The 60,948-nt window shown below is 43.3% G+C and overlaps 2 protein-coding genes across 4 annotated transcripts; one reads left to right on the top strand and one right to left on the bottom strand.

Annotated features, from left to right (window-relative positions):
- The first annotated feature begins 11,425 nt into the window (after positions 1-11,425).
- On the top strand, positions 11,426-40,847 carry LRRN4 (leucine rich repeat neuronal 4). 3 transcript variants are annotated; one of them, XM_077282646.1, is made up of 5 exons: positions 11,426-11,576; positions 24,645-25,314; positions 30,603-30,807; positions 35,645-35,782; positions 39,767-40,847. In XM_077282646.1, exons 2-5 carry the CDS (start codon positions 24,678-24,680, stop codon positions 40,827-40,829), a joined length of 2,043 nt encoding a protein of 680 aa, XP_077138761.1. In that variant the 5' UTR covers positions 11,426-11,576; positions 24,645-24,677; the 3' UTR covers positions 40,830-40,847. The 3 variants fall into 3 exon arrangements, with proteins under 3 accessions (XP_077138761.1, XP_077138760.1, XP_077138762.1); XM_077282645.1 differs by lacking the exon at positions 11,426-11,576 and adding an exon at positions 18,289-18,382; XM_077282647.1 differs by lacking the exon at positions 11,426-11,576 and adding an exon at positions 19,037-19,057.
- Positions 40,848-45,125: 4,278 nt separating this feature from the next.
- On the bottom strand, positions 45,126-59,563 carry CRLS1 (cardiolipin synthase 1). The gene is made up of 7 exons (XM_077282649.1): positions 59,174-59,563; positions 55,506-55,643; positions 54,823-54,952; positions 53,526-53,611; positions 47,943-48,011; positions 46,420-46,511; positions 45,126-45,617 (listed from the first exon to the last, which is right to left on the bottom strand). Exons 1-7 carry the CDS (start codon positions 59,474-59,476, stop codon positions 45,530-45,532), a joined length of 906 nt encoding a protein of 301 aa, XP_077138764.1. The 5' UTR covers positions 59,477-59,563; the 3' UTR covers positions 45,126-45,529.
- Positions 59,564-60,948: the final 1,385 nt, after the last annotated feature.

Below are 60,948 nucleotides of genomic sequence, written 5' to 3' on the forward strand. Positions count from 1 at the left end.
TGAGGACAACACCAGGGAGGGGCAGACACCTTTAGTAGGCCGGAAAAGCCTATTGCATTTTTTAAAATGGTAATTTGGAGCAGAAGGTTGAAGCTCAGCTTTATTTAGTTGAGGGCAACACCAGGGAGGGGCAGAAGCCGTTAGTAGGCCCTAACCACCATTTTTTTTTTAAAACCACATAATGAGAGCCGGAAGGTTGAAGCTCAGCTTTGTTCAGTTGAGGACAACACCAGGGAGGGGCAGACACCTTTAGTAGGCCGGAAAAGCCTATTGCATTTTTTAAAATGGTAATTTGGAGCAGAAGGTTGAAGCTCAGCTTTATTTAGTTGAGGGCAACACCAGGGAGGGGCAGAAGCCGTTAGTAGGCCCTAACCACCATTTTTTTTTTTAAAACCACATAATGAGAGCCGGAAGGTTGAAGCTCAGCTTTATTTAGTTGAGGACAACACCAGGGAGGGGCACACAGACAGACACCTTTTGTAGGCCTGAAAAGCCTATTGCATTTTTCAAAATGGTAATTTGGAGCAGAAGGTTGAAGCTCAGCTTTATTTAGTTGAGGGCAACACCAGGGAGGGGCAGAAGCCGTTAGTAGGCCCTAACCACCATTTTTTTTTTAAAACCACATAATGAGAGCCGGAAGGTTGAAGCTCAGCTTTATTTAGTTGAGGACAACACCAGGGAGGGGCAGAAGCCGTTAGTAGGCCCTAACCACCATTTTTTTTTTTAAAACCACATAATGAGAGCCGGAAGGTTGAAGCTCAGCTTTATTTAGTTGAGGACAACACCAGGGAGGGGCAGAAGCCGTTAGTAGGCCCTAACCACCATTTTTTTTTTTAAAACCACATAATGAGAGCCGGAAGGTTGAAGCTCAGCTTTATTTAGTTGAGGACAACACCAGGGAGGGGCACACAGACAGACACCTTTAGTAGGCCTGAAAAGCCTATTGCATTTTTCAAAATGGTAATTTGGAGCAGAAGGTTGAAGCTCAGCTTTATTTAGTTGAGGGCAACACCAGGGAGGGGCAGAAGCCGTTAGTAGGCCCTAACCACCATTTTTTTTTTAAAACCACATAATGAGAGCCGGAAGGTTGAAGCTCAGCTTTATTTAGTTGAGGACAACACCAGGGAGGGGCAGAAGCCGTTAGTAGGCCCTAACCAAAGTTGAAGGCCAAATGCAGTTTAATTTCTGATACTATAGGCCGAAAGCCAGAAGGTGGAAGTTCCGATTTAGACAGTGGAGGACAATTTGAATTAGGGACTGCAGACAGACTTAGTAGGCTGTCCCCTGTGGACCATGCATCCACCACATTAACCCATTGCGCCGTAATGGACACGTAATCTTCCGTGGCCATGCCTACAGGTCCATGCGTCTGTTGTCAGGTGCACCTTTGTACTCACAGATTGCCAGAGTGCATGGACAATGCGGTCTTCTACATGCTGGTGGAGGGTTGGGATGGCTTTTCTCGCAAAAGAAGTGTCGACTGGTTAGCTTGTAGCGTGGTACAGCGTAGTCCATCATGGCCTTATTAATAGTAAATAAAATATATAACTAGGCTCTATGAACTTTTAAATAGGTTCCAGGGGTACACGGGCAGCATTGGTGTGGTCAGTGGAGGAGTATTGCAAGTAGGGGCTGCAGACAGGCTATCAAAGGCCTAAAATAACAAACAGTAGGCAGTCATGGCAGTTTTACATCGGTTACATGGATACACAGGCAGGCACTCCAGGCAGCATTGTGGTCAGTGGAGGAGTATTGCAAGTAGGGGCCGCAGACAGGCTATCAAAGGCCTAAAATAACAAACAATAGGCTCATGGCAGTTTTACAGCGGTTACATGGATACACGGGCAGGCAGCTTGGTGGTCAGTGGAGGAGTATTTAAAGTAGGGACCGCAGACAGGCTTCAAAGGCCTAACATAAGAAAATGGGCTGGCTGTAGGCACTTTATAATTGGTTCCAGGGGTACACGGGCAGCAGTGGTCTGGTCAGTGGAGGAGTATTTAAAGTAGGGACCGCAGACAGGCTATCAAAGGCCTAACATAACAAACAATAGGCTCATGGCAGTTTCACAGCGGTTACATGGATACACGGGCAGGCAGCTTGGTGGTCAGTGGAGGAGTATTGCAAGTAGGGGCTGCAGACAGGCTATCAAAGGCCTAAAATAACAAACAGTAGGCAGTCATGGCAGTTTTACATCGGTTACATGGATACACAGGCAGGCACTCCAGGCAGCATTGTGGTCAGTGGAGGAGTATTGCAAGTAGGGGCCGCAGACAGGCTATCAAAGGCCTAAAATAACAAACAATAGGCTCATGGCAGTTTTACAGCGGTTACATGGATACACGGGCAGGCAGCTTGGTGGTCAGTGGAGGAGTATTTAAAGTAGGGACCGCAGACAGGCTTCAAAGGCCTAACATAAGAAAATGGGCTGGCTGTAGGCACTTTATAATTGGTTCCAGGGGTACACGGGCAGCAGTGGTCTGGTCAGTGGAGGAGTATTTAAAGTAGGGACCGCAGACAGGCTATCAAAGGCCTAACATAACAAACAATAGGCTCATGGCAGTTTCACAGCGGTTACATGGATACACGGGCAGGCAGCTTGGTGGTCAGTGGAGGAGTATTGCAAGTAGGGGCCGCAGACAGGCTATCAAAGGCCTAAAATAACAAACAATAGGCTCATGGCAGTTTTACAGCGGTTACATGGATACACAGGCAGCTTGGTGGTGAGTGGAGGAGTAGTGCAAGGAGTGTCTGTCCCAGTACTCCCAAAATATAAATAGATGTTAATGTCTCGCAAAACAACCAAAACAAAAAAAAAAGGTGGCATACTTAGGTACAGGGGTGGGCTCATCTACTGAGTTTCTGACATAGTAATTTGGCAGTAACTATTTAATGGTGCCAATATAGGACACAGACACAGACTACTTTAAGTTGCATCATAGATGTCTACAAATTTGTATTGTCAGTGCCAGACATTGAATGATGTCAGCGAATAGACTAAAGATTGGTGGAGCTGTGCGACATAATTTTGCACGTGGTAGAGCACATTTTGAGCTGGGGTAGGGGGGAACTCTCTTGAGGCCGGCGGGACCGCCCCAGGGCCCCTCATGTTACAACGGTGTGTCTGACGTTGGGTGCGCACCACCACCGCCAGAGACACTACATTGTACTATGAGGGACCCAGTAGCAATGCCGTCAACCAAAAGCGAGCACACCCACCTCTTCAGACAAACAGCAGTCTCACGGGTGCTTGCGCCAAGTCGCGATACCACGGCCCCGTGTGGGGAGTTTTGCCATTTAGGGAGGTGTAAACATGTCGTATGCTGTACAATCAGCTGCAGCAAATTAGACATTAGAAAAGTAATTCACAGGCAAGAGCTTTTCATAGGAAAGCTAGGTGTCGGCCGGGCAAGGTGGGGCAAAAGATTTCGAAATCCAGTTGTGGTTCATTTTAATGAATGTTAGATCGTCAACATTTTGGGTAGCCAGACGAGTCCTTTTTTCGGTTAATATTGAACCTGCAGCACTGAATACTCTTTCTGATAGGACACTTGCTGCCGGGCAAGCAAGCTCCTGCAATGCATATTCTGCCAATTCTGGCCAGGTGTCTAATTTGGAGGCCCAGTAATCAAATGGGAATGACGGTTGAGGGAGAACATCGATAAGGGATGAAAAATAGTTAGTAACCATACTGGACAAATGTTGTCTCCTGTCACTTTCAATTGATGCAGCAGTACCTGTCCTGTCTGCGGTCATAGCAAAATCACTCCACAACCTGGTCAGAAAACCCCTCTGTCCAATGCCACTTCTGATGTGTGCACCCCTAACACTCCTAGTCTGCTGCCCCCTGGAGCTCGTGTGAGAACGATCACGTGCGCTGTGTGCTGGGAATGCCTGAAGCAAACGGTCAACAAGAGTTGATTGTTTGGTTGCTAATATTAGTTCCAAGTTCTCATGTGGCATAATATTTTGCAATTTGCCTTTATAGCGTGGATCAAGGAGGCAGGCCAACCAGTAATCGTCATCGTTCATCATTTTCGTAATGCGTGTGTCCCTTTTTAGGATACGTAAGGCATAATCCGCCATGTGGGCCAAAGTTCCAGTTGTCAAATCTCCGGTTGTGATTGGTTGAGGGGCAGTTGCAGGCAAATCTACGTCACTTGTGTCCCTCAAAAAACCAGAACCCGGCCGTGACACGCAACCAAATTCCTGTGCCCCCGGGAAAGGTTCGGCATTAAAAATATACTCATCCCCATCATCCTCCTCGTCCTCCACCTCCTCTTCGCCCGCTACCTCGTCCTGTACACTGCCCTGACCAGACAATGGCTGACTGTCATCAAGGCTTTCCTCTTCCTCTGGTGCAGACGCCTGCTCCTTTATGTGCGTCAAACTTTGCATCAGCAGACGCATTAGGGGGATGCTCATGCTTATTACGGCGTTGTCTGCACTAACCAGCCGTGTGCATTCCTCAAAGCACTGAAGGACTTGACACATGTCTTGTATCTTAGACCACTGCACACCTGACAACTCCATGTCTGCCATCCTACTGCCTGCCCGTGTATCCTCCCACAAATAAATAACAGCACGCCTCTGTTCGCACAGTCTCTGAAGCATGTGCAGTGTTGAGTTCCACCTTGTTGCAACGTCTATGATTAGGCGATGCTGGGGAAGGTTCAAAGACCGCTGATAGGTCTGCATACGGCTGGCGTGTACAGGCGAACGTCGGATATGTGAGCAAAGTGCACGCACTTTGAGGAGCAGGTCGGAGAACCCAGGATAAGTTTTCAATAAGCACTGCACCACCAGGTTTAAGGTGTGAGCCAGGCAAGGAATGTGTTTCAGTTGGGAAAGGGAGATGGCAGCCATGAAATTCCTTCCGTTATCACTCACTACCTTGCCTGCCTCAAGATCTACTGTGCCCAGCCACGACTGCGTTTCTTGTTGCAAGAACTCGGACAGAACTTCCGCGGTGTGTCTATTGTCACCCAAGCACTTCATAGCCAATACAGCCTGCTGACGCTTGGCAGTAGCTGGCCCATAATGGGACAACTGGTGTGCAACAGTGTCATCTGCCGATGGAGTGGTTGGCAGACTGCGTTCTGTGGAAGAGCTGTAGCTTCTGCAGGAGGACGAGGAGGAGGAGGAGGAGGGGGTGCGAACGCCTACAGCCAACTGTTTCCTAGACCGTGGGCTAGGCACAACTGTCCCTAAATTGATGTCGCCTGTGGACCCTGCATCCACCACATTCACCCAGTGTGCCGTGATGGACACATAACGTCCCTGGCCATGCCTACTGGTCCATGCATCTGTAGTCAGGTGCACCTTTGTACTCACAGATTGCCTGAGTGCATGGACGATGCGCTGTTTAACATGCTGGTGCAGGGCTGGGATGGCTTTTCTGGAAAAAAAGTGTCGACTGGGTAGCTCGTATCGTGGTTCAGCGTACTCCATCAGGGCTTTGAAAGCTTCGCTTTCAACTAACCGGTAGGGCATCATCTCTAACGAGATTAGTCTAGCTATGTGGGCGTTAAAACCCTGTGTACGCGGATGCGAGGATAAGTACTTCCTTTTTCTAACCAGAGTCTCATGTAGGGTGAGCTGGACTGGAGAGCTGGAGATCGTGGAACTTTCGGGTGTGCCGGTGTACATGGCAGACTGAGAGACGGTTGGAGACGGTATTGTTTCCGCCGGTGCCCTAGATGCAATATTTCCTCCTACAAAACTGGTGATTCCCTGACCCTGACTGCTTTTGGCTGGCAAAGAAACCTGCACAGATACTGCCTGTGGTGCGGAAAATGGTGGCCTTACAGTGACGGAAGGGATGTTGCGTTGCTGACTAGCTTCATTGGCCGAGGGTGCTACAACCTTGAGGGACGTTTGGTAGTTAGTCCAGGCTTGAAAATGCATGGTGGTTAAGTGTCTATGCATGCAACTAGTATTTAGACTTTTCAGATTCTGACCTCTGCTTAAGCTAGTTGAACATTTTTGACAGATGACTTTGCGCTGATCAGTTGGATGTTGTTTAAAAAAATGCCAGACTGCACTCTTCCTAGACTCGGATCCCTTTTCAGGGATTGCAGACTGAGCTTTAACCGGATGGCAACGCTGTGCTCCAACAGGTTTTGGCTTTGACACGCGTTTTGGGCCAGATACGGGCCCGGCAGATGTAACCTGTTGCGATGTTGATGCCTGCTGCGGCCCCTCCTCCACCTCCGCTTCTGAACTACTGCCGCCTGCACCCTGTTCCCCCAATGGCTGCCAATCGGGGTCAATAACTGGGTCATCTATTACCTCCTCTTCGAGCTCGTGTGCAACTTCGTCTGTGTCACTGTGTCGGTCGGTGGTATAGCGTTCGTGGCGGGGCAACATAGTCTCATCAGGGTCTGATTGTGGATCTGTACCCTGAGAGGGCAATGTGGTGGTCTGAGTCAAAGGAGCAGCATAGTACTCTGGCTGTGGCTGTGCATCAGTGCACTCCATGTCAGAATATACTTGTAATGGGCATGGCCTGTTAAATGTTTCACTTTCTAAGCCAGGGACGGTATGTGTAAAGAGCTCCATGGAGTGACCCGTTGTGTCGCCTGCTGCATCCTTCTCTCTTGTTGTAGTTTTTGCTGAGGAGGACAAGGAAGCGACTTGTCCCTGACCGTGAACATCCACAAGCGACGCGCTGCTTTTACATTTACCAGTTTCGGAAGAGGAGGCAAAAGAGCTAGAGGCTGAGTCTGCAATGTAAGCCAAAACTTGCTGTTGCTGCTCCGCCTTTAAAAGCGGTTTTCCTACTCCCAGAAAAGAGAGCGTTCGAGGCCTTGTGTAGCCTGACGACGAAACTGGCTCCACAGCTCCAGACTTAGGTGGAATATTTTTATCCCCACGACCACCTGATGCTCCTCTACCACTACCATCATTACCAGCTGACAATGAACGCCCACGACGACCTCTTGCACCAGACTTCCTCATTGTTTTAAAATCTTAACCAAAGTAACTTTATTTGTTGCTGTCAAACAACTTACACGGTGAGCTATAACTTCAGTATGATTTCAATATCCCTTAACAGGTTGGTGAGACCACAAGGAAAATCAGGCACAATGTTACACACTCTGTTTTCTGTGGCACAAAATCACAGAGATGACACACACGCAGGACTGTCACTCAAGCACTAATGTCAATATTAATCTCCCACCTAATTTATTTTTTTTTTTTTCTCAGGGAGACTTTAGAAACCAAATAATATTAAAAAAAAAAAAAAAAAAGGCTTTCTATGGCCCACAATTAGAGAGAGAGAGGTGGCACACCCAGGAGTCAAGACTGGCACACAAGCTGAGAGGGCAATATTACTCTCCCACTGTTTTTTTATGTATTTTTTGTTTTTTCAGGGAGACTTTAGAAACCCAATAATATTTTAAAAAAAAAATAAATAGGCTTTCTATGGCCCACTGAATGAGAGGGAGAGAGGTGGCACACCCAGGAGTCAAGACTGGCACACAAGCTGAAAGGGCAATATTACTCTCCCACTGTTTTTTTATGTATTTTTTGTTTTTTCAGGGAGACTTTAGAAACCCAATAATATTTTTAAAAAAAAATAAATAGGCTTTCTATGGCCCGCTGAATGAGAGGGAGAGAGGTGGCACACCCAGGAGTCAAGACTGGCACACAAGCTGAAAGGGCAATATTATTCTCCCACTGTTTTTTTAGGTTTTTTTTTTTTTTTCAGGGAGAATTAGAAACCAAATAATATTAAAAAAAAAAAATAAATAGGCTTTCTATGGCCCACTGAATGAGAGGGAGAGAGGTGGCACACCCAGGAGTCAAGACTGGCACACAAGCTGAAAGGGCAATATTACTCTCCCACTGTTTTTTTATGTATTTTTTGTTTTTTCAGGGAGACTTTAGAAACCCAATAATATTTAAAAAAAAAAATAAATAGGCTTTCTATGGCCCACTGAATGAGAGGGAGAGAGGTGGCACACCCAGGAGTCAAGACTGGCACACAAGCTGAAAGGGCAATATTACTCTCCCACTGTTTTTTTAGGTTTTTTTTTTTTTTTCAGGGAGACTTTAGAAACCAAATAATATAAAAAAAAAAAAAAAAAATAGGCTTGCTATAGCCCACTGAATGAGAGATAGCACACACAGCAGTGGCACACAAGCCCTGACTGAGGCCAATATTTTTCTCCCACTGATTGATGTAGTGTTTTTGTGTTGAGGTAGAATTTAGAACACAAATCACGGAAAAAATAAATAGGCTTTCTATGGCCCACTGAATGAAAGGGAGAGAGGTGGCACACCCAGGAGTCAAGACTGGCACACAAGCTGAAAGGGCAATATTACTCTCCCACTGTTTTTTTATGTATTTTTTGTTTTTTCAGGGAGACTTTAGAAACCCAATAATATTTAAAAAAAAAAATAAATAGGCTTTCTATGGCCCACTGAATGAGAGGGAGAGAGGTGGCACACCCAGGAGTCAAGACTGGCACACAAGCTGAAAGGGCAATATTACTCTCCCACTGTTTTTTTAGGTTTTTTTTTTTTTTTCAGGGAGACTTTAGAAACCAAATAATATAAAAAAAAAAAAAAAAAATAGGCTTGCTATAGCCCACTGAATGAGAGATAGCACACACAGCAGTGGCACACAAGCCCTGACTGAGGCCAATATTTTTCTCCCACTGATTGATGTAGTGTTTTTGTGTTGAGGTAGAATTTAGAACACAAATCACGGAAAAAATAAATAGGCTTTCTATGGCCCACTGAATGAAAGGGAGAGAGGTGGCACACCCAGGAGTCAAGACTGGCACACAAGCTGAAAGGGCAATATTACTCTCCCACTGTTTTTTTATGTATTTTTTGTTTTTTCAGGGAGACTTTAGAAACCCAATAATATTTAAAAAAAAAAATAAATAGGCTTTCTATGGCCCACTGAATGAGAGGGAGAGAGGTGGCACACCCAGGAGTCAAGACTGGCACACAAGCTGAAAGGGCAATATTACTCTCCCACTGTTTTTTTAGGTTTTTTTTTTTTTTTTCAGGGAGACTTTAGAAACCCAATAATATTTTAAAAAAAAAATAAATAGGCTTTCTATGGCCCACTGAATGAGAGGGAGAGAGGTGGCACACCCAGGAGTCAAGACTGGCACACAAGCTGAAAGGGCAATATTACTCTCCCACTGTTTTTTTAGGTTTTTTTTTTTTTTTCAGGGAGACTTTAGAAACCCAATAATATTTAAAAAAAAAAATAAATAGGCTTTCTATGGCCCACTGAATGAAAGGGAGAGAGGTGGCACACCCAGGAGTCAAGACTGGCACACAAGCTGAAAGGGCAATATTACTCTCCCACTGTTTTTTTATGTATTTTTTGTTTTTTCAGGGAGACTTTAGAAACCCAATAATATTTTTAAAAAAAAATAAATAGGCTTTCTATGGCCCGCTGAATGAGAGGGAGAGAGGTGGCACACCCAGGAGTCAAGACTGGCACACAAGCTGAAAGGGCAATATTATTCTCCCACTGTTTTTTTAGGTTTTTTTTTTTTTTTCAGGGAGAATTAGAAACCAAATAATATTAAAAAAAAAAAATAAATAGGCTTTCTATGGCCCACTGAATGAGAGGGAGAGAGGTGGCACACCCAGGAGTCAAGACTGGCACACAAGCTGAAAGGGCAATATTACTCTCCCACTGTTTTTTTAGGTTTTTTTTTTTTTTTCAGGGAGACTTTAGAAACCAAATAATATTAAAAAAAAAAAAAAAAAAAAAAAAAATAGGCTTGCTATAGCCCACTGAATGAGAGATAGCACACACAGCAGTGGCACACAAGCCCTGACTGAGGCCAATATTTTTCTCCCACTGATTGATGTAGTGTTTTTGTGTTGAGGTAGAATTTAGAACACAAATCACGGAAAAAATAAATAGGCTTTCTATGGCCCACTGAATGAAAGGGAGAGAGGTGGCACACCCAGGAGTCAAGACTGGCACACAAGCTGAAAGGGCAATATTACTCTCCCACTGTTTTTTTATGTATTTTTTGTTTTTTCAGGGAGACTTTAGAAACCCAATAATATTTTTTAAAAAAAATAAATAGGCTTTCTATGGCCCACTGAATGAGAGGGAGAGAGGTGGCACACCCAGGAGTCAAGACTGGCACACAAGCTGAAAGGGCAATATTACTCTCCCACTGTTTTTTTAGGTTTTTTTTTTTTTTCAGGGAGACTTTAGAAACCAAATAATATTAAAAAAAAAAAAAAAAAATAGGCTTGCTATAGCCCACTGAATGAGAGATAGCACACACAGCAGTGGCACACAAGCCCTGACTGAGGCCAATATTTTTCTCCCACTGATTGATGTAGTGTTTTTGTGTTGAGGTAGATTTTAGAACACAAATCACGGAAAAAATAAATAGGCTTTCTATGGCCCACTCAGTGAGAGATGGCACACACAGGGATGGCACTGTAGCAGAAATGCCAATCTTAATCTCCCACAAAAAAAAAAAAAAAAAAAAAAAAAAACTGTCCTACAATTACTATCTCCCTGCAGTAATGTAAGCCAGGTATGGCAGGCAGCAATAGGAGTGGACTGATGCACAAATTAAATAAAAAGTGTGGACAAACAAAAAAGATAGCTGTGCAGAAAGGAAGGAACAAGAGGATATGTGCTTTGAAAAAAGCAGTTGGTTTCCACAGTGGCGTACACACAGCAATACAGCTATCACGGAGCCTTCTAGGGCAGCCCAATGAGCTACAGCGCTGAGGGGAAAAAAAAAAAAAAATAGCTTCCACAGTCCCTGCACACCGAAGGTGGTGTTGGACAGTGGAAATCGCTGCAGCACAAGCGGTTTGGTGGTTAGTGGACCCTGCCTAACGCTCTCCCTGCTTCTGACGAAGCGGCAGCAACCTCTCCCTAAGCTCAGATCAGCAGCAGTAAGATGGCGGTCGGCGGGAACGCCCCTTTATAGCCCCTGTGACGCCGCAGACAGCAAGCCAATCACTGCAATGCCCTTCTCTAAGATGGTGGGGACCAGGATCTATGTCATCACGCTGCCCACACTCTGCGTTCACCTTCATTGGCTGAGAAATGGCGCTTTTCGCGTCATTGAAACGCGACTTTGGCGCGAAAGTCGCGTACCGCATGGCCGACAAGCACAGGGGTCGGATCGGGTTTCATGAGACGCCGACTTAGCCAAAAGTCGGCGACTTTTGAAAATGATCGACCCGTTTCGCTCAACCCTACTTGTAACCACCGCCAGTTTAAGTAGACAATGCGTACTATTATTATGAAAGTCCTTGTCTCGTAACCGTTGGTGCACTATACCATTAACATCATGTGCTACAGTTTTTTTTTCTATGAAATAACATGTAATTTATTATTTTCTACACAATAACTAAACCAATGTACAGGGTTCATAGTGATTAAAGGGAACAAAGACCTCCCACCGCATACCACAGGCACCAGTGTCTCAGCATAGGTGGGAGAGGGAACGAAACCAAGACATCTTTCACAAAGCTCTTTTCTTAGATCTTCCTGTCTACAGATTTTACAGAAGTGGGGAAGAAAGAGACTTCTTCATCGGGCTTTATTTACAAATTTAGAGGTATGATCATCAATATCATTCATTTTGTATTGTTGTAATTATTCTTGTTATATTGTTTTTTTTAATTTTTCATAGTCAAGAAATATAATATTTATAAATGTAAGGATAATAATTCATGTCTGGCTCCATCTTTGGTTTAAATATTCTCAGGTCTTGTAATCTGTGTCCTCGGAATCATTTGATAATGATGTTTAAATGCATTATTAGAATAGACGCCGCTGGATGTTTTACGTATACAATATCTGTATAAACACATTTTTATGTCATAACCTGACGCTTTTACAGAGATGAGCGCAGCTAATTCCTACAGAAGCACACTGTCTCTTTTACATGTAACGCTCCCTCTTTGTTTAAAAAAAAGAGGTTCTTCAGAAGTTGCAGTGCGTATTATACAGATTCAACAAAAAATCAGCATAGTCATAAAACTATCAGAAATAAAAATACAATAAACGTCATATCATATCAAATATACACATATGAGTAAAATGAGGACTCAAATAGAAGCATCAGTAGTGGGAATGTATCAGGACACAAAATATCAGTATGTGAATACAGGCAAGATAAAATAATTCCAAAGTCTATAAAAGCACAAAAATGTGGGGTCATCAGTATATGGAGAGAGACCATATTACAGCACCAAAGTTCGGGTCCACATTGACTTCTATGGAGTTTGGGTTCAAGTTCAGGTACAGTTCTCGTATCCGAACCGAACTTTGGACTAAAGTTTGCTTGAAACCGACAAACTCAAATATCTACGGGTCCGATCATCTCTAGGCCTGACAGCTCACTGAGCAACCACTATTGTGCTCAGCCCATAGCAACATGCATTACCACATCAGATCATTTATACAGGGTTCCATATTGTATTGTCCATACAGTGATCCACTCCTGGACCACTCCGACACGCGTTTCGCATGTCCGCTTCCTCAAGGGGTGAGAATGTGTGTTATCTGTTGTCTGCTGCAGCAAAACATCATAATTAAAACCTCATATACTGCAAACCTTTTTCGAAAATGAGAGTATTTCCTATCAATCACTAACAGAAAGGAAGCTTCCCTCTACACTTGAAAAAGAGGTTATGCAGCAGGTGAAGTGTGCAGCATAAGGAACCTACTGCTATAAATGATAAGGAATATAAAAGTCCCTCATGTGATCTGTATGAATGTCTCAGCCCCATGCTTTTACCTGGTAACAGAATTGCCAGATTGCTAATACTCGCATAATTTACAGTAGGACGGTCATTAATATATTAATATAATATTTTTCTATCACTGGTACACAACTACAATTGTGAAGGTAGCACTTATTAAGTCCTTCATGACAGGGACATTTTTAATATCTGCCCTTTCATTTTTTTTTTCTTCTCCTTCAAAAAGCCATAACCTTTTTTTTTTCTGTCCATATAGCCATATGAGGGCTAATTTTATGCTGGCCGCATTTGTATTTACAATTATACAATTTATTTTTACCATAAAATGTAATAAATCACATTAAAATATTCCAAGTGGGGTGAAATAGTGAAAAAAGCCTGGAATCCCACCCTTGTTTTTGCGGGTTTTCTTTCTATGGCATTCATTCAATGGTAAAAATGACCTGGTAAGAGGATGGATTCTCCCAAAAAATGTTATTGCCCCACAGGAGAATTTAAAGAATAACAGTCATTTGAATTGTTTTTTTCTTAAATAAAAAGTACACACGGAAATGAGAAAGTTTGTGTTATATCTCATCAAAGAAATCTGCTTCTTTCTCTTGCAGGATTGATTTTTCACCCTCAATTTATGGGTAAAATCTGTCAAATCTGTATTCAGCCAAACAGATTTTCCCATTACTGAGATATGAGGTGACACTTGGTGCTTATAAGATTCTATGAAGATGTGAGGAGGGAGCTACAGCAGACACCGGCATTGTGCCGCAAGTAGGATGAATGTACCATGGAAACAACTCCTATCTTCAATTTCAGTAATGGGAAAATCAGTAGTTATCAAAGATAGAATTTGCCCGTGATCTAAGATTTTTTAGAATGAAAGAAAAAATATAAAACCTGGAATAGGTGAAAAATACTGAAGTGGTGCTCGTGTTTCTATACATAGCTCGCAACCATTCCAGATTCAGCAGGACTGTCCCGACAGCTTTTGTTCCAGCTTCTATGCTCACCTTTTTTCTCTCAGATTTCGTCTTCCCCCTCGGGGGCGGGGCTGCTCTCTGAATAAATTAAATTGGTTATTATTATGTTTAACTCTACCCAGGACACAAACTCTTGTCTCCAGGCTGTTGCTCTATACAGGGTCCACAATGATGTAGGAGAATTTGGTAATCTTGACCTCTATTGCAGGCAATGAACCAAGAAGCAGGCTATACATGTGCATAGAAATACATTGTGTATAGCAATATATCTCTATGGTCTCTGTATACTGAGGTGAAGAGACATTTTTTTTTTGTTCTTATAAATGTAGTAAAAATAATAATAAGCAATTACAAAAATATGATTTTTTTTCTGTGAGTCTCTCCACGTCTTGAACTCTTTCATGATATACGCCGTACATGTACTGCTCATGTCAAGTCTCTCCCTTTGATGTGGGCTCTGACAGTGAGCTCACATCTTTCCCGGCACATGTCAGCTGATTTGAACAGCTGACATGTGCCAATAACAGCCGTGGGTGGAATCGCAATCCTTCCTCGGATGTTAACCTGTTAAATGCCGCTGTCAATCTCTGACAATCTCAATCTAATAAATGCGTCTTTTCTGGGCAGCTGGGAGCTGATATTTTTAGGCTGAGGAGCCAATATCTAAGGCCCCTTATCAGTCTGAGAATACCAGCCCCCAGTTGTCTGCTTTAGCTTGGCTGGTTGTCAAACAATATTTATTTAATTTATTTTTTTTAAAGGCATAGGAACACTTCCAGTGTTGATAACCAGCCTTGCTAAGACTGACAGCTGAGGGTTGCAGCCCACAGCTGTGGTAGTCTCTCATCAGCCGATGCCTGCAGACCTGCGGTAAGCTTTTTACCGTGGATTACAGTCACAGCTGCGGAGTCACGCTGACATCTGACAAAACGCAGCAAAAATGCACCAAGTAAAGCAGAAAAATCTGCAGTTTAAACCCCTTAACTGCCTGAGCTTTTTTTATTTTTGCGTTTTCGTTTTTCACTCCCCTCCTTTCCAGAGCCATAACTTTTTTATTTTTCTGTCAATATGGCCATGTGAGGGCTTATTTTTTGCAGGAAGAGTTGTACTTTTGAATGACACCATTGGTTTTACCATGTTGTGTACTAGAAAACGGGAAAAAAATTCCAAGTGCAGTGAAATTGCAAAAAAAAAGTGCAATCCCACTCGGTTTTTTGAGGGCTTTTTTACTAGGTTCACTAAATGCTAAAACTGACCTGCCATTATGATTCTCCAGGTTATTACTAGTTCGTAGACACCAAACATGTCTAGGTTACATTTTATCTAAGTGGTGAAAATAAATTCCAAACTTTGCTATAAAAAAAAAATTGCGCTATTTTCCGATACCCGTAGCGTCTCCATTTTTCATGATCTCGGGTCGACGTTTTTAATTATTCAATTTTGGTGCAGATACGTTCTTTGGATCGCCCGTTATTAGATTTTAATTCAATGTCGCGGTGACCAAAAAAACGTAATTCTGGCATTTTGATTTTTTTTTCTCGCTACGCCGTTTAGCGATCAGGTTAATTCTTTTCTTTTCTTGATAGATCGGGCGATTCTGAATGCGGCTATACCAAAAATGTGTAGGTTTGATTTTTTTTATTGTTTTATTTTGAATGGGGCGAAAGGGGGGTAATATGAACTTTTATATTTTTTTTATTTTTTCATATTTTTAAAAACATTTTTTTTTTTTTTGTTGCCATGCTTCAATAGCCTCCATGGGAGGCTAGAAGCTGGCACAACTTGATTGGCTCTGCTAAATAGAGGCGATGCTCAGATGTAGTAGAAATATAGCATTGCGATGAGCACCGACCACAGGGTGGCGCTCACAGCAATCAGGCATCAACAACAATAGAGGTCTCAAGGAGGCCTCTGGTTGTCATGCCGACACGCCGTTAATCAAGTGACGGGGGTCACCGGTGTGTGCATTTCCATCCGGATGGCCAAAAGTGCTTGTTAAATGCCGCTGTCAGAGTTTGACAGCGGCATTTAACTAGTTAATAGGTGCGGGTGGATCGCGATTCTGCCCACGGCTATTGCGAGCACATATCAGCTGTTCAAAACAGCTGACATGTCCCGGCTTTGATGCGGGCTCACCGCTGAGGCTTGCATCAAAGCGGGGGTTCTGCCATCGGACATACTATTCCGTCCGATGGCAGAAAGGGGTTAATGCAGTGTTTTTACACCCCAGAAAGCAGGTTTTGGCTGCAAGGGAAAAAAAATTGCTGCCAAATGTGGTGTGAACTTAGCTGGCATCTCACCTCATGACATAATAGGCTGTATTGTTCTGAAAGGCACTAAAATCTTGCACATGCACCCCATACCGGCGCATGCACCCCATCTAGGCACATGCAGGGTATTCCCTGCTGCAATTAAAAGGCTCATTGATATACAGAGAAGGTCAGTGAGGCTGTAACTACCAAGTAAGGCCGAGGTCACACTTGCGTGTGCAATGCGAGAAACTCGCGCGAGTCTCTAACATCAATACCCGGCACTGCCACCGGCACTCAGGACCAGAGCGCGTGGTTGCATAGAAATACATGTGGCTGAACGCTCCGGTCCCGAGTGATGCGAGAGACTGGCGTAAGTTTCTCGCATTGCACCTGCATGTGTGACTCTGGCCTAACTGTCTCTCTTCTCAGGGGGTTAGGGCTCATTCACATGTCAGTTTTACTCATACAACTGCTCTTTTACAGATAGCACTCATACCTATGAAAGCCTATAGGCCTGTTCACATGTTCGTGGTTTTTGCGGACCGAGCAAAATCATGGCGACTTGTCTAATGTGGATCCGATTGTGCACATTGGTGCAAGTCTATGAGTTCATGAAAAAAAAAAATTGGACAGCTCAAGTATGCCATTCGTTTTTCACTTTCAAATAAATAGGAGAAGATGGAGAAAGTTTTCTTTTTTTTTGTTTCTCATCCGAGAAAAACTGCGGATACTTTCAATAAACTCTGATGGTAAAAACAGATACCCAGATTGAACGCTGATGAAATTCTGATTAAAAAAAACACACGACGTGAATGAGCCCTTAGTCTATTATCCTATGGAAGGGAATCAGAATAAGCTGAAAAAGACCTGGGTATATGGGTGGATGACAAACTCACATTTGGTGGCCAGTGTCAGGCAGCTGCTACAAAGGCAAATAAAATAAAGGGATGCATTAAAAGAGGCATAGATGCTCATGAGGAGAACATAATTTTACCTCTATACAAGTCACTAGTGCGACCACACTTAGAATACTGTGCACAGTTCTGGTCTCCGGTGTATAAGAAAGACATAGCTGAACTGGAGCGGGTGCAGAGAAGAGCGACCAAGGTTATTAGAGGACTGGGGGTCTGCCATACCAAGATAGGTTATTACACTTGGGGCTATTTAGTTTGGAAAAACGAAGACTAAGGGGTGATCTTATGTTAATGTATAAATATATGAGGGGACAGTACAAAGACCTTTCTGATGATCTTTTTAATCATAGACCTGAGACAGGGACAAGGGGGCATCCTCTACGTCTGGAGGAAAGAAGATTTAAGCATAATAACAGACGCGGATTCTTTACTGTAAGAGCAGTGAGACTATGGAACTCTCTGCCGTATGATGTTGTAATGAGTGATTCATTAATTAAATTTAAGAGGGGACTGGATGCCTTTCTGGAAAAGTATAATGTTAATAATAATGTTAATGAATAATGTTGATCCAGGGAACTAGTCTGATTGCCGTATGTGGAGTCGGGAAGGATTTTTTTTCCCCTATGTGGAGCTTACTCTTTGCCACATGGGGTTTTTTTTTTGCCTTCCTCTGGATCAACATGAACTAGATGGACTTAAAGTCTTCCTTCAACATTAATAACTATGTTACTATATTACTAATCACAGCCCATTGATAAGAGTGCTGCAGTTTCTGGGAGAAATAAAAAGTTATTTTTTATATTTTTTGAAAAACCCTTTAAACTGTTATACAATAACTGTTTCATGCATCACTTAAGAATTATCTAAATTAATGCACCAATTTTATTATTGAACCCACATATATCTGATGCCAGCAGTATGGCAATGTGCAGTCGGCTACACGTCGCTCATGTATTGCACATTACAGTGCATTAATCGTAGCTTTATGGTGAAGTTCATACTCATCCAGAAAAAGATAAAAGATTAAACGTTCAAGAATTTTACTGATGCAGAACAAATATATCAAGCTTTTCTCCTTCCCACAGCACTGTGCTCTGCTCCAGTGAATAATACGGTTCAAGTATTTCAAAATATTGTCTTTATATATAACTTATTATTATTATATATTAGGAGACATTGTATGCTGTAACGAATTCTGAATTGATTATTTATGATTATTAAAGGGGTTTTCTGGTTTTGCAAAACCACTGTTCCCCCGTTTAAAATACAAACAGGCTGTCCTTACTCACCCTTCCCAGGTCCACCGCTGAGTTTGTAATGCTGCCCCCAAAGCCTGGTATCGTCTGCAGCTCTGAAATCATGTCAACAGAGCTACAGCCAATCAGTGAGCTCACAGCTTGTGGCAGAGCCACCAAGCTCACTGATTGGCTGCAGTGCTGTCAACATGACGTCAGCACTGCAGACAATAACAGTCATCAGGAGCAACAGTGGAGACTCAGCTCTGGACCTGGAGAGGGTGAGTAAGGCTCAGTTAGTTTTTTTAAAAAGCAAGCTGTGCTAGGGAGAGGGGTTCTGTTGGTGGTGTATTTACAGAGCCAGTTGAAGAGTTTTCTTTTTCATTTTATATGTTATTTTATTTTACTTTTCCTATGTTTATTGTCTCCCGTAATCTGTACAAATCTTTTGAGAAACAGACAGAAATCATTTTCAGTGGGTAAATAATAACTAATAATGTGGTTGCATAAGTGTGAACACCCTCTGGGAGATGTGATTGTGTTCAGAATTAGACAATCACATTTAAACTCATGTTAAAGGAGTGGTCTGAAGGCGAAAGTACAGTTTATCTAATTTCCTATCCATTTGATGCCATAATTTAAGCTATTTTCTAATATACTTACTTTAAAAATTCCCTATCTGCTAGGCAATTTTTTTTTTTTACTCCCGGTTTGATGAATGAAGCGTCATGAGAGCCTGGGGCAGAGGCTGCGGTCAGTTCTGCATCCCCTGCCACCTCGCTGAAACAAAGCAGCATCAGTGACACTCGTGTCAGGCCCTGGGCTAGTCCTTGCTCAGTCCCTGGGCTAGTCCTTGCTCAGTCCCTGCACGGTGCGATAAGAGTTCTGCAGTAATGGGCGATGTGACAATACCTGGCAGAGACCTGCGGGGACGGCGATGATCTCCTAAAGGCCAGGTATACTAACACCGCTGTGTTGGGGGCTCAGTACTGCAGATCTGTGAAGATGGTCAGGAAGTGCCATAAATCTGGCATTATGTTGAACTGGATGTCCCTCAAAATTTAAAAAAAAAAAAGGCAAGAAGAAAATTGATCCAGGAGAATAAAGTAGCAATCCTAAAAGTCAATGTAAAACCTCTAACGAGTCTTGCCCATAAATCTTAAGAAGCCAAATCTCCTATCCAGCCACATCAAACATGAGTCTGCAATGCCTGACTTGGCTTCTTATCCTAAGCGATGGTGCAAGGCTCATTAACCCCTTCCCAACATATGAAGTACCAGTATATCATATTCTGCGGGTGCTTCCCTGAAAAATGGACGTACCGGTATGTCATGGCGGTGGGCTGTTTAACTGTCTATATGCCACGATAAATAACAGTTGCAGCATTTAAAGGGCTATGAGAGGGAGGGGGTTCCCTTTCCCACCCAATCGGCACGGGGGCCCGATGGTTGCCATGTCAGCATGTCACCTAGTGACCTTCTGATCTGGCAGCTATGGTGGCCTGTTAAACCATGCCAGGAGCATGTGGTAAAAGGCAATCTGTCAGTGTGAGGGTGCAGACAGACTGCCGTATTACTCGCACGATCGCACCTCAGACTGGCCATCCGCTCCCCTGACCTGAGAGTGATAGCATGTATTTCTATGCAGCTGTCACACTCAAGTCAGAAGAGCCGATAGTCCAAGAATTGCAATGCGATCCTCCAGCGAGTAATACGGTCGCTGTAATCGTACTGACCCGAAGAATAATGTTGCCTTATCAATTTTAACCACATGGTAAATGGCAAAAAAACCAAGTTTTGAATTGCTGGATTTTGTTCACTGTGCCTCCCAAAAATCAGAATAGAAATTGATCTAAAAATGTTATCAAAATGTCACCAATAAAAACATCAACTCATCCCACAAGAAACAAGCCCTCACATGAACCTGTGGGCTGAAATATAGAAAAATGATAGTTCTCAAAATGTGGCAATGCAAAAACTTTTTTTGTTAAAAAAAAGCATTTTTTAGTGTTTGTGATAGCAGCCATACATAAAAACCCAATATAAATCTGATATAATTGTAATCACACCGTGATATATTAAGGTTAGTCAATTCCAACTACGTCAAGAAGAAAGGCCAAACTGAACCTCCTAAACAACAAGAAGAGAGAAGACAAGAAATGGCCATTGTACTTGGTACGCTCCCGGACAGTTGGTTAAGATTCGGACAAGCTGTAGTAATACCAGCAATTCCTGCAGTGGAGCCGCCATCTTTGTGAAGTCTTAAATAAAGCTGTGGTAGTAGCCTACAAAATCAAGAAACTTACAGACTTCCTGGATGGTGCTTGGCACTGTCCAGTCGCAGATAATCGTCACCTTTTCTGGATCTGGAGACATTCCTTCTGTGCTGACAACATGTACCAGATACTGAACCTTGGGTTTCAGCAAATGGCACTTTTATGGCTACACTTTCATTCAAAACGTTGCCAGGGATTCAAACACCTCAGCAAGATGTTGCAAGGGTTCCTCATAGGTCTTAAAATAGATGATTATATCATTCAGATCCAAGGGGACAGTTTCAAAGTTCTTATGCCCCAAGTAGCACTCCTTTAATCTTTGAAAACTTCCCAATGTGTTGCACAGTCCGAGCGGCATAACGCTGTACTCGAATAGTCCCATTGGTGTTGTGAAGGCTGTCTTCTCCTTGTCAGCTTCAGCACCTGGAACCTGCCAATACCCACTGGTCAAGTCCACAGTAGAGAAATACCTATCTTCACTAAGCAGCCAGAGACTCCTCAATGCAGGGTAATGGGTATGCATTTTTATTAGTAAGTAACATTGTTAATTTTTCGGTAGTCCACACACATGCGGATGCTCTTATACATCTTTTTAACCAAAACCAAAGGGGCAGCGCAGGGACTATAGCCTTCCCTAATCACTCCTGCTGTTGCTTCTCTCCTAAGGCTACTTTCACACTAGCGTCGGGCACTGCATGTCGCAATGCGTCATTGTAGAGAAAAAACGCATCCTGCAAAGTTGCCCGCAGGATGCGTTTTTTCTCCATAGACTTTTATTAGCAACACATTGCGACGCAGTGACACACGTTGCAACCGTCGTGCAACGGTTGTGTCGTGTTTTGGCGGACCGCCGCCACAAAAAAACGTTACATGTAACTTTTTTTGTGCGTCGAGACCGCCATTTTCGACCACGCATGCGCGGCCGAAACTCCGCCCCCTCCTCCCCGTACCTTGCAATGGGGCAGCGGAAGCGTCCTAAGACTGCTTCCGCTGCCCACGTCGGGCATTTTTTTCACAGTATGCGTCGGTACGTCGGGCCGACGCAGCGCGACGGCCCCGTACCGACGCTAGTGTGAAAGCAGCTTAACATATCTTGTACCTGTTTGTAATTTGAAGTGGGAAATGGTCTGTATTTTTCTTTTGATGGCAGGTTGGTCTCTGTGGGTATGTGATGTTGGATGAAGCTTACTCTACCAAACTCAAGGGAGTGTTTGCGGAATACATGACCAAACTCTTGTGCTACACTCAGAACACCTTTTTTATCATGCTGACACATAGTGATGGCACCAATTTGCAACTCCGGACACCTTTTTTTTTTTAAGGACCCTGGATCATCATTGACACATTCGAGAGTTAGTGGTTCGGAAGCACTGACTGCATTAGTGCCCATCCTACTGTATATAGCATGGCTATCGTGGCGTACTGGGGCAGGTGGACCTCCTCCTCCCCACAGTTCAGTACCTGTACTGGGACTCTTCCCTTGCATATGTTTGCCACTCGGAGTGCTGCAGGGATGGTGAGCATCCTAATCGAATACAATGGCTCGAGTAGAGCATCATAATCTCTACCTCCTATACCTAAAGTATTCAGACCCCTTTAAATTTTTCACTCTTTGTTTCATTGCAGCCATTTGGTAAATTCAAAAAAGTTCATTTTTCTCATTAATGCACACATCTTGACTGACAAAAAAACAGAAATATAGCAATTTTTGCAAATTTATTAAAAAAGAAAAACTGAAATATCACATGGTCATAAGTATTCAGACCTTTTGCTCAGACACTGATATTTAAGTCACATGCTGTCCAATTCCTTGTGATCCTCCTTGAGAGGGTTCTACTCCTTCATTGGAGTCCAACTGTGTTTATTTAAACTGATAGGACTTCATTTGGAAAGGCTCACACCTGTCTATATAAGACCTCACAGCTCACAGTGCATGTCATGAGAATCATGAGGTCAAAGGAACTGGCCAAGGAGCTCAGAGGCACGGTTGTGGCAAGGCACAGATCTGGCCAAGGTTACAAAAGAATATCTGCAGTACTCAAGGTTCCCAAGAGCACAGTGGCCTCCATAATCCTTATATGGAAGAAGTTTGGGACCACCAGAAGTCTTCCTTAGACCTGGTCGTCCAGCCAAACTGAGCAATCGTGGGAGAAGACCTTGGTGAGAGAGCTAAAGAAGAACCCCAAGATCACTGTGGTTGAGCTCCAGAGATGCAGTAGGGAGATGGGAGAAGATTCCACAAAGTCAACTATCACTGCAGCCCCCCACCAGTCAGGCCTTTATGGCAGAGTGGCCCAATGGAAGCCTCTCCTCAGTGCAAGACATATGAAAGCCTGCAAAGAGTTTGCTAACAAACACATGAAGGACTCCCAGACTATGAGAAATAAGATTCTCTGGTCTGATGAGACGTAGATAGGATGAAAACCTCTTAAAGAGTGCTCTGGACCTCAGACTTGGCCAAAGGTTCACCTTCCAACAAGACAATGACCCTAAGCACGCAACTAAAATAGGTGTTGCTTCAGAACAACTCTGTGACCATTCTTGACTGGCCCAGCCAGAGCCTGACCTAAACCCAATTGAGCATCTCTGGAGAGACCTGAAAATGGCTGTCCACCAACGTTCACCATCCAACCTGAAGGAACTGGAGAGGATCTGCAAGGAAGAATGGCAGAGGATCCCCAAATCCAGGTGTGAAAACTTGTTGCATCATTCCCAAGAAGACTCATGGCTGTACTAGCTCAAAAGGGTGCTTCTACTCAATACTAAGCAAAGGGTCTGAATACATACAGTATGACCATGTGATATTTCAGCTTTTCTTTTTTATTCAGTTTGCAAAAATTACTACATTTCTGTTTTTTTCAGTCAAGATGGGCTGCAGAGAGTACATTTATGAGAAAAAAATGATCTTTTGAATTTACCAAATGGCTGCAATGAAACAAAGAGTGAAAATTTTAAATCGGTCTGAATACTTTCCGTACCCACTGTAAATCTCATTACACCTGTTAAGTCTCCACAACAAGATACATAACCTCTTAGAGAGAGATACAGCACCTCATCTGCACAGGTCTGTAGAGTGAATTAACTGATAGAGTTGTGTGATTACAGTCGCCTCTGCACATTTTCAAGCATACAGATTCCACTATGTTATATGGGTATGACCACAGCAATGAACTAGCAAGTGAAAGGGATAGGGAGAGGGGAACTACTACACCATCATTTCATAATGGGCTTGCAGAAAAAAGTGTACTGGTAACAGGACTGCAGATATGATCTTTTAACTTTTTTCAATTACTTTTAGTTCCCTATCAAGTCCAGTGTAAAAATAACAAATTGAGCTGTCAACACAAGGTCCGGTGCTGCCTCTCCACTGCTGCCCCTGGTCTTTGTTGACATGCTGAAGCAGTGATGTTACTAGGTTCAGTGACAAAGTAGACAGCTGTGAGAAAGTAATGCTCAATTTGTTATTTTTATACTAGGCAGGCCAGGAAACTCATGCTAATTAATCACAGGAAACCTCTTTAGGCCACATTGACATCAGTATTTGCAAGCCAAAACCAGGAGTGGGTGAAAAATGCAGAAGTGGTGACGTGTTTGTATTATGCTTTTCCTTTGATTGTTTCACGCCTGATATTGGCTTACAAATACTGATGTATAATATTGACCAAATACTGAACAAGTTTCAGCGTTTTTTTAATGCAAATTTTCATCTGCTCTTTACATTAGCAGCAAAGCCTGAGATTTCAGAAATCTCATGCACACACCTTGTTTTTTTGTCATCAGTATTTTGTGCTTTGTATGTTTTTTTGCACAAAAGAGCATGTCACTTCTTTCATGTTTTTTTCAGCTTTTTTTCAGAGTTTTTCACCCAGTGACATGAATTGGTGGTGAAAATATGCAGCAGAAAATGCAGGTATCAGGTTTTGCTACGTTTTTGTGCCAAAACCTGATTCTGTAGAATAGGACTTTTTTCCACTAAACTTTAACAGCATGCACAAGAGACAAATCTAGCATGTCAAAAACACAGCAAAAAAACCCCCCAAAAAGAAAGAAAAAACAAGCAAAACCTGTTTTTTTCTGCAGCTTCTTTCCTGCCAAGAGATCAGGCTTTTCCGCATTAAAAAAATGCTGGAATTACGCCAAGTGTGAACTTACCCAAAAGATACTGCATATGAGTATCTAAGACCACTGGAAAGTTTTCATTTTTTGATCATTAATGTTCTTACAACTAATGACTTTATTCTCTGTATGTTCTTACTTTATTTTTGCAGGCTTCCTCTTTGTTCACTGACTACCTCCGGAAGATGATGTTCATCTTGCTGCTCCTTGTGTGTAAGATGGGAATGTTAGTGGCTCTTCTAAGCAGCACAGACCCAACAGTTACTGTTTCCAAAAATCTAACAGAAGAAAAGAATATTACCGACACTCAGTGTGGAGAGCAATGCAATGTGAAATGTCATCTACAGAACCAAAATTTAGACGTCTTACCATCTTGTCTTCCTACAAATACCGAGGACTTGAATTTGAATTTTAACAATATAACTGTAATTCGGGACCAAGATGTGGTTTCTCTTTCTAAACTTCGCATTATGTCTTTATCTCACAACCGAATCAAAGAGATTAACTGGAAAATTCACGTATTGGCTGAACTGGAGTCACTGGATCTAAGCAATAACCAGTTATCAGTCGTACCAAAGTGCCTTATGTTGAAGAATCTCACAAGGCTATCGCTTGCTGAAAATCCCATATTGCTCATCCATCCATTTGCCTTCTCCAGCTTTCCAAGCTTGTTTTTCCTTAATTTATCTTTGACATTGATCGGAAGCGATTCATCTGAAGACATTGGTGGGTCATCATTTGGGTTTAATGGAACAGAAGCCCAAAAGGGTTCACTAAAGTCACTCCAATTACTTGATCTAAGTGGTACATACATTAGAAGAGGTGAGTCAAAATGATAAGCGAAAATCAAAAATTATTTAGTAAAAGTACTTAAATGGTTACCTTTGCTAATAATATGATATTGTACCTGTATTTCTACGAGCTTCTTTCTACCATGAGCAAATGGTTCCCCCTCAAAGATTGATGGATCTCACAGTCCCCCCACAAAGTATAATAGCTTCCACAGCCCCCATACAATATGATGGCCCATATCCCAGCACACATTATGACAGCCTTCCACAGTCTTCTCCAGGGTATTATGGCCCCCACAGTCACACACAGAGTATCATCATCCCCTAAAATCCCACACAGAGTTTGAGCACTCCCCACAGTCCCACGCAGAGTATGATTGAACCCACAGCCCACCCCCACACACAGTAAGATGGAACCCAAAATCCAACACAAAGTATGATGGACCCCACAGCCTCCCATAAAGTATGATGCTCCCCACAGCCTACATGCAGAATGTCTTCCAAAGCCCCCATACAGTATTATTACTCCGCAGCACATATAGTTTCAGTAAGCCAGGAGGCATAAACTGTTAGCTAAATGTTGACTTTTAAATGTATGCGTTTGTTCTTCAGTTGGTCAAGAACCATACACTGTTGTCATATGAGACTTAAATGTTGATTTTTTTATATTTTTGAATGGCTAATGTTGCCTCTTATATCAGCTTATTGTCTGCTATCTTTGCAAGAAAGTGATGCAGGGTCATTGAACAATGGATGTTTGCTTAATATGTTGAATGACCATTGTGTGGGTCCTGTGGCTTGTTGAGTTGCAAAACAGATGAGTAAAAAATATGCAAATTGATTAAATAGTCAATCAATGCGAGTTAGGCCTCTTTCACACTTCCGTCTTCTGGTGGGCAACATAATGCGTTGTTGCTACAGATCGACGTACGTTTTGAAAATAGTGAAAAACGTGTGTAACGCATCCAGTGTTTTGACGTACATGCCTGAATTTCAATGGAGAAATTTCTGGGCAGAGGAGAGAGAGAGAGAGATTGCCCGGGTTGGAAAATGCTTCCAGGCATGCTCAAATGTAAAAACAGGATCCGTCACTGGATTCCTGCGTTTCACAGTGACCGCAGGATCCTGCGTCCATAAGCTCCCATTCTGTGGAACGACGTATGACGCAGGAGGCGTCCTGGCACATTTTTCCACTGCAGACAAAAAACGTTCCTTTGAACGTTTTTCCCAAACGACGGGCCGTCAAATTCCGCAGGATCCAGTGCACGACGGACGAAACATGTGGCCATACGTCGCGATACGTCGCTAATACAAGTCTAATGGAAAATGCAGGATATTTTTGCAGGATCCTGTTTTCTCAAAAAACTACGTATCTTGACAGGAGCTCAAAGACGGAAGTGTGAAAGAGGCCTTAATCTCATCACATCTTCCTCTTGACCTTTGGATGCTGGCATGAAGGACAACAGTTGTGAGCTATATAAGCGGAATATGCCTCTAACAATATACATCCAAACAGCCAAGAGATCTAGAGAACTAGATACTCTTTACAACCACAGCCAGGAACACTGTACAAGATAGCTGCCAGATCATGGCTCCATCACGACAACACAAGGTACACAGATTTGACATCCTACAGGATGCCAGCTTTGGGAACAATGGCCCAGCTGAAAAAATTGCTCCATTGACCATCACTGAACCATGGATACGTTTGGCAGTGCTTCAGCTCTGCTGTGTAGCAAAAATGCTTACCTGTTATGAGCGCCAGCCACAGTGCTCATAGCTCATAGCATTCCGGCAATGACAACCACAGGGGTCTCCTGCAGATCCTGGGTTGTCATGGCAACCCATTGGCGACCCGCAGTCACGTGACACGGGCGCCAATGGGAGGGATTAGTGATGCGCTTCCGGCACGGCCATGTTAAATGCCGCTGTCAGAGATTGACAGTGGCATTTGACATGTTAACAGCCACAGGTGGATCGCAAATTCACCCACGGCTGTTAGAGGCACATGACACCTGATCAGATCAGCTGTCATATGCAGGAAAATATGCGAGCTCAGCGCCGGAGCCCGCATGGAGTGCAGAGACACGACCTATGGCATACCTATACGTCATTAGTCGTGAAGGTTAAAATGTTATAATTTCTGGGGGGTTTCCAATATGTTGGCACCTCAAAGTCACTTCAAACTGAATAGGTCCATAATTAATTTGTTAATTTACTTTAAAAAAAAAAAAAAAAAAAAAACACTGCCAAATGTTAACATCTTAACAAAACAAAGAAAAGTTTGAAAAATGATGCTGACATAAAGTAGACTTATGGGAAATGTTATTTGTTAACTATTTTGTGTGGTATGATTATGTCGTTTAAGGATATACTTTAAGAATTCAAATTTGAAAATTGCACATTTTTTAAAATTTTCATCAAATTTAAGATACAGTACTTTCATAAAAGAACAAAAAACTTATTGACTTAAATTTACTGCTAGCATGAAGTACAATGTGACATGAAAAAAAATCTCAGAATTACCAGGTTATATAGAAGTATTCCAGAGTTATTACCACATAAACTAACACTGGTCCGATTTGAAAAATGGGGCTTGGCCATTTATCTTAAAATTGCCTTTGTCATTAAGGGGTTAAAAGCATACACAAAAAATTAACAAAAATGTATCTTGATGTGTTTGGCTAGATGGTATGGCATGCAAAATACCAGTCTTCATTATTTGTGGCTTATATTTCGAGTCCAGGCTTCAAAATGATTTTGGTGTATGTACTGTATTCCATTCATATGAAGAAGTGGACAGGACATATGCCAAAAGCATGTCTAGTATTTTTTAAAACCATATTTAAAACTGTAGTTGTCTATTCATTTCATTACACAGCTCAGAGGTGAAATTTACTGATTCTAACATACAACACTAGGTTGAAGGCCTTCAAGTAATTCACTTACACTAAGATAGTTTCATAGTTTTTAAGGTTGAAAGTAGTGTAACGTGATGCAGGGCGAGGTACGAGTCTTCCACATCCCGCCACGTTACATGAAAATGGGAATCCAGGCTAGGTGTGTGTGCTGTCATTATCAGGGCGACATGCCTCTGCAGACAGCATTCTGCCGTTGAACTGGGCAGGCCAGGACCAGATGGTGTGAAGATGAAAGAGGGAGATCAAAGTCCTAAAATAACATGAACTTGATAGGAATTATGAACACCAGATCGTAAGCACAACACTTTATGAAAACTTTGTTACAGTTGGTGACACTTCACGTGCTTCACAGCTCTAAACAGTCGAGCAATCTGAAATGGAATAGTCCATCTTCCCTTGTGAGGGCCACATGGGTCGAGGTGTAACGCTACAGCCCCTCATACCTACTCCCAGTTGCCAACTGACTAATGAGGACCCCATTTCCTGAGGTGCGTCGGTATGACTCCTCAACAGAGCTTCCTTTCAACACAGACGATTGTCAACCAAAGTCCCTTAAATTCAATTCCTTCCATTCTCAATCCACTTTAAGTTCTGTACCATTTAAATGGCCTTACTGACCTGAACCAAGGACCTCGTCCTGCCATTCATCTAGAATCTATTATTTCTCTTTAACAAGGCTTCCCTGGCCTGGGCTCCAAACTGTTAAATATATCTTTTTATTTTCTTAGGTCCTTAGCCTTAGGACGTACTATCTGAAGTGTAGTGCTCCACCCTCTTTGCACGCAACACCCGTTGGCATGAAAGTCTGCAAGTTATTAGACCTTAGGTCTTTCACTACTGAATGCTGAGCCCTATCTAAGTCATAACAGGAAATCTGCCTCAGCTAGTGTCATATAACTCCTTCCTTTTGAGATAATCCCAACTATTAACCCTGTACGTAAACAACTAGTGATTGCTAGGCAGAAAATGAACAAATCAGCATTTCAATACATAGCAATGCAAATTACCAGCTAGACAAAACAATAGAATGCATTATATAACAACAAATTCTTCAAGGGGGATGTGACAGTATCTCTACTTCCTTACAGTAGACCTACGTTTTATTTTAGTAGACCTAAATTCATCCAGATCAACCTATAACCTAACATGTTGATCCAGAGGAAGGCAAAAAAACTCATGAGGTAAACGAAAAATGTATTCTGCATTCTGGGTTCACATATATTTGGGACTTATGCAACTCAACTATATCATGACTGATGGCATAACTGATGCAAAAGTTACCATGAGGCTTTTTCACCATTTTTCTCCCTTGAGCTGTTCCGGTGTCAGATGCCATTGTGAACATTACATGAAATGTTGTGCTCAGCCCACCAGACTGCCACCTGCACTTGACTGGTGCAACAACTGATGTACCGGAAAGGCGGAAACAATCTCATTGCAAACAATGCAATCAACTTCTCCATCAGTTTCCATCCAGAGTTTTAGTCAAAAGGGTTGTTTGTTATGTTTACATTGATGGCTTGTCCTTAGGATAGGTCAACAATACCAGATTGGAGGGGGTGCAACGCTCGGCGCCCCCCGCAAATCAGCTGTTATGGGTGGCGGCTGGATATGCTTGCTTGCAGAGCTGAACAGCACAGCTCTGTCAACTGCATAGGGGTACTGCAGATCCACTCTTATTCATGGGCAGGTCCTGGCTGCGGCTACTATACAGTTGATGGAGCTGTGGAACTCCACAACTGATCATATTCGGTCGCCGCCAGCATCGGCAACATCAGATCGGTGGGGTGCCATGTGTCGTACCATGGCCGATCTGATATTGATGACCTTTCCTAAGAATAGGCCATCAATATTGTAGTACCAGACAACCCCCTTAAGAACTGGATTTAAGAGATAACAAAGCTATGGATATATGTGCAGGATGCCTTACAGGCGCTAACCACATGTAAGTGTTGTTCACCGAACTTGGTAGAAGAACATTGGTCACACTCATACTCTTAGATATACTTGCCAACTCTGCTAAGCTATCTGAAAGGCACCCAGAACATTGGGAGACCTCCCAAACTTTGGGATGAGGTGGAAAATCAGTCTCCGACGAGCCAATGAACACTACTGATAAGTCAAAGGCTTCTTGTGTGTTACGCCAGGATGTTCCATTAGACAGAGAATTATCATCTGACTACACAGGGTCATGGAAGAGCCGTGCAGGGGGTTAAAAATGTTCATCCCTTGCTTTGCATGTCATGATCACCTTCCGTATGTTCCCTTCAAAAGCTGGCAAGTTTGATTCTAGACAATACGACCTCCCAACTCTCTGTGCACACCTGACATAGTATCTCAAATCTAATAGATCGTGTCTGGTTCTTTAGCCAGTACTACTAATATCTTTTTACTTTAGTGAATTATTCATGGATCAAAGATTTATCCAACCTGAGGGAACTTCATATCAGGAGGATGATTAATATGGAAGTTCTAGAAGATGACCTCTACGCATGGTTCCCACACTTGCAGTTTCTCGACTGTGCAGGTTCCAAGAGACTTCATTACGTCAAAATGGAGATATTCAAAAATTTAACAAGTCTTATGTATATTGACTTCCAAAAGTAAGTGTTAGTAAAAACTGCTTTCTTCAAAGCTATAAGCCCCTCATAACCACACAATTTGTTTGTTTAAGCACTTTGATTTTTCCAGGAAAAGTTGTAGACTTTAAAAATTTAAATTTTACTAAGTCACATACTGAAAAACAAGAATAAAATTTCATGCGGAATGAAATGGTGAAAAAAATCCAATTCCGCCTTTCTTTTAGGGGTATCACTTTTAGGGCATTCTTTGTGGAATAATGATGATTCTTCATGTCAATACAATTACAACAATACCAGACTTGCATAGGTTTTTTCATATCCTAACGATTTAAAAAATTCAGAACTTTGTAAAAAAAATTGGCTTGTGTCAGCATTTTCTGAGACCTATACCATTTTTATTTTTCCATTGATAGAGTTTTCTCTTCATGGTCTGTTTTTTGCGTGCAGCTCCACAATTTAATTTATCATATGAAACCAGAGTCTTAAGTTACGTTCCCACGATGAGCTTTTGATGTTGCAGATTTTCTGCACATATTAAGTAAAATAGGTTTGAGTTTTTTTCAAAAATCTGCAACAACAAAAACCTACCAAATACTCATCATGGGAAGGTAGTCTTACCGGGGAAAAAAAAGTAAACACACCCAAGGAAGGTCAGAACCGACTGATTTGGCTCACCTGATGACACTGAGATCTTATCACTCCTAGACTTAACTGTTCTTACAAGCTCCAGGAGTGATGAGATCTCTGTGTGATAATGTAAGACACATGAGTCTTACCAGATCACACTAAAAAAGCAGGCTCTGACCTTCTCTGTGGACATTTTCTTTTTTTTCCTTCTATGTTTCTGCCTTCTTATGATTGGGCATTGTCATACAAGGTGAAAAATAAACGCCCCCAGTGAAGAATCTGTTACTGCCCCCTATGTTTAAGTAATAAATTAATATATTAGGAGCCCTAAAGTTTAGAGATCTCTGCAACTGAGAGGAGAAATAAACAAATCATAACTGTATTTTATTCAGTTCTTCAACCCCTTTATCAGATAGTCAGATTAGCATGCAAACAGTGGTGAAAGATTCTCTTTACTAAAGGTACCTTCACACTAAACGACGCTGCAGCGATATCGACAACGATGCCGATCGCTGCAGCGTCGCTGTTTGGTCGCTGGAGAGCTGTCACACAGACAGCTCTCCAGCGACCAACGATGCCGAGGTCCCCGGGTAACCAGGGTAAACATCGGGTTACTAAGCGCAGGGCCGCGCTTAGTAACCCGATGTTTACCCTGGTTACCATTGTAAATGTAAAAAAAACAAACACTATATACTCACCTTCTGCTGTCTGTCACACGTCCCTCGCCGTCTGCTTCCCGCACTGACTGTGAGCGCCGGCCGTAAGGCACAGCACAGCGGTGACGTCACTGCTGTGCTCTGCTTTCACTTTACGGACGGCGCTCACAGTCAGTGCGGGAAGCAGATGGCGAGGGACGTGTGACAGACAGCAGAAGGTGAGTATGTACTGTTTGTTTTTTTTACATTTACAATGGTAACCAGGGTAAACATCGGGTTACTAAGCGCGGCCCTGCGCTTAGTAACCCGATATTTACCCTGGTTACCATTGTAAAACATCGCTGGCATCGTTGCTTTGGCTGTCAAACACGACGATACACGCCGATCTAACGACCAAATAAAGTTCTGAACTTTCAGCAACGACCAGCGATATCACAGCAGGATCCTGATCGCTGCTGCCTGTCAAACACAACGATATCGCCATACAGGACGCTGCAACGTCACGGATCGCTATCGCTGCAAAGTCGTTTAGTGTGAAGGTACCTTAAATATTATATTTTCAGTGAACAGACTTATGGATGTGGTGATATAAAATGTATTGTATGTATATTTTTTTATGCAATTGCGGTAAAATAGCGTTTTTGTTGAGATTTTGAAATGAGATCATAGCAATTTGTGCATTGTATACTGCAAACACAAGCTGAAACATGAACGTAGCCTAAGACAGATTGGACCTGCTCCATATCTCCTGTGCCCGATCAATGCATCCACAGCTCATGCGTGACTTAGGCCGGCGTCACACTCAGCGTATGTAAATACGGTGCGTTTTTTACGCCCATAATACGCAGAAATGTTCCCAAAATAGTGGTCCGTATGTCATCCGTAGGCAGGGTGTGTCAGCGTATTTTGCGCATGGCATCCTCCATATGTAATCCGTATGGCATCCGTACTGCGATATTTTCTCGCAGGCTTGCAAAACCAACATCTAATGGATTTATGGCCTCAAATGTTCGTTACTATATATATACAGTATATATATATATATATATATATATATATATATATATATATATATATATATCTATCATTGAGACATATATATATTTATATTTAATTCAGCGCAATATAGCATTAAAGCCGGTATTTCAATTGCCGGCTTTTCATTTCTCCTTCACAAACCCGACATGATATGAGACATGGTTTACATACAGTAAACCATCTCATATCCCTTTTTTTTTTGCATATTCCACACTACTAATGTTAGTAGTGTGTATGTGCAAAATTTGGGCGCTGTAGCTTGTAAAATAAAGGGTTAAATCGCGGAAAAAATTGGCGTGGGCTCCCGCGCAATTTTCTCCGCCAGAGTGGTAAAGCCAGTGACTGAGGGCAGATATTAATAGCCTAGAGAGGGTCCATGGTTATTGGCCCCCCCCTGGCTAAAAACATCTGCCCCCAGCCACCCCAGAAAAGGCACATCTGGAAGATGCGCCTATTCTGGCACTTGGCCACTCTCTTCCCACTCCCGTGTAGTGGTGGGATATGGGGTAATGAAGGGTTAATGTCACCTTGCTATTGTAAGGTGACATTAAGCCAGATTAATAATGGAGAGGCGCCAATTATGACACCTATCCATTATTAATCCAATAGTACGAAATGGTTAATAAAACACACACACATTTTAAAAAAGTATTTTAATGAAATAAAGACACAGGTTGTTGTAATATTTTATTATACTGGTAATCCAGCTGAAGACCCTCGTTCTGTAATAAAGGAAAAATATAAAAACAACAAAACCTCATACCTTCCGACGCTCAGGTCAGTCCCACGAAGTAAATCCATCTGAAGGGGTTAAATCATTTTACAGCCAGGAGCTGTGCTAAAGCAGTGCTCATGGCTGTAAAACCCCGGGGACTGAGTGGAAAGCGGGGTGACCTGGAGTTACCTTGAGTTGCGGTGATGCGCCCTCTGCTGGATGTCCTCATGAACTGGAGCCTGGTAAAAGTTCCCACGCTCGAGTTCATATGAGGACATCCAGCAGAGGGCGCCTCACCGCAACTCAAGGTAACTACAGGTCATTCCCCTGCAATCCATTCATTCCCAGGGGTTTTACAGCCACGAGCACTGCTTTAGCACAGCTCCTGGCTGTAAAATGATTTAACCCCTTCAGATGGATTTACTTTGTGGGACTGACCTGAGCGTCGGAAGGTATGAGATATTGTTGTTTTTTTATTTTTCCTTTGTTACAGAACGAGGGTCTTCAGCTGGATTACCAGTATAATAAAATATTACAGCAACCTGTGTCTTTATTTCATTAAAATACTTTTTTAAAATGTGTGTTTTATTAACCATTTCATACTATTGGATTAATAATGGATAGGTGTCAGAATTGACGCCTCTCCATTATTAATCTGGCTTAATGTCACCTTACAATAGCAAGGTGACATTAACCCTTCATTACCCCATATCCCACCGCTACACGGGAATGGGAAGAGAGTGGCCAAGTGCCAGAATAGGCGCATCTTCCAGATGTGCCTTTTCTGGGGTGGCTGGGGGCAGATGTTTGTAGCCGGGGGGGCCAATAACCATGGACCCTCTCTAGGATATTAATATCTGCCCTCAGTCACTGGCTTTACCGCTCTGGCGGAGAAAATTGCGCGGGAGCCCACGCCAATTTTTTCCGCCATTTAACCCTTTATTTTAGCAGCTACAGCGCCCAAATTTTTCACATATACACTACTAACATTAGTAGTGTGGAATATGCAAAAAAATAAGGGATATGAGATGGTTTACTGTATGTAAACCATGTCTCATATCCTGTCGGGTTTGTGAAGGAGAAATGAAAAGCCGGCAATTGAATTACCGGTATTTCACTAACACCGCTGCGTATTTCTCGCAAGTCACACTGCTGGTCTGTGTGTAATCCGTATTTTTCTCGCCCCCATAGACTTTCATTGGCGATTTTTTTGCGCATTACGGTGACAAACGCAGCATGCTGCGATTTTGTACGGCCGTAGAAGACCGTATAATACGGATCAGTAAAATACGGCTGAGAGGAGCTGGGCCATAGAGAATCATTGGGCCGTGTGTTATGCGTATTTTACGGGTGCATTTTCTGCGCTCATACGTCCGTAAAACTCGCCAGTGTGACGCCGGACTAACATGAATGTCCCATGTCAAGAATGGCTTAATCTGGCTGGGCATGGCGTCAATGAGATCGGCTATCTTGACCTGTGGAATGCTGACCCACTCAGCATGCAGAAAAATTCTAAAAGCTCATGCATGTCGTCTCACAGCACGATCAAGCATAGCCCAGAAATGTTCTATGGGATTTATGTCAGGTGACTGACTGGCCCATAGAAGCATCCAAATGACTTTTTGGGGGGGCATTTTTTATAGCAATATGGCAAGGAACTCCAAGAGGGTGTTGTTTTGGTCAGTAGCCCACCTAACACTATTGGAAAAAGATCTAATATTCTTAGGTGGGCTGCGGAACAAAACAACCCCCTGGACCAGAGCTTATGTGAATAAGCAACATAACACTAAATTAATCCTCTATATTTCTACCATCTTTGCAGTTGCAGTCTCAATTACCTCTCACCTTGGAAGATCAGCTCAAAGTCTGTACAAATTGACCTTCGAGGCAATCCATTACACTGCATTTGTGAAGACCACGAGTGGCTGCTTTTAAACCACGAGAACTTTGTCTTGACAAGGTAATGTTAAAATAGTAAAATGCATGCCTGAAAAGTTTAATATTTAGATTATTACCTCTGCACATCCCCCTGAAAACACCATACCCACCGTCGCAGTATTATGCTTTTCTTCCGCAGGGATAGGGAGCTGGTCAGAGTTGATGAGATGATGGATGGAGATAAACACAGGGTAATCCTGGAGGAAAACCTGTTAGAGGCTGCAAAAGTCTTAAGACTGGGGTGTAGGTTCACCTTCTAGCAGGACAATGACCCTAAACATACTGCCAGAGCTACATGGATGGTTTAGAATGATCAAAGCATATGCATGTGTGTGAATGGCCCAGTCACAGTCCAGTCCAAATATCATTGAGAATCGGTGTCAAGACTGGAAAATTGCTGTTCACAGATGCTTTTCATCCAATCGCACTGAGCTAAAGGTGCCAAAAATGTCACAAGTCGATAATGGGTTAAAGGGATTGCCTACGTAAAGACAGCCCTTTGTATGACAGCTGTATGAGACAACTTTAAGCTTGTAGAAGATTGGAAACTGAAAAAACATAGAAAACTGATGTCACTTTTGTTCACTAAGCTGAGCTCAAGTGGAACAAAAATTTTGAGACCTTTCAAACTGTGCAAATTGTCTCTTCAGAGTGGAAGAGGACTAGAACTCAAGTGCAACCTAGCGGAAATCACAATCTTAAAAGTCAATATCGACTCTCTTAATGAACCTTGTCACATGACTTAGGATAAAAGCCAAAAGCAAAATCTTAATTTGCAAACAGTGTGTTTTGGGGTACTACCCTCGTCAGCGCAAAGTTTGAGATCTGGGTTGGCTGGGTGAGAGGTGTCCAACAGGGATCCAAGGGGTAACGTTCCTCCTGGCGGATACTGACACATTAAGCCTGACATGCTGAGCTGAGGAGACTTTTAAGCCCCAATACTCCTCTGGGAAATATGCAAATTGTCAATTCAGAGTGGAAGAGGACTAGAACTCTAGTGCCACTTATAGGAAGTAGCAATCCTAAAAGTCATTACTGACTCTAACGAGGCTCGTTAGAGTCAATGTAGACTTTTAGGCTACGTGCCCACGTTGCAGAAATGCTGCGGAAAAGCCCGCAGCATTTCCGCAACTCCCTGTCACCGGTAAAACGCATACAGAATTGGCATGCGTTTTCCCGCAAAACACAAGCGTTTTGCTAGCGTTTTTAGCTTGCAGAATGCTAGCATTTTCCAAGCGATTTGAAGCATCGCTTGGAAAAGTTATTGACAGGTTAGTCACACTTGTCAAGCATAGTGTTTGACAAGTGTGACCAACTTTTTACTATTGATGCTGCCTATGCCAAAAATAACAGATTACACAGGTCAACAAAAAAAAAATTTTTTTCTGGTGTCCAAAATATTTTAATGAATTTGGGGTATTTTTGGGGTGCTGATTCTGAATATGCTATCAGTTTTGCCAGATTGGCTCAAGTTTTTGACATTTTTGGTATCTTATTTATAGCACTTGTTGGTAAATGCGACGCATCATCTCATTAATTTCTTTGGATTAGTACTTGAACTGAGCAGTTCTCAATATAGTTTTGTGTTAATTAGTGTTCTAAAAGTTTGTTCATAGCTTGATTTTTGCACTAACTTTATGTTGTTGTCTGTTTTCCAGTGAAAAGCATGAACTCATCAAGAAGAAGTTGTCTTAACGATCCAGACTCATTCTGTTACATTTGTGGTGAATACACACTGCCAAAACATAGAAGAAACATAACAGACTTCGTAAAAAAAGTGTATTTTGCCTATTTTGGGGTTATGCTTGGGGACCAAGACAAGTTTTGGGCACCACACATAGTGTGCAAAGCATGTATCGAATTATTACGAAAATGGAGCAAAGGACAAAGAAAAAGCTTCAAATTTGGTGTTCCAATGGTGTGGAGAGAGCCAAAAAATCATCATGATGACTGTTATTTCTGTGCAGTGCAAGTGCAAGGATTCAATAAGCATAAGAAACGAAAATGGGAGTAACATGGAATCTGCAAGAAGGCCTGTCCCTCATTGTGAAGATGTGCCTGTACCTGTGTTTACCATAAATAACAGTCATCATGATGATTTTTTGGCTCTCTCCACACCATTGGAACACCAAATTTGAAGCTTTTTCTTTGTCCTTTGCTCCATTTTCGTAATAATTCGATACATGCTTTGCACACTATGTGTGGTGCCCAAAACTTGTCTTGGTCCCCAAGCATAACCCCAAAATAGGCAAAATACACTTTTTTTTACGAAGTCTGTTATGTTTCTTCTATGTTTTGGCAGTGTGTATTCACCACAAATGTAACAGAATGAGTCTGGATCGTTAAGACAACTTCTTCTTGATGAGTTCATGCTTTTCACTGGAAAACAGACAACAACATAAAGTTAGTGCAAAAATCAAGCTATGAACAAACTTTTAGAACACTAATTAACACAAAACTATATTGAGAACTGCTCAGTTCAAGTACTAATCCAAAGAAATTAATGAGATGATGCGTCGCATTTACCAACACGTGCTATAAATAAGATACCAAAAATGTCAAAAACTTGAGCCAATCTGGCAAAACTGATGACATATTCAGAATCAGCACCCCAAAAATACCCTAAATTCGATGAAATATCTTTGGCACCAAAAATGCTGTTGACCAGTGTTATATATATATATATATATATATATACACTCACCGGCCACTTTATTAGGTACACCTGTCCAACTTCTTGTTAACACTTAATTTGTAATCAGCCAATCACATGGCGGCAACTCAGTGCATTTAGGCATGTAGACATGGTCAAGACAATCTCCTGCAGTTCAAACCGAGCATCAGTATGGGGAAGAAAGGTGATTTGAGTGCCTTTGAACGTGGCATGGTTGTTGGTGCCAGAAGGGCTGGTCTGAGTATTTCAGAAACTGCTGATCTACTGGGATTTTCACGCACAACCATCTCTAGGGTTTACGGAGAATGGTCCGAAAAAGAAAAAAAATCCAGTGAGTGGCAGTTCTGTGGGCGGAAATGCCTTGTTGATGCCAGAGGTCAGAGGAGAATGGGCAGACTGGTTCGAGCTGATAGAAAGGCAACAGTGACTCAAATCGCCACCCGTTACAACCAAGGTAGGCCTAAGAGCATCTCTGAACGCACAGTGCGTCGAACTTTGAGGCAGATGGGCTACAGCAGCAGAAGACCACACCGGGTACCACTCCTTTCAGCTAAGAACAGGAAACTGAGGCTACAATTTGTACAAGCTCATCGAAATTGGACAGTAGAAGATTGGAAAAACGTTGCTTGGTCTGATGAGTCTCGATTTCTGCTGCGACATTCGGATGGTAGGGTCAGAATTTGGCGTAAACAACATGAAAGCATGGATCCATCCTGCCTTGTATGGAGCATCTTTGGGATGTGCAGCCGACAAATCTGCGGCAACTGTGTGATGCCAACATGTCAATATGGACCAAAATCTCTGAGGAATGCTTCCAGCACCTTGTTGAATCTATGCCACAAAGAATTGAGGCAGTTCTGAAGGCAAAAGGAGGTCCAACCCGTTACTAGCATGGTGTACCTAATAAAGTGGCCGGTGAGTGTATATATTTGCCTAAAATAGAAAGTGTGTCATCTTTTACATCTTTAACAGTAATTTTGACCAGGGGTTGCCAAACTTTTACATGCCATTGTATATGAACGAGTAGGACAGGTGTGCGATATCTGCCTTGCACACACAGATATTTGTAGACATGATGCCACAAATCCTGCTCAACTCCCAATGCAGAAGTAGTTACCAGATTTCAAAATTGATGACCTATCCTTAGGAGAGGCTATCAATATAAAGTCAGTGGTGGCACAGCTCTCAGCAGTCCTGATGAATACTTGTTTGTACTTTTCCCATAGTGGCTGTGCTCGATCTTGCAGCTTTATCCCATCCTTGTGAATAGCCGCCACTATTTTCTATGTTTTAACATTTTTGCAATTTTTTTCTCCTTTTTTTCTCATTTAGGCCACATGAAACTTTCTGCAGTTACTTGAAGGGAGATCTACCAGATATATCAATGTTTGAGCTTCATAAGCGATGCAAAAGGAGCGACCCAAATAGTGAAAGCGAAGAGTCTGTGACCCCCAGTACCACGATGACTCCTGATTATATACAAGGAACTACAGAAGGCTTATTAACACCACGTACAATAGGACAGAAATATATTCTCACAGAAAACACTAAAGATTTAACGACTACGGGTTTTGAAATAGACTCAACAACACAATCTGGTGTGGTCAGTCCAAACGTAAGCCCAAAGAGCAACAGCGAGTCCTCACCTAAAGAACTTACAGTGTCCGTCAGCACCAGCGATAAACCAACAACTCCACACAAGCTTCCGGTCAGTGGAAGCTCTAATGGAAACCAAACAGAAATCCAACGAGACTACACAGAAGAATATGACGAAGAAGAGACTCAACCTAGTGTAACAATAGTAGGCGGCAAAATGGTGGCGTGTGACTATGACCATTGTAGACATCTTCAGGCTCCTTGCTCTGAGCTTCAATTACTAAAACCATGCTTGTGCCCTGGACTTTCAGGAGACCATATAATTCCAGACCCCCCTCTAGTACATGGAGTATTCGAGATAACAGACACGTCGGCACAGATACTTTGGTGTGCCCCGAATTCCATAGTGGAAAAGTACCAGTTAGTTTATCAACCCGAGAGTGGCGCGAATGATACGGTTGATAACATTTACGTGACAATGAGAGAGTACACTCTGTATAACCTAGCGCCATTTACTACATATAACGTGTGTGTATTGGCTTTTAATAAGAAAGGGCACAGTGCTCCAACAAATGGCTCGAGAACTCCCTGCATTGAATTCAGGACCAGACCCAGTTACATCCTCCTCCTGTCCATATTAAGTGCTCTTGGCGGCTTGTTTCTGGTCACCATTGCGGTGCTCTCTGCTTGCCTACACAAAGCCTGTAGAAATAGCATTGTCAGTAAGTACGATACTCGCCTTGTGTCCTACAAGAACCCCGCATTTGAGTATCAGTGTACCATCCCATCTTATCATTAAAGTCTTTTTACAAACCTCATTCTGTGGAGCAACTTCTTTCTTAATGGGAATCTGTCACCAAGTTTTTGCTATCCCATTTGAGAGCAGCACAACGTAGGGGCAGAGATCCCGATTCAAGCAATGTGTCACTTACTGGGTTTTCATAAAACAGTGATGTTATCAGCAGGTAATTATCACTAGAGGACAAATAAACCTGACGCCATGTAGTCACTGATCTGCTGAATATCTAGCAGTGCTCTGAATGCTGTGCTATGTATAACCCCACCCACACCACTGATTGGCAGCCTATGGACAATACAGAGAAAGCTGCCAATCAGAGTTGTGGGCGGGGATTACAGAGCACAGCATTCAGAGAATGGGTAAATCTGCAGAAGATAAAACTATGATTTTATTAAACCTGGCCTGGTAACAAATTCCCTTTACGTGCCAAGTGATTTTGTTAATTACGAGGCTAAGGAGTTTCCATACAAGTGGAAACTAGATTATATCCCTTTAGAAACCAAGAATTTGTCAGTTAAGAGGGTAATTTTAGTCTGTGTGCACAACGATCTACACACAGACCAATGAAGGGTAATGAATCCATTTACATCACATGTAGATTTGGAATACAGAGTGAAAGCCACATCGTAAATGGATATGCAATGGATTTAATATAAAAAAAAATTTTTTTTTTTCAATGTGTAGATGAGATTTTGTACAATTTTGTCCACTTTTGGTTGGGGCCAACAGTCTAATCTGTATGGGAGTCACAAACAATTTATTGTCAAGGAAAATATCAATCTGGCATGTGTGATTTCAGCCTGTTGATTGTATGGTTTACCAGAGATTAGTCGCAGACAAAGATGTATGTCGGCATGAGAAAACAATCGCAGGAGTGCATCCGATGATCGGACCACACTCCCCTATTAAAGTCTAGTTGATCAGTGGTGGTGCCAGTTATCGGACTCCAACAATCTCATATTGACGGCCTAGCCCCATCTGTAGTCCAACCGTTGACAAGCAATTTAATGGGAATGTGTAATCAAAAAATGGACTATTGTTTTAATCTGTTTTAGGCAAATTTGTTAATTCTTTATAGTAATCTAAAAAAAAAAAAAAAAAAAAAAAAAAATTGTTTATATATATTCTCTAGAAACAAAAAATCTTGCTTTGGTCACATTGACCAGCAGTCTCAATGCTACACCCCTGAATCCTGTTGGGCACAGACAACAGCAGCAATAGACTGACCAGACCCTATGGACGTCTATGGAAATGTAGAATGGGCATGTTCTTATTAGGGCACAGATCATTGTGAATGGAGGGGGAAGAGGTGAGCTGTGACCTTCACCGATTCTGAATGGCGGATCCTGCTATTTTCTCTACAGTATATAGAGGTTAGCTGTCATTGTAATCATGTCTGCAAAGACCGTGACTGCTGAAGTCATTTCAAATTTAGATTTAGCGGCAAAAAAAAAATTGAGGATAGAAAACTGAAAAACCCACATCAAAATTTAAAATGAATATAGTTAACACAAGAAAACCTGAATTAAATCATTTTGTGATAACACATTCTCTTTAAAGGTGTTCTGTCGCCTAAACAGTGGGGAGAGGCACTGGAGACACTGCATGAACAGGTAGGGTGCATTCATCCTATTCTAACGACAGGCGAGAAAAAGCTGCCGTGCGCGCCCCCTACTGATGCAGCATCGTCAGTGCACCTTTTTAATGTTCGTGCCTTTTTGTTATTCCAACATAGTATAGTGGAAGCAAGTGACAAGGTGCAAGATTCCACCAACACTTTTTGGAGGAGAAAAGTGTGTGGGGGGTGGGATATATACGTCCCTGGATTTTAGGGCACTTTTAAATCCAAAATCTACATCCCCTAATGCAGAGGTCTTCCGACTAAACACACAGCAAAATCATTACGTGGAACATTTTCCATTTACTGCACGGTTAAAGGGGTTTTTATGACTGAAATGAAGAATGTGACAGCATGTGATGCGCTCACTGTCACTATTAATCCTGCAGGTGAACGTCACATAACTACATGTATATGACATACATAACTTAGTCAGGTAACGAGTTCAAACAGGTGCAATTAATACAGGGAATGAGTGCAGAGTAGGAGAAATTCTTAAAGAAAAACTAACAGGACTGTGAGGGCCAGAATTCTTACTGGTTGGTAGGTGATCAAATACTTATTTCATGCAATAAAATGCAATTTAATTATGTATAAATCATACAATGTGATTTTCTGGTTTGTTTTTTTTTTAGATTCTGTCTCTTAACAGTTCAAGTGTACCTATGATAAAAATTACAGACCTCTCTATTCTTTGTAGATGGGAAAATCGGCAGTGTATCAAATACTTATTTTCCCCACTGTTCATTGGCAGCTTTCTGTGAACAATAAATATTGACAGAAAGCTGTCAATCAGCGGTGTGGGTGGGGTTATAAAGAGCTCAGCATTCAGAGCTCTGCTAGATCCACACCAGAGAAAACTGTGATTCTATCAGAACTGCTGCACCAAATAAAATAATTGATTCAATGCTGGAATCAGGGTCTCAGCCCCTACTTCATGCTGCTGTCAGATTACATACTGAAAACCTGCTAACATTCCCTTTAAGAGCTCATAAATTACTTTATTTTAGGTCTGACTGGTCGGAAAATTTATTTATTTTTTATTTTTTTTTAACAATAACCAAATTTACTTGTGAAAAAAATATAATTACAGTATTTTTCAGATTATAAGACGCTTTTTTATTCCCAAAAATGTGGAGGAAAATGGGGAGTGCGTCCTATAGTCTGGATGTACCTGCTCTGGCTGTGGTGGGGAGGTGGGAGAGCAGCAGTGGTGAAGCAGCGGGTCACAGGAGGCAGGAGTCGGCGGCTAACTCCTGTGCCCGCTGCAAAAGAATTGAATATTCGCTACATTACATGCCCATGGGCGTGGAAGGCAGAGAATATTCATTTCTGTTTAATAGCTGACAGACTTAGCTGCAGCAGTCGGGCGTTCGCGCCTGCTAATTAAGGTAATCAATATTCACTGCTCTCCAGTCTCATAGGCGTGGGATGCAGTGAATATTTATTCCCTTTAATTCCATCACACAATGTTACCAGAACCTATATTAATCATTAGTAACACAAGGTACTATAAAAACAGTAATATTTTATTGAAAATTACAAAAAAAGACAAAAATATGAAAGGTGCCGAGTTATAAAAAATGTGTAAATAAAATGTGTAAACACAGCAGTGTTTGCACATTCTATTTGCTACTTAACAATGTGTATTTAGGCACTTTATATATGGCATGTTGGTATTACAGCCGTTTGTGTAGCCACAAAAACATGTATTCTATTTCATGTTGCATTTGCTGTGCCTCGTTGCATCATAAATGAAGAACGTGTATAGGGCAGCTATACATTTTTTATAATAAGCTTGTTCTTCGTGGTACCCTATGGCATTGCGTCCCCATTTTTTATAACTCAGCACCTTTCATATTTTTGTCTTTTTTGTAATTTTCAATAAAATATTACTGTTTTTATAGAACCTTGTGTTACTAATGATTAATATAGGTTCTGGTAACATTGTGTGATGGAATTAATTAATTAAAGGGGTACTTCACCCAAAATTGATACGGGTGAATATCATTGGGACATCAGTGTGTGATTAAATTCATTCGCTTTAGTAGCGGGCACACATGAACGCCCGACAGCAGCTAACAGTGTGTCCGCTATTAATGATCAATGAATATTCACTGCTCTCCATGCACATAGTCCCGGCGTGGACAGAAGTGAGTATTCTGGCAGCTGTCTTCGGCTTGTAAGCAGCGCATGATGTCACTGCCAAGCGCTGCTTACAAGCATAAAGCAGCTACTGGCATCGGAAGAAGACGCTGCGAGGGAGCACAGGGAAGGGAAGTAGGATAGTTTATGGGTTTTTTTAATATGTTTTTCTGATGGGGGCCAATCATACCGAGTCGGGGATGAGGGGGCTGTGCACGCCGGGACAGGGATGAGGGGGCTGTGCATACCAGGATAGGGGATATTAGTACAGAATTTATCACATTTTTTACTTACATTTTTTTTTTTTTTCTAACTTCCTCTAAAACCTAGGTGCGTCTTATAGTCTGAAAAATACGGTAATAGCTGCTGCAACAAAGGTGATCATACATCGATTGCACAAGGATGACAAGAAAAAAAAAATCATCCAAGTTTACTGGATGAAACTGACAAGTTTTGATACGCTTGTATGAACCCGGTCAAATGATAATTTCCACAGTGCTCGTTTTCTGAGTGTGTGAAACAGGTCATATACGTTCAGGGTGTCATTGATTTATTCCCCGTGTAACATACATGAAATATAAAGAACATATCCGTTTACCAAAATCACAAAGCGCTTTCCCTTATAAATGTAATTTACTTGTGCAAATCAGAAATCATATATAACATTGCAAGATCACTGCCAAAAAAGTTAATTTCTCAAAAATTCATCAGATATTGACAAAATCATTTCCACAGTGGGAGCTATTGTCAATTATTCCACAAAACCCCCCGTGTCCATAAGACCACATTCAAATATTGAATATTAAGTGCATAAGTCGGATCCTCAGACGATGACTGTGCTCGCCCCAGCTCAGGAGCCCATTGTACATCAGTGTCCAGTAATTACAATGAAGAGACATCGTACATCGCTCCTTGTGTCTGATAGTAATCCGCGCCTTCACTTATTGTTCAAAACTTTGACTGTCTTTTGTCCATAATGGTAGTAGCTGTACCCAGAGGCCACAGTGGAGAACGCAGTGATACACCTGGAACCAAGCACACTGACATTAGCAGGAAACACCATAACATACTCCTCATGGCTCTAAGAATCATCAGGATCAGATCCCCTCCGTAGTTCACGGTTAGGGGGGTGCATACAAAATGTCAGCATGCCCCCACAGTCCCAGTACAGAATGTGGGAGTATACCCCATACAGATCACCTGTACATATCTGCAGTAGTAAATGGATATAGGGGCCATTTGTAAGTAACCAGGAATGATACCACAATTTCATTGGGATAATTAAAGGGGTTGTCCGGTGTAAAAGGACAAGTTCTGATGGTAGACTTGTGAATCCTCACATCATGTGCACTGCATACTCTGAGGATTCTCCGGTGTCAGTGCTGGGAATGGTCACTGGCTATTCCTGGTCACAACCCAACTAGACTGTTTCCGACCTCGCTCAATGCAAGTGTATTGCGCCAGGCCGGAAAGAGTCTAGTCGGATTGTGTCTGGTAGTATGCATATCACATACTTGCAGTTACATGACTGTCGATCCCAGTGCTGACAGCGGAGAATCCTCACAGTGGACAAGACAAGCCCAATCTATATGCCCTATGAGGGCACATGTCCATTATAGAGGGACCCCTCTATGAGCAAGAGGTAAATGGTAACACACGGCCATTTCTTTCACTGGCATTATAAATGAACGGCATGTTGTGCTCTAATCCCCCCTCACGTTGTACATCCAGAACCCCCCAACTGATCAAACATTGGTAACTTCTCCCAAGTCTGGTCTCCAATATCTCAGAACGCCCTGTAGAGCAGTGTGATTATGTGTAACTTACCATAACGCTTGAAGATAGACACTATCCACATAATTAAATACGGGGGCCGCGAGCGACGCTGCCACCAGTATTAACTGGACTGCGGTGTTCATCTAAACGAGACACAATACAGTAAATCAGATTTATCGGGTGTCAAAGGACAAATTCAGAGACCACTGATTAATAAGAGGCCTGTAACCCAAATCTGAATGTTAAATGTGTAAAAAGTAAGAAACAAGTAAATCGCGTGTACCCTCCCCGCGGCTCCACAGCTAATGCTCGCATGATCCCCTGGAGCCCTGGTCACATCACAGCAGCGATGACATGCTGCACCGACACCATGTGCAGCCATGGTCACCGCGGCAGTCAGCAGACACTAAAGGAATTAAGGGGACTTAACCCCTTATCAATGAGTGAAGTACATGTAAGCCATGAGTGCACTTGTAGAGTAGGAGGCAGATGTTGGCGAGTGACACCTAAATAACTGCTGGGATTGGAAATGACCCTTAGCGGCCAGGATCAATAGCGGCCACAGCATCTACGCAGTTAGACCCACATCTATTTAATAGCATACTCTGTCAACTGCCCGTTGCATTCTCTGCCTATATACAAGATGGCTTTTGCAGGGGCCCCCCATATCTATTAAGACATTTTTGGAATATGCTCTGCATTTGCTACAATTATGGAAGTAGCAATTCTAAAAGTCAATATCGACCCTCTAACGAGCCTTGTCACATGACTTAGGATTACAGCCAAACCAGAATCTTAATTTGCAGACACTGTTTTGGAGCGTTGCCTCTTGTCAGTGCAAAGTGTGAGATCTGGTTTAGCTAGGTGAGAGACTTCTGACCGAGATCTAAGGGGTAACTCCAGTGTGAGGAAGCTTAACAGCCATGACTGTTAGGATTGCTACTTCCAATTGGTGGAACTAGAGTTCTAGTCCTCTTCCTCACTGAAGAGGCAATTTGCATATTTAAATTTCCAAGAAGAGCATTGCATGGCTTTTAAGCATCCTCACACTGACGTGTTATTCTCCACAAGGAAAAATGTTACGCTTTAGATGCCCATTTAGGGTATGTGCACATGTAAGAATTTCTTGCAGAAAATTCCTGAAGAAAACCGGACATTTTCTGCAAGAAAACCGCACGCGTTTTTTTCGCGTTTTTTTTCCCGGAACTTTCCCAATGCATTATATAGCTGGAAAAAAATGCATCATGTGCACAAAAATTGCAGAATGCATTCTCAATGATAGGATGCATATGTATGCGTTTTGATAGCGAAAAAAAACGCAACGTGTGCACGCAGCCTTAGAGGTTGCAAATTTTTAGTGAGTGCTGCAACCATCATCTTTATTCTATTCACTGTGGACTTTGCTTGTAATCTTGGTGACTGAACATTGTCGCCGCTGGGAGACACATTGGAGGTAATCGTTACCATCACCTGCCGTATAAAAGCCGTGTCGGCGGATTTTCTAATTCTTCTTGCTTTGGAAAATTCACATAATGTACACAGAAAAGACAACACATGAATAGACATATACTTACCTTACTGATAAACGTTGGCTCTAACTGAGCAGTTGCATAGCAAGGGTTAAAGTATCTGCCAAGAGTTCTCTAAAGGTAAAAAGAAAATATGTGCTATCAATGTGTAAGACAATTTGTTAAAATAACTTTCACACCTAGGACAGAGCAGGCTGATCCCCATCTAACACCCTCGCAGTCCGTCCTCCACTCTGTCTCCTCCATTCATCTCCAAACTCATCGTCTGATACCTTCCTACACGCAATCTCTGCTCCTCACAAGACCATCTTCTCTCGTTCGCTCCTCATCCCATGGCCTGCAACATTTTTCCTGAGTATCCCCCCCAATCTTCTGGAGTTGAGTGCTTCAACACGAAGATGGTCTCCAAAAAATGAAACATTTGGATGGAACCTGAAAACTTGTCTCTACAGTAAAGCCTACAGCCTGCAATGACCCCGCTGTTCCCTCACCATCAGTGGAGCTGCTCCAACCCCCCGACCTGCCGTTTTCCTCCCCAGTAGGCTGGTTTGACATTTGCGTCTGTGCGCGCAGCGTTTGACCCGTATACATCCGCATGCGTCATGCGTCCATATATTTAACATGGTGTACGCATGGACATGCCCTTGTATGTGTGCGCATGTGTCACTTCGCGGTGTGCAGCGGGGTCCGGCGAACGCAACATGTTGCATTTTTGGAAGCGTTAAAAATCTGTCAAATATGCGCAGGCAGATGAGTGAGTTAAAAAAAACACATTACTGTCTATGGGAACGCATGCGTACGTTGGACTGCGCATGTCCAGGAACTGATTGAGAGGCGCCCTCCTGGAAATATCAAGCACATGAGCATAAAAAATGCAAACGCAGGCAAAAAACGCATGAACACGCAGCGAGTTTTTTTTTGCCATCAGGTGTAAGCTGATGCGGATAAAAAATGCTGCATAAACGTGCGTTTGCATATGCAGATGATACGCTGCGCACATAGATGCAAATGTGAACTTAGCCTTAGGCTACTTTCACACTAGCGTTAACTGCATTCCATCACAATGCGTCGTTTTGACGAAAAAACGCATCCTGCAAAAGTGTTTGCAGGATGCGTTTTTTCACCATTGATTAACATTAAGCGACGCATTGTGACGGATTGCCACACGTCGCACCCGTCGAGCGACAGATGCGTCGTGCAGTGGCGGACCGTCGGGAGCAAAAAACGTTGCTTGCAACGTTTTTTGCTCCATCGTAAACGTCTTTTCCGACCGCGCATGCGCGGCCGGAACTCCGCCCCCACCTCCCCGCACCTCACAATGGGGCAGCGGATGCGCTGGAAAAATGCATCCGCTGCCCCCGTTGTGCGGCGGAGACAACGCTAGCGTCGGGAACGTTAGCCCGACGCTAGTGTGAAAGTAGCCTTACTCTGTAGATTGTAAGCCCGTGAGGATCTTCTCCCCTCTGTACCTGTCAGTCACTGCTCATTTCCTTGTATACTACATACTACATGTATGCAACCCTTCTCATATGTACAGCACCCTGGAACTGATGGTGCTTTAAAAATACAATAATCGTTAAGGCTGAAAACACAATAGTTTTTGATGCATGTTTCTGAGCAAAATTCTGGATCCAGCATGAAGACGCCATGTAAGCAAGTGCTGTATGTTTCCCATTCCTGTTGGAGCCACTTCTGGTTTTGGTTCAAAAAGCTTAAAAGCGAACAGCATGTGTTCTCATTAGAGGGGTATAAACAGATCATCACTAGTGAATTGGTGATGTTAGATCAGTGCGGGTATAACGGCTTGGACTCCACCGACTGCCACAGCAGAGGTCCTGTGTCCTATCCCTCCAGCTGCAAAACCACAGACCCATTGCGATCCAGTGGATCGTTCATCATTTCTTTAACCCCTTCAAGACGCAGCCCTTTTTCGTTTTTACATTTTCTTTTTTTTGCTCCCCTTCTTCCCAGAGCCATAACTTTTTTTATTTTTCCATCAATATGGCCATGTGAAGGCTTATTTTTTGCAAGACGAGTTGTACTTTTGAATGACACCATTGGTTTTACCATGTCTTGTACTAGCAAATGGGAAAAAAAATTCCAAGTGCGGTGAAATTGCAAAAAAAATGCAATCCCACACTTCACTTATTTTTTATTTGGCTTTTTTGCTAGGTTCAATAAATGCTAAAACTGACCTGCCATTATGATTCTCCAGGTCATTATGAGTTCATAGACACCAAACATGTCTAGGTTATTTTTATCAAGTGGTGAAAAAAAATTTCCAAAGTTTGCTAAAAATAAATAAATAAATAAATTTGCACCATTTTCCGATACCTGTAGTGTTTATTGCATTTTAATGCAATGTAGCGGCAACCAAAAAAAATGTAATTCTGGCGGTTTGAATTTTTTTCTCGCTACTTGGATATTTGACCTTGTGACAGGTCATCTTTAGATCTGCACTGGTAGGCCGGCGTCACACTGGCGAGTTTTACGGACGTAAGAGCGCAGAAACTACGTCCGTAAAACTCGCATTACATACGGCACAATTATTCTCAATGGGGCTGCTCCTATTAGCCGTATATTACGGTTCAGTATTATACGGCTTTCTACGGCCGTACAAAATCGCAGCATGCTGCGTTTGTCAGCGTATTGCGCAAATAATACGCCAATGAAAGTCTATGGGGGCGAGAAAAATACGGATTCCACACGGACCAGCAGTGTGACTTGCGAGAAATACGCAGCGGTGTTAGTGAAAAGTCGGTAATTCAATTGCCGGCTTTTCATTTCTCCTGCACAAACCCGACATGATATGAGACATGGTTTACATACAGTAAACCATCTCATATCCCCATTTTTTTTGCATATTCCACACTACTAATGTTAGTAGTGTGTATGTGCAAAATTTCAGCGCTGTAGCTGCTAAAATAAAGGGTTAAATGGCGGAAAAAATTGGCGTGGGCTCCCGCGCAATTTTCTCCGCCAGGATGGTAAAGCCAGTGACTGAGGGCAGATATTAATAGCCAGGAGAGGGTCCATGGTTATTGCCCCCCCCGTGGCTAAAAACATCTGCCCCCAGCCACCCCAGAAAAGGCACATCTGGAAGATGCGCCTATTCTGGCACTTGGCCACTCTCTTCCCACTCCCTGTAGCGGTGGGCTATGGGGTAATGAAGGGTTAATGCCACCTTGCTATTGTAAGGTGACATTAAGCCAGATTAATAATGGAGAGGCGTCAATTATGACACCTATCCATTATTAATCCAATTGTAGGAAAGGGTTAAAAAAACACACACATGATTAAAAAGGATTTTAATGAAATAAACACAGCGGTTGTTGTAATAATTTATTGTTCTCGCAATCCATTTGCAAACCCTCGCTTGGCAAAATAATAAACGCACAATATACATACCTTCTGATGTCAGATCACGTCCCACGATGTAATCCATCTGAAGGGGTTAACTAATATTACAGGCAGGAGCCCTGCTAAATGCAGCTGTGCTCCGTGCCTGTAATCCCCGGCGAATGAATGAAATGTAGGTCATTGACCTACATTTCCTTCAGTCGCAGTGATGCGCCCCCTGGTGGATGTCCTCATATGACCTGGAGCGTGGGAAAAAGTTCCCAGGCTGCAGTTCATGAGAAAATCCACCAGAGGGCGCCTCACCGCGACTCAACGTAAGTATAGATCACTGCTTTCCTTTCAGCACCCGGGCATTACAGGCACGACCGAGTGGTTTATCGCAGCTCGTGCCTGTAATATTAGTTAACCCCTTCAGATGGATTACTTCGTGGGACGTGATCTGACATCAGAAGGTATGTATCTTGTGCGTTAATTATTTTGCCAAGCGAGGGCCTGGAAATGGATTGCGAGAACAATAAATTATTACAACAACCGCTGTGTTTATTTCATTAAAATCCTTTTTAATAATGTGTGTGTGTGTTTTTTAACCCTTTCCAACAATTGGATTAATAATGGATAGGTGTCATAATTGACGCCTCTCCATTATTAATCTGGCTTAATGTCACCTTACAATAGCAAGGTGGCATTAACCCTTCATTACCCCATATCCCACCGCTACAGGGAGTGGGAAGAGAGTGGCCAAGTGCCAGAACAGGCGCATCTTCCAGATGTGCCTTTTCTGGGGTGGCTGGGGGCAGATGTTTGTAGCCACGGGGGGGCCAATAACCATGGACCCTCTCCTGGCTATTAATATCTGCCCTCAGTCACTGGCTTTACCATTCTGGCGGAGAAAATTGCGCGGGAGCCCACGCCAATTTTTTCCGCCATTTAACCCTTTATTTCAGCAGCTACAGCGCTGAAATTTTGCACATACACACTACTAACATTAGTAGTGTGGAATATGCAAAAAAAAAAAAAAAAAGGGGGATATGAGATGGTTTACTGTATGTAATCATGTCTCATATCCTGTCGGGTTTGGGAAGGAGAAATGAAAAGCCGGCAATTGAATTACCGGCTTTTAACATATATCGCGCTGAATTAAATATAAATACAGAATATATATATATATATGTGTGTCTCAATGACATATTATATATATATATATATATATATATATATATATATATACATACATATACATACATACATATATATATATATATATATATATATACTGTATATATGTTTTAATGAACATTTGAGCACATATATCCATTAGATGTCGGTTTTGCAAGCCTGCGGGAAAATCTCGCAGTACGGATGCCATACGGATTACATACGGAGGATGCCATGCGCAAAATACGCTGACACACCCTGCCTATGGATCACTATTTTGGGAACATTTCTCCGTATTACGGCCGTAGTACGGACGTATAATACGTGGCGTATTGTCTTACGCCAAGTGTGACGCCGGCCGTAATGAGAGAGTGCTCGGATTAGTGTTATCCCAGCATGCTTGTGTCCTAATTGAGTATTTTCAGCCTGCTAGCTGAAAATACTTGATTATGATACCTTATCCGAGCACACTCACTTTTCACTAATCTGCAGCCAAAAAGCAATGGTAGGGCCCCATAGAATGTAAGCCCGCAAGGACAGGGTCTTCTCCCCTCTGTACCAGTCTGTCATTGTAAATTTGTGTACTGTAAATTATATCTATAACCCTGTATGTAACCCCTTTTCACATGTACAGCAACATGGAATTAATGGTGCTATATAAATAATAATAATAATAATAATAATTCCGTCCTAGTATAAAAAAACAAACAAAAAAAAAAAACAACACCAGATCAATCTCTGCCTGATTATCAGTAACACTTTATGAATAATTATGTGATTGTGAAACCTTTTTTCAAGCATTAGGAAAAGCCCAGTACTTTACAAGAAGAGTTTAATGAATTTAACTCATTCGGTGCCAAGTTTGTTTGTTTTTTTTCAAAATAGAAAAAAAAAAAAAATAAGTTTTTCTGCTCTGAAGCCACTTTTACAGATCAATGTATAATATTTGGGTAAAGGACCCTTTCTCAATGGATTTCCAGTCTAACTTATCACCTGCTGAAGAAATTGGTGATAAATGGGGCGGTTCTATAATAGTGGGTGGTATAAGGAAACGACTGAATATCCCTTTAAGCTGTAGACACAAGGAACCAAGCACACATCACATGTACTTACTGGAGGTGGAAGGGTTTTATAACGAACGTAAAAAACAGCACCAATCAATGCAATGTCCCTCAAGATGATCATGACTGTCAGAGGAACTGAAAAACAATAAAACCAGACACAGCAGAGGTTTAATGATTGATGGAAATAAACAACGTATATGTGCAGATACGATGCTATGGCCAAATTATATAAATGTGCCATCAACTTACTGCTGGCCCTATCTGCATGTAGCCCACCATGGAATTGTGTCCACCTGTAAAGTGCCACATTTATATGAATCTAGAGATGGCAATACCAGGCCCCACTACATGCCAAAGCATGAGCTGGTATTGGGCGATACATTGGTGATTATATATGCCCTCTGAATGACGCATCTTACCAGATTAGCCGCGCATTTACTCTAGCCCCCCCCCCATGCGTACATTTGGCAAGTGCACAAGTTTTATATAATGAAATCCCATTAGGCTATGTGCACACGTTCAGGATTTCTTGCAGAAATTTCCTGAGCAAAACCGGACATTTTCTGCAAGAAATCCGCATGCGTTTTTTGAGTCTTTTTCTTGCGTTTTTCTTGCGTTTTTTTTGCGGATTTTTCCAGAGGTTCCCAATGCAATAATATATTGGGAAATCCACAAAAAAATCCGCAAAATTAGTGAACATGCTGCGTTTTTTTACCGCAATGCGTTTTTTTCGCGGAAAACAACGCATCATGTGCACAAAAATTGCGGAATGCATTCTAAATGATGGGGATGCATAATGAATGCTTTTTTTTAGCATTTTTATAGCAAAAAAACCGCGAAAAATCTGCAACGTGTGCATACAGCCATAATCTCAAATCTATCAGTCAAGAACTCCTGAGAGCCGCACAGAACGGCTTCAGAGACAGAAATTTCACAAGAAACCAAAAGACTCAGCACCAAGGACAACATATGACACCAGGGATGGCAACTAAACCAGTAAACACTGGACTTCCCAACGATGACCAGAAGGATGGCCCCACGTCCCCATTGTGACTGGCGTGCCGACTGTGCGCTCTTGCAGCCCGCCAGTTTGAAGTTAATGGGAATGACAGGGTTACGGTTTTCATCAGTTCCATAGACTTTAGAAGCAGTGAAAACGCACAACCAATGCTCTATTCAAAATGGGGACACAGGACCCCAGTTCTCATGGTCGGAAGGATTAGACACTCATGACTGATCACATAGACAGGTGACAAGTTGTGACTGTCGGACAACTCCTTGAAGCATAAAAGCGGTGGATGGAGAGAGACTGTGACATACAACCTCTTGGCTTGGCACTTACTTACCTGGGATCAGATTTGCATATGTTAAGCAGACGTACAGGACGCTGATGAGGATTTTGTCTGCAAGTGGATCCAGAGCACTTCCCAATGCAGACTTCTGATTGGCCCAGTTCCTTGCGATATAGCCATCCAGCTATAACCAGAAAACATACATTAGAAAGTCAAAAATCAAAGTGATCTGAATGTCATATACGTGTGAAAATTGTCATCCAAACCTGCCTTTTGGAAAGGTCATACAAGATCGCAGCGAGCCAAACATGTTTATACTCAGAACCACAGGTCACCAAATTTACACACTTTGCCAGGGTGCTCCCATTACAGCCATGGATGACATATCAACAGGAAACATCATAAATGTCTGATGGGTGCAGCACACCTCTGGGATCCACACTTGTATCCAATATAGGGCTCGGTTCCTTTCTCACGGAGAGATTTGGGTGGAAGGCCCCAGTTCTAGGTTTAGGCGAGAGGCCTCGAGGTGGAACCCACATCCCACAGACTCTTTAAAAATGGGAAAAACTGAATAGCTATTTGTGCTGCCACCATTTCATGGTATGAGAGGACTAAGTTGCTGCTCCCACATGGATACCCCCCCAAGTCTTCTTCAGTATAACAAATGAGACACCTTGTTAAGGGTGATCGTCATCTGGTCTATACACTGATGACCGGAGCTGCTGAACACTCACCAAATCAGTTATCCCCGCGAGAACGAAAATTCCAAGAGCAAAATTAAAGTTTTCTGCGACAATCAGGTAACCGAGAACAGGAGACAAACCGATCCTAGTCATAGACAAGAGATTTGGGATCGTCCATGGATTTTCATACTGTAAAACAGAATGCAGAACATTCCCAGGGTTAATACCCAGTATAGAAATACACAACCTCCCGATGCCCACCTATTATCATAGCCAAGGAATACACTCCCTCCTATTGCCCCCTACTATTAAAATAGAAATACACGACCTCATAGTGCCCATCTATTTTTAACTTAGAAATACACGCCTGCCCAGTGCCACCTACCGTCAAAGCCCAGGAATACAAGCACTCCCAGTATCCCCTTACTATTAATGTAGAAATACACAGCCTCCCAGTGCCCCCATACTAGTATTGAAATACATAGCCTTCCAATACCCCCTACTTTTAGGCTACGTTCACACTTGCACAATTCCATTGAAGCCATGGTCTCCTGTAATAAAACAAAAATAAAAAACAACCATATCCCTCACCGTAATCCACTGACGCAGCTCATTCACCAGAGGTTCTCAGCCTGGATGGTCGCATCTTGGCACCATCCAGGTTGAAAACTGTTTATTCCCAGACATGGATTACGGCGTGGGACAGAATGACGGACAGGTGAGGGATATGTTTGTTTTTTATTTTTGTTTTAATACAGGAGACCATGGCTTCAATGGAATTAGGTGTTAGGTGAGTATAACTGTTTGTTATCTAAAATATAATTGCCAATTGGCTCTGTCACAGCTTCCGGTGATTGTGTCGCTATCCCACAATCAGCCAATGAGCGGTGTGGGATTCAAATCCCCCGCCAAAGTCGCGCAGCTTCGCTCATTGGCTGAGCCGCCCACCGGCTGAGGTTTGGTGGGGGATTCAAATCCCACGCGGCACCGCTCATTGGCTCAGCCAGCGGGGGATTTGAATCCCGCGCCACTCAGCCAATGACGCGCGGCTTTGGCAGGGGATTTGATTCCCGCACTGCTTAAAGCCGCAGCGCCGCTCATTGGCTGAGCTGCCGCCGGCTGAGCCAATGAGCGGCGCGGGATTCAAGTCCCCCGCCAAAGCACTGCTTATTGGCTGAGCCAATGAGCGGCGCGGGATTCAAATCCTCTGCCCCGCCGGCTGAGCCAATGAGTGGTGCCGCGTGGGATTCAAATCCCCCGCAAGGCGCGCGTTCATTTCAATGCACTTCCGATGCAATAGCATTGGGCCTATTTCTAGTCTTTAAATAAAAAGGTAAAAGTGTGTTTTGTTTTTATTTCAAATAAAAAACGCTTTGAGGTGTCAGGGTAATAGTAATGTGAATAGTAGTTGATGTATAACAGCAATAGCTGTATAATAGCTGTACCAGTACTAGGTGATATATAGTGGCAGTAATAGTAGCAGTGCCAGTACTAGCTGATGTATAATAGTAGTTGTATCAGCAATGATACCAAGAATAGTGAAGAGCGGAGTTGTATAGTGAAGACAGCTGGACGGTGAATACTATAGTGACAGCAGTGTAGATAACATAGGAGAGGCAGTAGAGCAGCAGTATTAATGACAACAGACAAAAACAGAAAACTGACCAACACATCCAAACTAGTGTGTACTGGTGCCAGCTAAGACAATATACCGAAGAAAAAATAGCTGCACTCTGAAATGCTAAAAATAATAAACTGAGAATATAGTAATTGCATTACTGCCATAAAAAGGAGACTGCTACATTATGTACATATGGAATATTGGAAGAAACAGGACTGCAATATTGCTACAGAAAAACTACAGGAGAGGTGACTTATCAGGATAGGGTACTAACAATAAGGTACACCTGCTCATGGCTGTTGGGCTCTCATGGATTGGCCAATTCCATTTTTCTGTGATTTTTCTATAGCAATGTTGCAGTTCCGTTTCTTCCAATATTACATATACTGTCCTCATACACGTTAGCAGGGTGTGCAATGAGACATGACGCTAAACCCCGTCTTCTTTAAGAAAAGAGGCTGTAAAATTGTAACCTTCTTTTATTGATTGCAGATGTGACAGGAAAGGGTGAAACTATAGGATGCAATAACAGGAGCATTTCAGAACATATAACTGCACAGAGCATGAAACACAAATAGTCGGCAATACACAGACTGATGATTACCTACTTAGTACAACAAATGTATTGATAAACACACGATAGTAACACATAGATAGCGCTTACCAACTATGCTTAGAGCAGGCTGTGTAAAGTGAACCTGTCACCCCCAAAATTGATGGTGAGCTAAGCCCACTGGCATCAAGGGTTTATCCACAGAATTCTGTAATGCTGTAGATAAACCCCCGATGTATCCTGAAAGATGAGAAAAAGAGGTTAGATTATACTCACCCAGGGGCGGTCCGGGGCCTCCCATCTTCTTACGATGATGTCCTCCTCTCCGGCGCAGGCGTACTTACCTCTCCTGTTGAGGGCAGAGCAAAGTACCGCAGTGCACAGGCATCGGGCCTCTCTGACCTTCCCCGACACCTGCGCACTGCAGTACTTTGCTCTGCCCTCAACAGGAGAGGTAAGTACGCCTGTGCCGGAGCCGCAGTGTGAAGACAAGAAGAGGACGTCATCGTAAGAAGATGGGAGGCCCCGGACCGGACCACAGTGGGACCACGAGTGCTGACACTGATGGAACGGGAGGCGAGTATCAGCTTATTTTATCACGGCTGAACATTTAGTGTAAGAAGGGGTTGGCTTAATAGCGGACGACCCCTTTAGGCCATGTGCACACGTTGCGGATTTGCCTGTGGATCCGCAGCAGTTTTCCATGCGGTGTACAGTTCCATGCAAACCTATGGAAAACAAAATCCGCACAGCACATGCTGAGGAAAATAACGGGCGGAAACTCTGTGGTTTATTTTCTGCAGCATGTCAATTCCTTGTGCGGATTCCGCAGCGGTTTGCACCTGCTCCATAATAGGAATCCGCAGGTGTAAAACCGCAGGTGGAATCCGCACAAAAAATGCAGGAAATCCGCAGGTAAAACGTAGTGCATTTAACCTGTGGATTTTTCAAGAACTGAGCACAGAGAACTGACAGGCGGCAGATTATTCTTTGCACCAATCTGGAAGTCAAGAATAAGCACCAAATGCCTGAGGGCATGTGCACACGTAGAATGGTACTCTGCGGATTTTTCCGCAGTGGATTTGATAAATCCACAGGGCAAAAACACCACGTTTTTCCTGCGGGTTTACCGCGGTTTTTGTGCAGATTTCACTGCGGTTTTACACCTGCGGTTTCCTATTATGGAGTAGGTGTAAAACCGCTGCGGAATCCACACAAAGAATTGACATGCTGCGGAAAATACAAAGCAGCGTTTCCACGCGTTTTTTTCCGCACCATGTGCACAGTGGTTTTTATTTTCCATAGGTTTACATGGTACTGTACACCGCATGGAAAACTGCTGCGGATCCGCAGTAAAAACCGCAACGTGTGCACATGGCCTCACACTTCAGAAGTCTCACTCTCTGCCGCCATCAGGATTTGCTTACAAGTCTGCACCATGTGCACAAGCTGTAGTTCTGGGACTAGCAGCAGCGGTACTTGCACAGCAGAACTAGTGGCAGCCGCCCCGGTGACCTCCCCTCCCGTGCCCGCCTATATAATCACCAGGTCGGGCTCCGGTGTCCGGGCGGCGCCGCTCTCCTCGGCCTCGGGGCTCCCGGACTTGTGCCGCCCGCGCACGGTGCTCCCGCAGGGCCGCAGCAGGGGCAGGTGTTGGGCGGCGCGGCCGTGCAGGGACCGGAGCAGATGGGCGGAGAGCAGCGGCCTGGTGACCGGAATGTCCCGTACACCCAGCACATGGCGAGCCCGGGCTTCCGGTAACATATCGCAGCCCCTTATCAGCCGCCGAGCCGGGCAGCTGAGCGCAGACGGCGAGCACCGGCCCAGCAGTAATGCGAGCACCGACATAGCGATAGTGACAGCCGGGGCTCACCGCTCCCCAGGCGGCCGACCTGCCCTCACACCCGGCCCCGTCTGTGCGACAAGCAGCATACTTTACGGCGTTAACCCCTTGTTGCGCCTCCTGTCGAGGCTGGAGGCGGCGTTACCTTGGTGACGGAATGCAGAAACCCCAGCCCTATGTAACACTGTGCAGGAGGGGCGCCATGCTGGGGCTGGGGGGCTGCTCTTGTCCGCTAGTCACGGTGCATAGTATACTGTATGTTCTCCTGTGCTGAGCTTCCCTGAGGTGAACAGGTGTCAGACAGGAACAACTGGCAGCAATGTGGGCACAGGAGAGCTAATGCTGCCGGCACAGAGGGTCCTGCCCCCAATACAAGGCTAATGCTGCCGGCACAGAGGGTCCTGCCCCCAATACAAGGCTAATGCTGCCGGCCCAGAGGGTCCTGCCCCCAATACAAGGCTAATGCTGCCGGCACAGAGGGTCCTGCCCCCAATACAAGGCTAATGCTGCCGGCCCAGAGGGTCCTGCCCCCAATACAAGGCTAATGCTGCCGGCCCAGAGGGTCCTGCCCCCAATACAAGGCTAATGCTGCCGGCACAGAGGGTCCTGCCCCCAATACAAGGCTAATGCTGCCGGCCCAGAGGGTCCTGCCCCCAATACAAGGCTAATGCTGCCGGCCCAGAGGGTCCTGCCCCAACTACAAGGCTAATGCTGCCGGCACAGGGGGTCCTGCCCCAAATACAAGGCTAATGCTGCCGGCCCAGAGGGTCCTGCCCCCAATACAAGGCTAATGCTGCCGGCACAGGGGGTCCTGCCCCCAATACAAGGCTAATGCTGCCGGCACAGAGGGTCCTGCCCCCAATACAAGGCTAATGCTGCCAGCACAGGGGGTCCTGCTCCAAATACAAGGCTAATGCTGCCGGCACAGGGGGTCCTGCCCCAAATACAAGGCTAATGCTGCCGGCCCAGAGGGTCCTGCCCCAAATACAAGGCTAATGCTGCCGGCCCAGAGGGTCCTGCCCCAACTACAAGGCTAATGCTGCCGGCACAGGGGGTCCTGCTCCAAATACAAGGCTAATGCTGCCGGCACAGGGGGTCCTGCCCCAAATACAAGGCTAATGCTGCCGGCCCAGAGGGTCCTGCCCCCAATACAAGGCTAATGCTGCCGGCACAGGGGGTCCTGCCCCAAATACAAGGCTAATGCTGCCGGCACAGGAGGTCCTGCCCCAAATACAAGGCTAATGCTGCCGGCACAGGGGGTCCTGCCCCCAATACAAGGCTAATGCTGCCGGCACAGGGGTTCCTGCCCCAAATACAAGGCTAATGCTGCCGGCACAGGGGGTCCTGCTCCAACTACATGACTAATGCTGCCGGCACAGGGGGTCCTGCCCCCAATACAAGGCTAATGCTGCCGGCCCAGGGGGTCCTGCCCCAAATACAAGGCTAATGCTGCCGGCCCAGAGGGTCCTGCCTCAAA

Source organism: Ranitomeya variabilis, chromosome 2, assembly GCF_051348905.1.
Source record: "Ranitomeya variabilis isolate aRanVar5 chromosome 2, aRanVar5.hap1, whole genome shotgun sequence".
In the NCBI taxonomy this organism is placed as follows: Eukaryota; Metazoa; Chordata; class Amphibia; order Anura; family Dendrobatidae; genus Ranitomeya; species Ranitomeya variabilis.

Excerpts from the sequence above, each read along its gene's own strand:
- LRRN4 (XM_077282645.1), top strand. The coding sequence starts at position 18,311 with ATGACGTCAGCACTGCAGACAATAACAGTCATCAGGAGCAACAGTGGA. Across the intron at positions 30,808-35,644 it reads ATGTATATTGACTTCCAAAA|TTGCAGTCTCAATTACCTCT; the intron begins GTAAGTGTTAGT and ends CCATCTTTGCAG. Across the intron at positions 35,783-39,766 it reads GAGAACTTTGTCTTGACAAG|GCCACATGAAACTTTCTGCA; the intron begins GTAATGTTAAAA and ends TTTCTCATTTAG.
- CRLS1 (XM_077282649.1), bottom strand. The coding sequence starts at position 59,476 with ATGTCGGTGCTCGCATTACTGCTGGGCCGGTGCTCGCCGTCTGCGCTC. Across the intron at positions 48,012-53,525 it reads ATAAAACCCTTCCACCTCCA|AGAACTCTTGGCAGATACTT; the intron begins GTAAGTACATGT and ends TTTTACCTTTAG. Across the intron at positions 45,618-46,419 it reads GTCTATCTTCAAGCGTTATG|GTGTATCACTGCGTTCTCCA; the intron begins GTAAGTTACACA and ends GCTTGGTTCCAG.